Raw genomic sequence first — 55,711 nt, forward strand, 5'->3', positions numbered from 1 at the left:
AGAGAAAAAGATTAAAGTCCCTTTTCAATTTTTCAATGTATTCTAAAAATACATGATAATATAAGTTTAATTATGTTTATAATTCTGTCTATTTAAATAAAATAGAATCTGTGAAAACATAATATTTTTCATTGAAAAACATAATTATATTATTTTCAGAATGAAGTATCACTCACTTTTAGTAATAAATACTATTTTCCTTCATTATGCAGATTTGCAAATTTGGCAAAAAAAATAATTATCACTTTTTGTAGAATTTCTAATGTTGGCAACAATGATGTGATTGTCATTTCCTGTAATTTTTGTAAATAACTAAATGTAAGAAAAAAGATGATTTATATGTGATTCATAAAATAAACAGCAAACCCCTTGATAAAGAGGGCTTGAACCCCATGAAATGTAGGCAATTGATAAACTTTGTGCATGAGATTTTTTTCCATAATACAGTAGCATGTTTTTCTATTTATCATGTAACACATAAAAACTGTCATAATTACAAAATAATCTACTTTTAAAACGCGAATTTCGTAGAAATGGACATTTCTGTTCAAAGAAATAATTCTTAAAAACAAATTCCTCCGCCCCTGAATTTGTATTTAAAATGGCGGCCATTTTTTCTTTCGACTCGAGATTATTTCATGTGATAATGTATATATACAACAGACTGTAACACGATAAAATTCTTACCTTAAACATCGATCGAAAAAAGCTCTAAGAATCACATAAAATTTACAGTTTACTGCACTTTTGTCTTGAATTGTCAATTTCAAAAGTTCACAATAATTTCAATCAAACAAAAGTCAAATCGGCAATCAAACACAAGCTACACAAACATGCGTCTTATTTTTTAAAAGAAACAATGTGTTCATTTATTATTATGCTCCCCCAAAAATTTCGGGGGAGCATATAGTCGGCGCCTTGTCCGTATGTCCGTCTGTCCGTCCCTCCGTCTGTCCGTCCGGTGTCTTGTCCGGAGCATAACTTGAAAACCCTTGGAGATAATTTGTTGAAACTTCATACAGTGGTAGAGGGCATCGAGGGGGAGTGCAGTGTCAAAGAACCATAACTCTATTTTGCCCGGTTTTTTAATTATCTCCCCTTATAGAAAAATCTTGTCCGGGGCATAACTCTAAAACTATAAGAGATATCAACATGAAATTTTGTAGGTGAATAGATCTCAATGGGTTGATGTGCAGTGCATAAAAACAATAACTCTTTTCATCCTAATTTTGGAGTTATTGCCCTTTGTTAATTTTAACACTTTGAACTTGAACTTTGTCCGGAACATAACTTGAAAACCCTTGGAGATAATTTGTTGAAACTTCATACAGTGGTAGAGGACATCGAGGGGGAGTGCAGTGTCAAAGAACCATAACTCTATTTTGCCTGGTTTTTGAATTATCTCCCCTTATAGAAAAATCTTGTCCGGGGCATAACTCTAAAACTATAAGAGATATCAACATGAAACATTGTAGGTAGATAGATCTCATTGAGTAGAGTTGCAGTGCAAAAGAACCATAACTCTGTTAAGCCTTATTTTTGAATAATCTCCCCTTTTAGAAAAATCTTGTCCAGGACATAGCTGTAAAACTATAAGAGATATCAACATGAAACTTTGTAGGTAGATAAATCTCAATGGGTAGATGTGCAGTGCACAAGAATCATAACTCTACCTTGCCTAATTCTGGAGTTATTGCCCTTTGTTTATTTTTACTTTTTGAATTGTCCAGGACATAACTCGGAATTCATAAGAGATATCATCAAGAAACTTTGTAGGTTGATAGATCACATTGATTAGAAGTGCATCGCAAAGAACTCTAACTCTGCCTTGCCTAATTTTGGAATTATTGCACTTCGAACTTTTTCCACGGACATAACTCTGAAACTACAAGAGCTGTACTTTCCTGTGTCCAAAACCTATTCGGGGAGCATCATCCGGCTCAAACCGGGCTCTTGTTGAATAATAATTTGGCGAAATAAAGTAAACATTTACAAGTTTTCAAAGAAAATCGTCTAGCCCGTTTGTTATGATTATACATGTATGTATAGTATGACGTGCACATCGATGATGTCATTTGCAATATAAACTATGACGTCACTTCATCTAGTTGATGCTTAAAGTTCTATTCGCTATCTAATTTATTCGTAATTGAAATAATAAATAAATAAATATCGCATCTTGATTCAAGACTTGTGAGGGTACGAGATTACATTGTAGAATTCACATGCTGATTATATGAGAATATAAGCAATTGAAAAAAGTCTGTTAAAATGGGCGGGGCTTAGTTTTGATATCAGGTTACTGACCTGATATCAAAAATAATTATCAGGCAAGTGTTATCGGGCAGTTACCATAGCAGTTGCATGATAAATGGCATAAAACATCTTCTAGTAGATGTCTACCGACTTTCTTCAAATAAAAGCCCTAGGGTTGAAATTGGCCCTGCCCCAGGGGTCATTTATTTTTATTTTTATATATATAGTAAAATCTAAAAAAAAATCTTCTTGTGAAAATCCAAAAGAGGTAGAGCTTAGATATTTGGCATGAAACATGTTCTAGTGTATGTCTACCATGTTTGTTGAAATAAAACCCCTGGGTCAAAATTGGCTCCACCTTAGGGGATCAAGGTCAACAGTTCAATCCCCAGCCAGGTTTAATGTTCATTTTCCTTTACTGTTTCTGTCATCTTTTAATAGCTCACCTCCCACAGTGATAGGCTGAACTGTTTAATAAAATAGCTGCCAGAGCTAAAATAAGAAAACAACATCTAAACAATATCTCAACACCGGCTCTCTTGTTTGATTTTTTTTACTGTGAAATAAAAAAAATGATTTCACTGTGAAATATCATCAGAATATGTGAACTTATCAGAATATAATTTTTTTTAAATTAACAATTTATAATTTTACTGTGAAATTATCAAAATGTTAAATTTTCTACTGAAAAGCATGTAATAAGATTAAATATTCAGTTTTAAAACCTTTTGTATTTTTTTTAGGTTATATGAGAAGAAAGAAAAAGCATATAACAGAGCAAAAGAACAGCTGACAATAATCGAGGTACAAGCAACAACTAAGGTTGAGAACAAGGAATTTGCCCTGGGAACCTCTAAACTCCACTACCTTGATCAAGGTACAAGCAACAACTAAGGTTGAGAACTAGGAATTTGCCCTCGGAACCTCTAAACTCCACTACCTTGATCGAGGTACAAGCAACAACTAAGGTTGAGAACTAGGAATTTGCCCTCGGAACCTCTAAACTCCACTACCTTGATCGAGGTACAAGCAACAACTAAGGTTGATAACTAGGAATTTGCCCTCGGAACCTCTAAACTCTACTACCTTGATCGAGGTACAAGCAACAACTAAGGTTGAGAACTAGGAATTTGCCCTCGGAACCTCTAAACTCTACTACCTTGATCGAGGTACAAGCAACAACTAAGGTTGAGAACTAGGAATTTGCCCTCGGAACCTCTAAACTCTACTACCTTGATCGAGGTACAAGCAACAACTAAGGTTGAGAACTAGGAATTTGCCCTCGGAACCTCTAAACTCTACTACCTTGATCGAGGTACAAGCAACAACTAAGGTTGAGAACAAGGAATTTGCCCTCGGAACCTCTAAACTCCACTACCTTGATCCTAGAATCTCCGTGGCATGGTATGTTGAAATTTTCCTTTTCTGTTGAAAGAATACTGAAAACTGGTTAAAATAATTTCACCATTTTCATGTTAAGTGTTGATATCAGGTTAAGCCAGTGCAAGACTGCTTGGTTTTTTTTTTATGGTAGATTGCAATAACCACTGCCATTCGTGTACAGGTTTGATAAAACCAGGCCTGCAACAATTTTGATTTTCCTGTTTTGGACATTCTTTAGAGACTATGTTTTTCTCTATTGTATAGAACCACACCTTGTAGAGATTTATTGAAATGGGTTTGTGTAGAATCATTAAAGGTCTTGAAATATATTTAATATTTGATTTTCTGTTTCTGTTATAGGTTGAACTATTTAGTATTACATATGAATTTTAGCTTAATATGTGCACTTAATTAAAAGAAGAAAATTTAATCATAGATTGAGAAATAAAAAAAAATGTATTGTTGTTGTATTATAGTACTATAGTATATTATTTTCATAATCAGGTGTAAAAAGTGGAAGGTACCAGTGGAGAAAGTGTAACAAGACCCAGAGGGACAGGTTCAGGTTGGCAATTGTCATGACTGATGCCAATTTCTGGTTTTGACAGTAGCAAATAAGGCCTGTTTTGTGTGGGGGTAACTGTCACTCTGGCTGTAACCACTTATGCCTCTCTACTGTGAGTTTGAATATAGCCAGAGAGTCTACTTGGTGTGGTGGTAAGAGTGGCTTTGACTTCAACCACATGCTGCTGTTTACTGTGTGTTTGAATTTAGCCAGAGGGTCTACTTGGTGTGGTGGTAACGGTGGCTTTGACTTCAACCACATGCTCCTGTTACTGTGAGTTTGAATCCAGCGAGTAAATTGAAATCTTTCATGTGTGGAAGCTACTACTAGTATGCTAGCTACAGAATGCTGATGGTTCTACTAGGGCACAGGCTTATGGCTGAATAATGTGCTATTAAAGTTGGAAAGTCATGATATGACCCTTACAGTATTTGGTCATAACCTTTATTGTACAACTCAAAGCCAAACATGCCATATAATTCAAATCTGTTGTATTTTGGATATTTTTTATAACCATGCAAAAATAATGAATCATGTATTTTTTGTGAAATTTTGTTTATCATTGGAAAATGAAAAACAGTGTGGGGCTTGATATGTTTAACAGACATGCAGATTCTGCGTATGTTTTATTTAAAAAATTTAATCCTAATTTAATTCTTTTTTTGATCTCTTTACAGTGTTTACACTTTTATATAAATGGTGAAATTGGTTATCCAAGTGCTACACTGGGATAAGTAATAGAAAGAGCATTAAAGCATGAGGCTATCTCATTTGTAGGAGGACGCGTTCCCTCCCCCTCCCATTTACAATAGAAAGATACAATACATAGTTACTTGTTGACCGGGGTTACACAACTTACACAAAATAATACAAGGTTCTAATTGTTAATACTCTTTGTGAGCCCTTGACCTAGCTATGAATAGAAAAGGTTGGGCAAAATTTTTCACTGCAATAAACTAGAATGGTACATTGTAGAAAGTACAAAATGGATGTTACATTTTTTAAGTGCATGAAATTTTCTTATCTAAGAAAGGTGTAACATTTGTGTTTAAAAAATAAATAAAAAAATACAGATTTGAAAGTGTCAGAAGTGTTTAGTATTGTCAGTTAAAATCTGTTTATTAATTGTTTGTTAAATTATTACAAAATTGTTTCATGTTTATGAATAAATAAAAGAATAAATAAATAAATAAACCAAAATTCTTTCATATTTATAAATGAATGAACTATTCTTTTTGAGAGGATAATGCACCCCGCTTCCCCCAAAAACAAACTACAAAGTCAAAAGTTAATAATATGAAAATATTTGAGTAGAGAGATTGTTATTATTTACCATCTTGAGGCTAAGGATTTTATCCATGAATCAGATCCATATGTGCAAAGTCAAGGAAACTGGAGATGATGAAAATTGAAGATTTTTTCTGGTGCTTATCATCTATGTGCATGGAAAAGTTCAGTATTACTCCATATACATGTAAATGTTCACCATCATGAGATGTAGTGTCACATCCTAGGTCAGAGGTCTTAGGTTAATATTACACCTAAAGGCCATAGAAAAAGATTGCCCACATCATATCTGTGCCATGACCTTGTACCTTTTGTGATTTTTGTGATAATGGCACCATTTTAGAAATAATAATTTTGTAGCTTCAAGGTAAAAAGAGGTTTCATTTGTGTGCAGCTGCCCCCTGCTTTTCAGCTCACCTGAGCATGCTCAGGGTGAGCTTTTAGGATCGATGATTGTCCGTCGTCCGTTCACATTTTGTTGTTAACACTCTAGCGGTCGCATTTTTGCCTCAATCATCATCAAACTTGGTCAGAATGCTTATCTAGTTGATAGCTCGGATGAGTTAAAACATGGGTTATCTCGGATGAAAAACTAGGTCACAAGAGCTAAAAATAGAAAAACCTTGTTAACACTCTAGAGGTCACATTTTTGCCTCAATCATCATCAAACTTGGTCAGGATGTTTGTCTAGGTGATAGCTCGGATGAGTTTGAACATGGGTCATCTCGGATGAAAAAGTAGGTCACCGGAGCTAAAAATAGAAAAACCTGGTTAACACTCTAGAGGTCACAATTTTGCCTCAACCATCATCAAACTTGGTCAGGATGTTTGTCTAGGTGATAGCTAGGATGAGTTCGAACATGGGTCATCTCAGATGAAAAAGTAGGTCACCGGAGCTAAAAATAGAAAAACCTTGCTAACACTATAGCGGTCACATTTTGGCATCAATCATCATCAAACTTTGTCAGGAAGCTTGTCTAGGTGATAGCTCGGATGAGTTCGAACATGGGTCATCTGGGATGAAAAAGTAGGTCATTGGAGCTAAAAATAGAAAAACCTGGTTAACACTCTAGCGGTCACATTTTTGCCTCAATCATCATCAAACTTGGTCAGGATGCTTGTCTAGGTGATAGCTCGGATGAGTTTGAACATGGGTCATCTCAGATGAAAAAGTAGGTCACCGAAGCTAAAAATAGAAAAACTTTGTTAACACTCCATGGTCAGAATGTTTGTCTAGTTGATAGCTCGGATGAGTTCAAATTGGTCATCTCGGATGAAAAACTAGGTCACAGGAGCTAAAAAAAGAAAAATCTTGTTTACACACTAGTGGCTACTGTTTTGATCCAAATATCCTGTAAATTGGTCTGAAAGTTTGTTTTGATGATTTCTAAGTCAAGTTTGAACATGGGTCATTTTGGATGAAAAACTAGGTTACACCACCCAAATATGGAAAAACCTTGTTAGCATTCTAGTGGTCACATTTTCGACTCAATTATCATCAAACTTGGTCAGGATGCTTGTCTAGGTAATTGCTGGGATGAGTTCGAAATCGCATGTGAAACTAGGTCACCGGAGCTAAAAATAGAAAAATCTTGTTAACACTCTAGTTGCTACTGTTTTGATCCAAGTATCCTGGAAATTGGTCTGAAAGTTTGTTTTGATGATTTCTAGGTCAAGTTTGAATATGGGTCACCTGGGCAAAAAACTAGGTCACACTGCTCAAATATGGATAATCCTTGTTAACACTGTAGTGGTCACATTTTTGACTCACCTGTCATGAGACTTGGTCAGATTGCTTGTCTAGGTAATTGTTTGGATGAGTTTGATTGGTCAGGTGAGCGATCTAGGGCCATCATGGCCCTCTTGTCTAAAGTGGTAGGAAACATTAGGTTGCAACAAATTTTCCCTTACAAATTTTGGTAGAAAACAAGGTTAGTCGGCGAAAAATTTCCCTTGCCAATATGGATAGAAAATAGGTTTTTGCTCCTTGTAAATTTTGAAAGAAAACCAGGGTTTTTGACAATTTTCATTACCAATCTTAATAGAAAACCTGTATTAATTTTGACAATTCCTCTGCTAGTTTTGAAAGAAAAACTGGGTTCTTTGACAATTTCCCATGTCAGTATCGCTGTACCCCCCAATCTGTGTTTTTGACTATTTCCCTTGCCAACATTGAAAACCCAGGGTTTTTGACAATTTCTCACAACTATAAATGTATGAACTAAATTTAGGTATTTTATATTTGCAGGAACAAGGTTTTGGCGGTGAGCCAGTGAGTTCACACCTAAAAGATTGGCTTATATCCCGGCAGAGATACTGGGGTACACTGATACCTGTTATACACTGTGATATTTGTAAGGTATGATTGTTGTATTTGATTGGAAAATGGAAATAATTATGTTGAGAACTTGATATAGTTTTAATAGTGTTTGAGGCTATTCTTAAATAAGTGTCAGTTTTCAGATTGTTAAATGTACCATTTTTTGTACCTTTTTACTCTAAAACTATATATTTATTTTTTTTAGACTTAGAACATATACCTTTCCTACATTCATGGAAACAACTATTCCTATATGGTTCTGACTTGCTATTGCCATATTTGGTTTTTGTTGTGTTATTTTTCCATTTTTTTTTTATTTGTTAACCTAATAGTGTTTGACTTATTAACAGAAATTTCATGCCTTTTCTGAACCAAACTTTTCTTCCTATGGTGTTCTTGTTTGTCTTGTGTTTTATATCAGTTCTGTTTTTCATTTTTCCAGACTGTGCCAGTACCTATGGAAGACTTACCTGTGGTCCTATCGGACACAACAAAACCTACTACCAGTAAAGGTGGCTCAGTCCTAGCACAAGATGAACAATGGCTTAATGTGAAATGCCCAAAGTAAGTATTCTTTTTGTGAAACGGAAACAAGTGATTCAGAAGTAGTTCTAACATAATAACAGTATGTTTGTTAAATGACAGTGATAGAGAAAAAGGTATGCTTAAACAAGCTGATATTCACAAAGTTTGACTTGATGAAAAAGATTTTTTTTCTCAGTTAACATTCTAAATGTTGGTTCCTGACTAGAAAGAGCAGACTCTTCACTTCATCTAATAAAATATGGAATTCTAGGGTTAAGAGCCTAAAGAATAGTTTCATATCTTTCCTTAAAATACAAGTCACTAATTTTGTTCCATGGGACTTGTGATACTCTGACATGAGGCCGGAAAAGCCAAGATTTAATCTTGTCCACATTGATGGGATTTAACAGTTGGTGAAGTAGTTGAAGTTGATGATCTCGTACCTGTCTCGGGTATCATCCAACAAGACTCTGGATTATTTCATGTGAATAAGGTAGCATCTTGATAGCTTATGAAAGGTTGTTGTTGTATTCATTCATGATTTGCCCAGTCTGATACAATAAAAAAAGGGCACAAGGGGTCTCTAACCAAACCAATTGAAAAATTCCAAAAAACCTAATTCCTTAAAAAAATGGTTATAAAAAAGAAATAGCTATAATAAGGTATATATTTCAGGTGTGGTGGCCCAGCAAAGCGTGAGACAGACACTATGGATACATTTGTGGATTCATCGTGGTACTTCCTGAGATATTTAGATCATGCGAACGGGGAAGTTCCAGTATCACGAGAAATAGCCGAGAAATACATGCCAGTGGATTTATATATAGGAGGGATTGAACATGGTACTGCAGCATGTTATTCGTATATTAAATTTATTATAAATTTACTTTTATTTAGTTTAGAAAAATTGTTTGCCTACTTAGCTCAATAGGGAGAGGGTCAGATTTCAAATTTACTTTGGTAAATCAGATTACTATTAACCAGTTTTACTGTTTAGTAAATAGACTGTTTATAAAATAATTTCAAGCATAGCTTAGTGTTCATTAGTAAGCATTTACCAAATTGAATTGGAAATTCTTAACCAATTTAATTTTGTAAATGCTTGCTAATAAACACTTACCTATACAAAAAAGGCCAATAATTGTCAACTCTAGCACCAAACATTTATATCATATGTAATGTCAATATCCGACAATTACTTGAAGTATTTGTTAAATATAACTAAAAATCAAGGCTTTGTTTTGTTTTGACAGATCGTGCAAACCAACAACCAGCTTTACTTTAATTTTACTTTCAGCATTACTCCATTTATACTATGCACGATTCATCAGTCACTTCCTGTGTGACGAGGGTATATCATGTCACAGGGAGCTGTTTGTCAACCTTCTGACACAGGGAATGGTGAAAGGTTTAAGCTACAAGGTCCAGAAGACAGGGATGTACCTTAAAGCTGGTGATGTGGAAAAAGTGGGTGAGTATGGCTATGAATTTATGGTAGTCTTACTGGAATGCTTTCCCGCAAAAAAATTCTAACATCAGCCAATATTGTAATAAATCGGTCTTTTCTGGAACATTATTTTTCACAATCTTCAGTATTCAATAATTGTAACCGCTTAATATAACCCGAATTTAGTACATAGCGATAAAGGATGAGTGATTGTAAATAATCTAATGCCCAAGATTCAAGATTTTGAAGAAATAACATTCTTGAAATAAACAAATTTACTACGATATTGCCGATGTTAGATTTCTTTTGGCGGGAAAGCATTACAGTAAGACTACCTTAAGCATATATGCATTAAAGTGTATGAAACTATATCTGATGAAATATTTTTATAAAATTTAAAAATAGTAAAATTATGCTGCTTTCATAATGTTATGGTTGATTCTTGGAAGAAATTTTAAAGTAGAATGTTTCTGTTATTTAACACACATGAATATTGCAAGTGAATTGAATAAAATGTTCAGGAACAACATAATATGCTGCAGTTTTTAAGTAATATTTTAACTATTTATAAATGATTTGAGCCGTGTTATGACAAAACCAACATAATGCGTTTGCGACCAGCATGGATCCAGACCAGCCTGCGCATCCACGCATATGTTTCTGTCTTCAGGTAACAACTATGTTCAGAATGACACAGGAGAGAAAGTGGAAGTGATATATGAAAAAATGTCCAAATCAAAACATAATGGAATAGATCCTGAGGTAATTATTCTTTGGGGGTCATATGTTACAGTTGAAAATCTTGTCAAGAAGCATAAAGCTTAGAGCTTTAATATTAAAAAAATTGATAAGTAGCTTGAGAATAGGGATAGTTTACAAATATCTTTAATGTATGGTGCTGGAGGGACTAATGGCCCCACATCTGGTGTAACAGCTTTTACAAGACTTAATATTGCAACACATTTTGAAAAATCAACTTGTTAGAAACTTGACAAAAGTATTACAAAAGCTAGATGCTTATTTGTTGGCTGGTAGCATTGTTTATAGGTTGTCTACCAAGTTTGTTCACATTATGCCCCTAGGGTAAAAAAAATTTATAAACAAAACAAGAATATGTTCTGTATTATGGATAGGAAATAATTAATTATGAGCATATAGATCAATTATGTAAGCTTTTAAGCAACCTTGATTAATTGTATTGGAAAAGAAGTGTATAAATATAGTTAATCTTCTTTTTCCTCATTATAATTGTTTAGGTTAGGTTAGATCTGCAAGGAAAGCAGGTATTCTAATGGAGTGAGACTTAAAAAATGATTGGAGCACTGCACTAAATACGGTATTCCGGTGTGGCGTGAATTATGTCAGACCCGTGAGAAACGTAAGACTTTACGTTCTGCGCATGCGCAGGTAGTTGTCGGACGGGGCCGTGAGAAATGTAAGACTTTCTGGTACAATTGTGTGTTAACCTCGTTTAGAAGCTCATTAGTTAATCTAAGTGCAGTTCTTCCTTTTATTCATGAGCATAGAGATATTTTCTACGATACCAACTTTTATTTTTCTGTGACAACGTATCGTGTGGATTAAATATTGTCCAAATCAGTGGCAGTCTTTCGACATCGTTCGTTCCCGATGTCGAGTTGATGGAAAATCCTGGAAAATCGAAGAGCTTTGATCAAGGTAAGCTTGTTTTGATATTTTATATTAGAATGTGGTTATTTCAAGCATCGATGAAAGTATGTTAGTTTTTATTAATGCTTACAGGTACTGTAGGCCATGTCAGTCTGTTTTATGAAATGGGCGGTATGTAGCTCAACCTTTCGTTTCTTAATTTTGTTTTAGCCGACCAGCCAGCCGACATTTGTAGATCTAGGGGTATGGCACACTTAAGTTTACTGATATATTGTCTAATTATATGTATTTGATTTGAATAAGTGTCGGCTCGGCCCTAACATACTCGGCCTCGAGTCAGCTCGGCCCTATTCCAACTCGGCACAGATCAACTCCATAGTCAACTCGGCCCACTTAAAAATTTATTAATCTGATTATCAGTGTTAATATATTGGTTTGTTTTATCACTCTCTGTTGTTGGAACCATATTTTTGATATATAGAAAATACATGGTTGATGTCGGGATGGAGTAGGTTTATCCGGTGAGCGAGAAAGTGTATCTTGGCGAGCTTTAGCGAACCAAGATTCACTTTTGCAGCGAACCGGTTAAACCTTCTCCATCCCGACATCAACCATGTATTTGATTTATCCTGCTTTAATCATGTTTTTATAATAATTAGATGGTTTCATTCTTCTTTCTCCCCGATAAAATAGCATCTATATGTAGTTTTGTTTTGCTGCTAAACACGTGACGTAATCATATGACGTAATGACTGGAGATAGATAAGTTTATCCGGCAAAGCTTTATCCAGCTGATGATATAGACAGTAGCAGGATAAATGGACTTATTCACAAACGTTGAAAGACGTTTTCTTAAATTATTATTACATTTTTGGTAATAGAGTTTTCAATGATTTGGGATATATGAATTCATTACACTCCATCCTTGTGACATTGCAAAATACATTGCCTGTTGATAAATGCATTACATGTTGTTTTATGTATACAAGATAAATAAAAAACATTTAAAAATATTTTATATAATAAGTAAACAAGTTTATATTTCTTTTTTTATTGAAGATCACTTTACAAACAAAAAGCATCATTTTGAAGGGAACACATTTGTATTATATTAATTTTTATCATGCAACTGCGATGATAACTGCTCGATAACACTTGACTGATAATTATTTTTGATATCAGGTTAGTAACCTGATATCAAAAATAAGCTCCCCCCATTTTAACAGACTTGTTTCAATAGCTTATTAGCCTTTAATCCAACAATTTTATCTAATATCCTGACAAGTCTATTTGTTATTTTATTCATTTTCAATTACGAACAGATTAGATAGCGAAAAGTTAAGTTTTAAGCACCAACTTAATGAAGTGACGTCAAAATTTATAAATAATTTCCAAAATGACATCATCGATATTCACTTCATATTATTTCGATAAACATAACAAACAGGCCAGGCGATTTTCTTGGAGAACTTGTAAATATTTACTATCTGCCAGATTGTTATATTGAATTTATAAGTGATCAGCAAATTGTTTCATGCATGTTTATTTTTGATTGCCGGTTTGACTTTGAAACTGAAATTATGCCTGATACTGAATGTTTGACTTTGACATGTCAAGGAAAAAGTTTGAAACAGCTTGCAGTTATCAGAAAAAGTTATGTTTTTTTTCAAAAGTGGGCCGAGTTGGCCTGTGCCCATTTGACCCGAGCCAAGTTGGTAGAGGGTCGAAATCCCCCCCCCCCTTTATATTTATTAGTAAGTTATTATCAAACACACATTTTGTAAACCACTATCCCTAGTATGGTTCAGGTAGTAAGATAATGCAGCAGTCTAATATTTATTAAATTAAAGCAACAAAGTTTGAATCAGGTTTCGCTTAAATATTTAATTTTTTTCATTAATCAACACTTATTTCTGTAGCACCAAGGCTAAGGGACTTTGATTATATTGAAGTGTATCCCTGAAAAAAGAATTAAATTCAAGTTATGTTTACAGTTAAAACATGTATAGAGTAACTTATACTAGGCTTTAGGGGAGCTAATTCTAGAAATATTGATGCTAGAGTCCAATTGAATTTTTCTTTGAAATAATGCAGTTTTCCTTATGTACACCAGCTGATTTTCTACCCAAAGTGGAAATTTTAGCAATAATTTTTACCTAAATCTAAGGTCCCTTTCTATTAAGTGAGAAAAATAACTGGAGTCCCATATTATGTGAGTGATGATAAGGAACATATATAATATTTGAAGTTAAAAGTTAAAAAAATGAAATATCAAATTATATTGCTGCACTAAAACTGAATAGTACAGATGCCAATGCATGAGTGAGTAGCACTGCTCTACATATACTCAAGCTAAAAATAAATTTTGAATTCACCAGCATGCAGCCCTTGTTATGTCGGTTAAGTCGAGCCAGATAAATATTAGGCCCACTATTTTTTAATAAAAGTATACTTTTGGCTCTTAAAGCGGCATGCCTCCAGATGAGCCAAAATATTCAAGAAAATAAAACTTGATAAAAATGTAGAAAAGAAAAAATGTTTTAAATTCAGGTACATATACAAATGATAATTTTCATGTTATGATTAAGGACTGGATTTTGCAGTAATTTAATAAAGTCAGTGTTTACCACCATATCTCTTACTGTCTTACTAACACATTGCAAGGTCCTAGGGCTATTTTTGCTTATATTGATCTCCTTTTTGGAAAATTTATGTGGATTGCAAGCAAATTTTGTAAAAAAAAAAAATTGTTCACTTCACAACATTTCACATTTAAAATTTTAAATACTTTTTTAGAGCTTTCATTAAAAATAGGATGAATTTGCAAGCTGTTTTAACTTGTTTTGCTTTTGATAAACCTATCCAACACTATTTATTTTCAACTTTCAACCACAAGTATATACAGGACTTAAAAAATACATGTGTTTGCAAGCATTAAAGATAGTTTATCAAGTGGTCATATATAAGAGGTTTTGGTATTTCTTTTTCATACATGTGTAATTTTAATGCAAAACAGGGGCTCTGACTGCAGCCAAGTGGTTTAGCTTGCTGACCCCTCACAGTCATATGAGGGATATTTGAGGAAGCTATACAGCTTACATGGGACCGGTTAACCATGTAGAATGTGTACATTGTACATGAAAGAGCTGATCCTGGTTTTTCATTTGCATATATGAATTATGCAAGGAAACAAAAATGTCATTAATTATTTCTTAATATTGCTTGAATATTGGATTCCTTGATCTTTTTTTTGGATCTTCTGTATGTTCATTCAGCTAATATAAATTGTGCACACAAATAACAATGCTTGATCTGCTTTAAAGATCAGCTTATTAATTTGGTATAAATCCACATATTGAATATTCTCAAGAATAGTACAATATTATATGTTACTTTAGATTTTGTGAAACCTGACCTAACCAGTTAGCAATTATAAGCTTAACAAGCTAAAAAGGATAGAATTTGTTAGCCTTAATTTGAATTTGATTCCCTAAAAGAAAGGTGCATAGCCCTCACAGTATAGTGAACACTGTAAATATTTTCACATGTGAAGTTTGATAGTGCATTAATTATAACAGATAATAATTATGATTTTTAAATATTAGGACATAACAAAGGATCAATCCTTATTAAACAAATGACATGTGATTTTGATACATGGTGAGAACTTTTCGGAAAAAGTGGCCGAATAGCTGAGGTACAATATTTCTAAGGGTCCTGGGTTTGAGTCCCATCATTTTGCATTACCTGTGACATAATTATGGTTCCCTTTCAGGCGACATGATATCATGGTTTATAGCTCAGAGTCAATTTATATCCTGTTCTGTTGAACAAATTTCAATACCGTATAGTTTGGCTGAATGTCACATTCACTCAGTTAGTACAGACAGCTGTGAGATAAATGTGTAAGGGGTTAGATAGCTGAGTCGGTATAGCTGTGGTAGTTGTTAACCTGTGCAAATAATCATGAAGCCAAATTGTTATAGATTTCTTTAGCCAAATTAATAAAGTTTAAGCAAATGGTACGATGTAGGCAAAGAGTAAGGTCTGTGTCTATATGAGGCTCATGTAAGGCATAATAAAGTTCTGTTAGATCTCAATTAATTCCAAGCAAGAATCTACAAGTAAGCAGATGTCTGGATATGAAGGTCTTATTGGCGCAATTGAACACAATAAATAAAAATGTCTCATTATTATTTTATTATTATGTTACATGTATATGATTTTTGCACAATTATTACATTTTGTGATTTTCCTTAGATAATTTAGGTTGTTTCATGCTACATGTATATGGGTACTTTTTGTCTGTTAAGCATATTTGCAGAGTTATACCCCCTTTCTAGCTCACATTAGCACAAAGTGCTCAGAGGTGTCAGATCTTTTGGTTAGCAGTATGTCTATCTTTTGTCATCTGTCGTTTGTTGTTGTCCTCAATTTATTAAAAAAACGCTACTATAGACCACATGATGGATTTTGACCAATTTTTACAGGAATGATTCTTAGATGGTCCTCAAATAAAGTAAAAATTTCAAAAAAAATCTTCTTCTCTAAAATTTCAAGGTATTTTGTATTTTGCATGAAGCATCTCCTTGTGGGTCTCTACAAACGTTCTGTAAGTCTGACATACCATGATACCCCTGGACCACCCTGGGCTCACTAAGTTTCTATAGACTAAAATACTTCAGTAAAACAATCAATTAAGCTTTGTGTAAAATTATAATGCCAAAATCTAAGATATTTGTTATGAAGACTTTTGTATCAGACAGTGAGTCACATCAACAAATATTTGGAATTTATGCAGTCTGGAGAAAGAAACCTTAATATATGACTTCATTATTGTTGTAATAATTATACATAGTTACTCCCCTTTGATAAATGATCCTCATTGACCATGCTAATTGTTTAGTCGTATAACAGTTAGATTAAATAAAACATCAGGTAAAGGGGTTTAATACTTATAGATTTAGTTCCATTTAATTTGACTTTGAATAATTAAAATGATTATTGTCATTTGTTAATGTGTACACAAATATTATAAATTTTCTTATTGACACTCACTGTCAAGGGCGTAGCTGGGTCATTTTAAATATACGCACAAATGTTTACACAGGAGGTCAATAGGGCCCCCTTGCAGGTCCAGGGCAGGGCCCTGGATGGGGTAAAGGGGTGCAGCTCCCAAAAGCTCTATGGATTTAGACATTTAAGGATGATTCGAATATTCAATTTCACGTCCATTTAATATCACATAAATGTGGTTTATATCCTAAAAAAAGGCAATTTTATTAAAGGCATATTTCACCCAGGGATCTACTAAATGCTGCCTGTTCTAGCACTGTGTCAATTGCTCACATTTGAATAAGTGATAATGTTTTATTTTTTATCATTGGCCCTGTGAAATACCTTTTGTGTTGTGCCAAAGGGGGTCATTGATTTTCCCAATATGCATAGAGTAAAAAATTAAAAAATCTTTTTTTAAAGACCCCAAAGAGCTAGAGCTAAGATATTTAGCATGAAACATGTTCTAATGAGTGTCTACCAAGTTTGTTCAAAGAAAAGCCCTGGGGTCAAAATTGGCCCCGCCCCGGGGGTCATTGATTTTCCTTTTATGTATGTAGCAAAAACTGAAAAAATCTCCTTTGAAAAAACCGAAATAGCTAGAGTTTAGATATTAAGCATGAAACACCTTTTAGTAAGTGTCTGCAAAATTTGTTCAAATAAAACCCCTGGGGTCAAAACTTGCCCCGCCACAGGGATGTCATTGTTTTTAACTATATGTGTATAGTAAAAATCTTCTTTTAAAAAACCCAATGACCTTTAGCTTAGATGTTTAGCATGAAACATCTTCTTATGGGTGTCTACCAAGTTTGTTCAAATAAAAGCCCTTGGGTTAAAATTGGCCCTGCAGGTAGGGGGGGGGGGAGAGATTATTGTTTTTCATTATATGTGTGTAGTAAAAACTTAACATGAAACAGCTTCTAATGTGTGTCTTCCAAGTTTGTGAAAACAAAAGCCCTGGGGTTTAAACTGGCCCCGCTCCGGGGGCCTATATACAGGTGAGCAACCTCAGGGCCACCATGGCCCTCTTGTTTATTTGTAAAATTTGTGCACATTACTCATTTTAAACCAGTATGAAACTTTGCAAGATAACAAGATTGGACTTAAGGCAAGTACTTTCACATATTGTACCGGGTTAATGTTTTTTAGCTCCACTATACGAAGTCTTGGTGCAATAAAATTTTGTTCACTATAACTTTTTCGGGAAATGGATATCTCTAGCACCAATATTGCAAGAATTATCTCCCCATAAACTTAGATTTTTTTACTTGAAATATGTTATTTTTTGATATAACTTTTTTAGTTTTAAAGGTATCTACCTCAAACTTCAAATACTTATTCCTTATCATCTATTACATCTTATGTGACAAGGTATATAACTCTTGAAGCAATATTTACAGATTTATCTGTCTTTGAACTTAGGATTTTATTTAAGAAATATTATAACTTCTTTTATTTTAAGGTATCTACTTCAAACTTCAAATATATATTTCTAATCATTACACACAATCATGTTATGTGACAAGGTTCATAACTCTAGCATGACTATTTCCTGAATTATTGCCCTTGAACTTGGAATTTATGTTAACATAAATGTTATTTTTTTACTTTAACTTCATACATAATTAAACATAATTGATTTTTCTTTCATAGTTTTGTCTTCCTTACTGCGTCCAGTAAGAAAATATAAAAATTTAGTTGTTCACAATTATTTCTGAATATAAAAGAAATGCATTTTTATTTTACTTTAAATAGGGGATATTCCAGGTTTTTCTATAAACATGATAAATACGGTATCCGGACAATTCCCCTCCCGGACGATTCCCCTGCTAGTAAATTTGAATGTTTTTTCACAACCCGGACAATTCCCCTCCCGTTATTTTTTTACGGCGGACAATTCCCCTCCCGTTCTTTTATCAACCAGGACAATTCCCCTTCCGTTCTTTTAACAACCCGGACAATTCCCCTTCCGCTGTTGTCAGAGCGTACAATTTCCCTCCCGTGGCTGTTGAATATATATATTATATAATATTGCTTATTTGAAAGGTATATACATTTTTGCAGCGGCAAAACAATAAAAGAACAATTGATAAGAACCAAAAAGCAATTAAGCTGTAGATTCTTGCAAAGAATATATCATGCACATGTTATAGTAAATTGAACTGTCATCATCGTCATTATGATTAGAAAATCATATTCACCATATTGAATCAGTACATGAAGTCCTAACACAAAATATCAGTGATCATTTTGATTTTATATATGATTGAACACATTTGTAGGAATATTCTCCTTCATTTTTAATTGGTTTTGCAATCAAGGACACATTTAATTAAGGGCGGCAATGATTAAAGATTTTTTATTGACAGTTTGTTTATCTTAAGCAGCGGCGGCAATGACTAAAGGCGGTATAATGTCACTTTTGTGAAATAATGATTGTTAAAAGTTCCGATCTTTAACAGTTTATTGTTAAGAGTAAAAACTGTCATCTTTAATAAGTATGGTTATAGATTTTTTTACACGCAATGTGAAAAAATGGGAGGGGAATTGTCCGCTCCGCTAAAAAATGGGAGGGGAATTGTCCGCTCTGCTAAATTAACGGGAGGGGAAAAGTCCGCCCTATTAAAATAACGGGAGGGGACATGTCCGGGTTGTGAAAAGAATATGGAAGGGGAATCGTCCGGGAGGGGGATTGTCCGGGATTCGATAAATACAGTATTAATTTTCATCAAGTGGTATCAAAAGAAAATTCCTGAGTGGTGGTAGTCATGTGTGAAATATGATAATTTTCATACCACAAGATGAAAATAAATTCTTTACTTATAGAAAATTTTTCTCTTTATTATATGCTTTTTCTCTTTTTTGATTTGTGTACTGGCATAATTTAGAAAAAAAGTAAAATCCAGCAAAATACCAGTTAAGGTATGAGCCCCCTAATGGGCACTATAAGGAACTATAAAATTGACAACATAGGTCAGTTATATACCTTAAAAGACACAAGAATGCAAAATTTAAACAAAGTTTACCGTATGGTTTGCGAGTTAGGGAGATTTTTCTAAAGTAAAACTTGGCTATTAGAAGGGCTCTTTGTTTAGAAATGAGAAACTCTAATTATTCTATTATATAATCATTATGAAATAATGTTTTCCTATAGAAAATATTTTAGAAACAAATAATAGCATTCAGCTAACAAATGACCCAGCAAAATTATTGTTTCTACTCAAATTGTTTGAAATATGTATATAAATGTTACCCTACCCCACCCAATTTAAGTAGTTGTTTGATCATTTTTCTACTTGGAGGGCCTTATTCAAAATATCCCTAAAATTTACTCAAATCAGGGGCTGTTTTCAAAGTTTGCATAAATTTTCTTAAAAGTATATTGGATACACTTGTCAAATATAAAATACTTTTACCGTCTAGTTTTTATTTTATTAGACTTTGAAAATATCAGGTACCATATTTTATAATAAATTTGGCACAATTTAGCCAAAAAATACCAATAATTATTTTATAATTTAAATGAAACACTTTTTTCTTATCAAGAGTGATCTGAGAGACACAAAAAAATGTTCAAAGAAAAAAAAAGAAAGAAAAAAAAAGTTGCCTCTTCTGGGGCTTGAACCCGCGCCCCTCAGTTGCAATGCAGTTGACAGTAGTTCTAGCCTATTTGAGTACTCTTCAAAGTGGAGGTAATGCATTAGGTGGTTCATACCTTAAAATACGGAAAAAAATGTTTCACTGCAGTGAAAAATATTCTTTTACAGTGAAAATAGGGAAAATGGATATGCTTTTTATTTCATCAATATTTCTCAATATTTCATTTATAAGTATATCATAAAAATATTTATTAATTTCAGTGAGAACAATCCAGTGTTACAAAAAGGTGTCATTTTCGGATAGCTGAGATTACAATTAACAAATATTTCACTTCTAGATAAATGTAGTGACATCAATACAGGTAATAGACGTGTTATTTATGAACCTCTCTCTAGAGCATAATTGGGGGGAAGCAATACATACCAAACACAGGAAGAATGTAGGACAAAACCCCACCAGTTAAAACCCCACCACTCAAAATTTTATAGAGTGGACAAAACCCCACCACTAAATTTTATAGAGTGGACAAAACCCCACCACTTAATTTTATAGAGTGGACAAAACCCCACCACTTCAGTGGACAAAACTTTCTTGTAAACATGTTAAAAAACAAACAATTGTGCATCAGCAGAAACTCAAAAGAATGTGTGAACAACTCATCAATAAGGAGAAGACTGTCCGTCTTCCACACAGGAAGTGTCATTATGACAGGAAATAATGTCTAATACTAGTGACTTTGAAATATGTTATATCCTGTGTATATTCTATAATATCTTGTGTAACTATCTTCTATAAAAATTGTTTGATCATGAAATTTGCCAAATTAATGAATGGTAGGTCATTCAAATTATGGTTATCCTCAGGATATTTCTTTTAAAAATAAAACTGGTAGCATTATAAAAAAATCTAACCTGTTTTTTGACCCATGAGAAATGTAAGACTTTTCTATTTTTGTACATTTTCTGAAATGTTGAGAATTTTTTCTTGCTAAATACATTAAATTTGATGAAAACAACCAAAATCACAACTGAATAGGATATGTGTCTGCTATTAAGAAATATTTTTGAGATTTTATATGTATTCTTTGATATTCCCCTTGAAATTAATGAAATCTAGCCGTGAGAAATGTAAGACTATCAAAAAATGCCCATCTTAGAAAGTTTTGAATGGGTAGTTTGCCTCTGTATTATACTTACTTCTGTTAAATATGGATTGTTATCATAATTGCCAATTCCTGACTGATGAATATTTACCTTAATGCAGGTGTTTTTTTTCAAAAACAGACAAATTATTGAAGAAATACCAGTTTTTTGGCCCGTGAGAAATGTAAGACTTTTCTGTTTTTGTACATTTTCTGAAATGTTGATGATTTTTTTTTACTGAATACATTAAATTTGATGAAAAACAACCAAAATCACAACTGAATAGGATATGTGTCTGCTATTGAGAAATATTTTTGAGATTTTATATGTATTCTTTGATATTCCCCTTGAAACTAGTGAAATCTAGCCGTGAGAAATGTAAGACTATCAAAAAATGCCCATCTTAGAAAGTTTTAAATAGGCAGTTTGCCTCTTATTATTTTTTTTCTCTTAAATATTGGTTGTAATCTTTATTGCCAATTCCTGACTGATGAATATTTACCTTAATGCAGATTTTTTTTTTCAAATAACAGACAAATTATTGAAGAAATACCAGTTTTTTGACCCGTGAGAAATGTAAGACTTTTATATTTTTGTACATTTTCTGTAATATTGAGAATTTTTTCTTGCTAAATACATTAAATTTGATGAAAACAACCAAAATCACAACTGAATAGGATATGTGTCTGCTATTAAGAAATATTTTTGAGATTTTATATGTATTCTTTGATATTCCCCTTGAAATTAATGAAATCTAGCCGTGAGAAATGTAAGACTATCAAAAAATGCCCATCTTAGAAAGTTTTGAATGGGTAGTTTGCCTCTGTATACTTACTTCTGTTAAATATGGATTGTTATCATAATTGCCAATTCCTGACTGATGAATATTTACCTTAATGCAGGTGTTTTTTTTCAAAAACAGACAAATTATTGAAGAAATACCAGTTTTTTTGCCCGTGAGAAATGTAAGACTTTTCTGTTTTTGTACATTTTCTGAAATGTTGGTGATTTATTTTTACTGAATACATTAAATTTGATGAAAACAACCAAAATCACAACTGAATAGGATATGTGTCTGCTATTGAGAAATATTTTTGAGATTTTATATGTATTCTTTGATATTCCCCTTGAAACTAGTGAAATCTAGCCGTGAGAAATGTAAGACTATCAAAAAATGCCCATCTTAGAAAGTTTTAAATAGGCAGTTTGCCTCTTATTATTTTTTTTCTCTTAAATATGGGTTGTTATCTTTATTGCCAATTCCTGACTGATGAATATTTACCTTAATGCAGATTTTTTTTTCAAATAACAGACATATTATTGAAGAAATACCAGTTTTTTGGCCCGTGAGAAATGTAAGACTTTTCTCTTTTTGTACATTTTCTGAAATGTTGATGATTTTTTTTTACTGAATACATTAAATTTGATGAAAACAACCAAAATCACAACTGAATAGGATATGTGTCTGCTATTAAGAAATATTTTTGAGATTTTATATGTATTCTTTGATATTCCCCTTGAAATTAATGAAATCTAGCCGTGAGAAATGTAAAACTATCAAAAAATGCCCATCTTAGAAAGTTTTGAATGGGTAGTTTGCCTCTGTATACTTACTTCTGTTAAATATGGATTGTTATCATGATTGCCAATTCCTGACTGATGAATTTTTACCTTAATGCAGGTGTTTTTTTTCAAAAACAGACAAATTATTGAAGAAATACCAGTTTTTTTGCCCGTGAGAAATGTTAGACTTTTCTGTTTTTGTACATTTTCTGAAATGTTGATGATTTTTTTTTTACTGAATACATTAAATTTGATGAAAACAACCAAAATCACAACTGAATAGGATATGTGTCTGCTATTGAGAAATATTTTTGAGATTTTATATGTATTCTTTGATATTCCCCTTGAAACTAGTGAAATCTAGCCGTGAGAAATGTAAGACTATCAAAAAAATGCCCATCTTAGAAAGTTTTAAATAGGCAGTTTGCCTCTTATTATTTTTTTTTCTCTTAAATATGGGTTGTTATCTTAATTGCCAATTCCTGACTGATGAATATTTACCTTAATGCAGATTTTTTTTTCAAATAACAGACAAATTATTGAAGAAATACCAGTTTTTTGACCCGTGAGAAATGTAAGACTTTTATATTTTTGTACATTTTCTGAAATGTTGAGAATTTTTTCTTGCTAAATACATTAAATTTGATGAAAACAACCAAAATCACAACTGAATAGGATATGTGTCTGCTATTAAGAAATATTTTTGAGAATATATATGTATTCTTTGATATTCCCCTTGAAATTAATGAAATCTAGCCGTGAGAAATGTAAGACTATCAAAAAATGCCCATCTTAGAAAGTTTTGAATGGGTAGTTTGCCTCTGTATACTTACTTCTGTTAAATATGGATTGTTTTCTTAATTGCCAATTCCTGACTGATGAATATTTACCTTAATGCAGGTTTTTTTTTTCAAAAACAGACATATTCTTGAAGAAATACCAGTTTTTTGCCCGTGAGAAATGTAAGACTTTTCTGTTTTTGTACATTTTCTGAAATGTTGAGAATTTTTTGTTGGTGAATACTTTAAATATAATGAAAACAACCAAAATCACAACTGAATAGGACATGTGTATGGTTGAGAATTTTTTTTGAGATATTACATGTATTCTTTGAATATTGCCTTTGAAACCATCAAAGTGTAGCTGTAAGATTATCATAAAAAAATGTCCATCTTTAAAACTTTAAACACTTAATAACTATCATTATTTTTTGTTTTGTTTTAATATGATTGTGCTTGTCATCTAATGCTGATTCCTGATTGATTAATATTTTAACTTAATGCATATTTTTGATAAAGCACATTTGTTAGAAAAGGGGTATTTGAAAAGCAACATATTTGGAGTTATGGGACTTTGATTTAAAATTGCTTATTAAGTTGAATTATTTCAAAACTGAAAGGTATCAATGTGAAACTTGGAACACAATATAATACAATCTATATGTATTGTCAATCATTACAGATATGTTTAACTTTTTTTCTTCTTAAAATTATCTTTTTAAAAGTATAAAAGATATCATTCATAATTAATCTTGAAATACTTGTTTGTATGATGACAGGCACTTTGTCAACATTGCTTATTATTTGAAGGATGATTTCAAAACAATTAAAGCTATCAACTTGAATTATTGATTATCTTGCCAAGGCTTAGTTATAAGGCAATGGATGCTATTATCCTAAAAGCAATATATATACTTAAAAATGTTATGCTCCTTATAAAGTTGTTTTATAAAAAATTGTTATTAAAAGTGATGCCCTATACAGATGACTGTTGTTAAATTTATTTTCTCTCTAATTTTACAGAAACAGCAGCAGATTATAGGCAAAGGAAAGCTATTTCTGGATCTTTCGCAAAATACATGATGTACAAATATTCTGCAAGAAACATCAACCTGACAAAAAGGAAGTGGTGTAGATCTGTTGGTATATCTGCATATTGTTGGTGATACAAAATGTGTAATATGAAAACATTGAAGAAAGACTTGACAAATGCAAAATATGTGATGCAAGAATTCAGTATAAGTAAAATTACCAGATTTTCATTTCAAATGAAAAAGAATTGTAGCCCACAGGATCAGTCCTCATCTTTAGTCAGTGGTCAGGCTTAAAAAGTATTTTTTTCCAGAAGACACAAGTGCAAGTAAAAAAGGCACATTTCACTTTTTCCACTTGAATTATGTTGGATTAAATTAAGAGTTATCAAAAAGTATGGAAAATATAGTTAATTTGGCAATTAATGTTTAAGAGTGCCAAAATGACAGGAAATGTTTCTTTTCCTTATTTTGTCAATATTGAATTGTATGATACTTTTGATGAAATGACAATAAAACTGTCAGTGAAAGTAAATTCAGAGAATTTTGATAATAAACAGACCAATTAAAGTGAACTAAATGTGGTAAAGAAGACATTATGGAGTTAACAAGGAGATACCAAAAGTGTAAATGAATGTACTAACAATAAATTACATCTATATTATTTCATAGACTCTGTGAAAGGATTATAGTCAGATCTGAATAGGAATCATAAGATTATAACATGTTATAACTGAAAGAAAGCTGAGAAACACCCATCATGGGGAAAAGTGTATTTGACATTTACATTCATATTATCAATTGTTAGAAACGCTCAAGTATTGACATGTAACACCTTAGTAGGTAATCTTCTATTTAACTTGGTTAACCTAGGAATACTAGATCAATTCATACAACCTTCAGTCCTTTATCTTCATGATTTATCATGAGGGGATCCAGGCAGATAATTCAGTGATAGACTATAGCTTCATTATTTTTTTTCCTATTTTGTTAATATCTATTCCATAATATTGAAATACAACAATAAAACAATAATTATAGGACCTTATCTATTGCATTGTCAACTTTTTAGCTCGACTATACAAAATACATGTATATGGAGAGCTGTCCTACTCGCCCCGGCGTCTGCGTCCAGATTTCAGATTAAAGTTTATGTGCAGTAAAATACATTTCACTATAACTTTGTCATTTCTTAAGGTATCAACTTCAAATATATGTTCCTTATCACCAACTTCATCTTATGTGACAAGCTTTATACCTCTAGCACCAATATTTTCAGATTTATTTTCCCTTGATCTTACAATTTTCCTTAAAAAATACTATTTTTTACTGTTACTTATTTATTTCTAAAGGGATCAACCTCATACTTCAAATATATGTACCTTATCATCATCCCCATCTTATGTGACAAGGTTCATATCTCTTGCACCAATATTTTCAGATTTATATCCCCTTGAACTTACAATTTTCCTTAAAAATATTATTTTTACTGATACTTATTTATTTCTAAAGGGATCGACTTCATACTTCAAATATATGTACCTTATCATCATCCACATCTTATGTTACAAGGTTCATAACTCTAGCACCAATATTGCAAGAATTATCTCCTTATAAACTTAGATTTTTTTACTAGAAAAATGTTATTTTTTACTTTTTAAGTTTTAAAGGTATCTACCTCAACATTCAAATTATTTATTCCTTATCATCAATTACATTTTATGTGACATTATGCTCATAACACTTGAAGCAATATTTACAGATTTATCTCTCTTTGAACTTAGAATTTTCGTTAAGAAATATTATAACTTCTTTACTTTTTAAGGTATCTACTTCAAATATATATTTCTTATCATTACACACATATTGTGTGACAAGGTTCATAACTCTAGCGTGACTATTTCTAGAATTATTCCCCTTGATCTTTGAATTTATGTTAACAAATTTTTTTACTATAACTTAATACATGATTGTACATAATTGATTTTTGTGTCGCCATATAGGCGACATATAGGGATCACTTCTCCGTTGTCTGTCTGTCCGTCCGTCACAAAACTTGTCCGGACTACTCCTCATAAACTACTGGTGCAATTTCATCCGAAATTTACAGGAATGATCAGTACCAAGTCTAGTTGTGCATATTAGCAGCATTTTCCTGTTCAATGATTTTTGTCAGAGTAATGGCCCTTTAATAATTTTTAATTTTGAAGTTTGTCCAGACAACTTCTCTTATACCACTAATGCAATTTCAATGAAACTTTACAGGATTGATCTGTCGCTCAAGTCCTTGCGCATATTGCACGGGTTATCTGGTTGAATTATTTTGGCCGAGTTATGGCCCTTTGATAAAAGGTGTTTTTTTCTGTGAGTTGCCAGATACGCCAAAGCTTGTCCAGACTACTCCTCATAAACTATTGGTGCAATTTTATCCAAACTTTACAGGAATGATCAGTACCAAGTCTAGTTGTGCACTGTCCATCTGTCTGTCAGTCTGTCACAAAATTTGTCCCAACATGAAAATGGCCATCATTAGACAACACATGTGATTACTGATCGCTCTTGTTCTTTCATAGTTTTGTCCTCCTTATTTTATTAGTCGAGCTTGGCTGTCTCCTGTGACAGCTCTTGTTATTGTATTAAACAATAATGCTTCATTCAGTTTTACATAAGAAACAATTATAGTTGTATACCAGGTAAAGCATATTTGAAAATATGTAAAGATGACTAATTGAAGCTATTGAAGCTGTCATCAAAATGCCTTAACAGTTGCGATAAACCATAAATTCATCTGATATTGCTGTGTTTTACCCTGAACACTTATGTCTAGGGTTAGGACACACTTTGTCTGACACAATTGAAGTACATATGTATCATTTGTTATTTGAAACATAATCATAAGCACTACGACTAGCATTATTTCTGGTCCAGACTGGAACCCGAGTAGAGCCACTGACATTCCTTAAGCTAGCTATTATAGCTTCATTACATGAAAGAATCTAAAGTCCCTGTCAGGAGTCGTATCCACAGTGGTAACGGGCTAGTGGTTTAAAGTCAACAACCATAACCACTCTGCCAGAGATGTCCCCTGATAAAAACTTCACACATTGATAGAGACCATTTTGAAGAATTACAGTGCCAGAGAATCACTACTTTACCTTGTTTGAATTTTTTAATTAGAATTTTTTTTTACGAAAAAAGAAATAGAGGTATTCACTATTGTTGCAGTCATGGCAGTGTTCCTGTTGTTGTCCGCAAACTTACACCTTGATCATAACATTACTAAGATCCTGCTGTATTGTCCTCATACTTTGCCACAAAATGAGCCTTGTCACAACATAATGGGTTTGCGACCAGCATGGAACCTGACCAGCCTGCGCATCTGCACAGTCTGATCAGGATCCATGCTGTGCCCATTCAGTTTCTCTACTTGTAATAGGGTTTGTAAGTGAACAGCATGGATCCTGATCAGACTGCAGTAATGTGCAGGCTGGTCTGGATCCATGCTGGTCGCAAACCCATTATGTTGGTTTTGTCGTGACACGGCTCAAATATCTTTGGGCAGGGCCTTGAAGTAGACTAGACAAAAGTTGACCTTCATTCATAAATGATCCTGACCTTCATAGTCAAATGTCAAAATTTTGATTTATTTTGCTATTAGTGGCTATAACTTTGATAATTTTGAATGGATTTTCTTCAAACTTGAAAACAACAATCTGTTAGGATAGACCTTCAAACTAATCAGACACAACTTGACCTTCACTCATAATGATCTTGAACTTGAAGGTAAGTTATTGCATTGACCGTCAAGGTCAAATTAATGAAATCCATATAACCAGCTATAACTTTAAATGACATTGACCATCCAGGTCGGATGATTGAATTTCGCTTACATTTTCTTAACTTAGTCATTTATTTATGGAAATGATTCATAACTTAGTCATTTATTTATGGAAATGATTTATACTTAGACAAAACAAGTGTGACTAAACAGATCAGTTAAACTACAAAAATGTGCATATTACTAACCTATAATTTTATTAATATTATTATTTAAATATTCAAAGTGCTTGATAGCTTAAAAAGGATTTTTCTCTAGGTGAAATGTGCAAATTTCTGTTTTAATGATTTTGCATTAAACTTTGGTTGCTACAAACCACTGAATGTATTCAAACTGGAACCAGTCATACTGGTTATAACATAAAATTCTTACACCAGCTGTCAGTACAGATCTGAACATCTAGCTTAAGCATAATTGTTTTCGGCAATATGCTCTGCAGAGTTTTCTGTAAACAGTTACCCGTGAGCTAGAAATTCCCTTTAAAGCCAGGGGTGTAAGCAAGGTTTTTTAGCACCCGCGCAAACAGTAGATTATCCTGTCTGATATGCAAGAAATTGTTGTTGTGACATGTTTACCAATACCTCTAGCATGGATAATTCAGATCTGATAAGGAAAAAAATACTCTTAATTTGAGACTATCTAGCAAGCAGTTAGCATCTAGGACAAATACTGATAAATATAAAGTATATAAAATGTCTAAGTATACTTATATTATAAGTTTTATTCTGGTGCAAGCCAGAAATGATGTCTAAGTGTATGTTCTTTCTTCACTCCAGTTATGGTTGAAACTTGCCATATGACTTCTCCAGTGTCAGTTTTATTATAAACCCACTATATCCCGCGCCCCTAAAGATAGTAAACAGTAAAATAACTTACTTAAAATTAATATATTAATTATTGATAAGATTAATTTTTGTACAACTGTTTTGCTGATTTGTGTTTTGATATATATGAAAGATCTGGGTATTTATTTAATATTTGGTATTCGACTGGTATGTATAAGTACCAGGCAGAAACGAATATAAAAGGACATTTCGAAGAGAAGATGTGCACCTCTTTCCAAGCTTGAAATATGGTATTTCCAGGTTATGTTTCTTTATTACATACTTATAAATAAAATGATGAGAAATATTGATGAAATTAAATGCTTATTTTCACTTTCCTTATTTTCACTGCAAAAAAAAATATTTTCCACTGCATTGAAACATATTTTCACCGGTGTCTTGCCAGACTAATTTCTGCTATATTCAGCCTTTCATATTGTGATGTCAATAAAGAGAAATGCATATAATAAACAAGTAAATTTAAGTATTTTCTATAAATAGTTTGTAGTATGAACATTATCATGTTTCACTTGTGGCAACCACCACTCATGAAATATTTATGTTTATACCACGCAATGAAAATAAATATTGTATTTATAGAAAAAACTTGGCTATCCTCTATTTCTTCAGTTATAATTTATAATGTTTATTACCTGACTGTAATGACTTGAAAAGTGAAAACTTGATTACAAGTCTAAAGATCATGTTTATGATTGTAACATGTTTTTTTGGGGTTATACATTATTTGGAAATATAAAATGTTGAGCACCTATAGTTTGGTGCTTAAAATAAATTTGGTACCCAATCATTCCTGCAATAGTGTATTCTGCAACCAGTGATGCTTGAAAGAATGTGTAGATCTCCTCTGCTAAAACGAAAGATCTAGCATGTAAGTTTATAGGACAGCACAGTGCAGTTAAAAGGCACAGACACTTGGGATGTAGAGCTCGTGTGTGTGTATTATTTTAGAACTTGAAATATGATTTTTTTTATGCCACCGCAGCATCTGCGATGCGGTGGCATATAGCGATTCACCTGTGTGTGTGTGTGTGTGTTTGTGTGTGTGTGTGTGTGTTATATAGATTATATAGTGAACTTAAAAAATCTTCTTGTGAAAAACCACTTGTCCAATTTCAACCAAACTTGGCATGATTGATCCTTGGGTGAAGGGCTTCCAAAGTTGTTCAAAGAATTTCATTCCATGCAGAAATCTGGTTGCCATGGCAACCAAAAGGAATTATAAGAATAAATTTAAAAAATCTTCTTGTAAAGACCCAGAAGGCCTAGAGCTTAGATATTTTGCATAAGGCATTGTCTGGTAGACTTCTACCAAGATTGTTCAAATTATAGCCCTGGGGTCAAAATCGGCCCCACCCTGGGGGTCATTGATTTTCACTATATGTACATATAGTAAAAACTTAAAATACCTTCTTGTAAAGACCCAAAAGGCCCAGAGCTTAGATATTTTGCATAAGGCATTGTCTTGTAGACCCTTACCAAGAGTGTTCAAATTATAGCCCTAGGGTCAAAATCGGCCCCACCCTGGGGGTCATTGAATTTCACTATATGTACATATAGTAAAAACCTAAAATACCTTCTTGTAAAGACCCAAAAGGCCTAGAGCTTAGATATTTTGCATAAGGCATTGTGTAGTGAACCTCTAGCAAGATTGTTCAAATTATAGCTTTGGGGTCAAAATCGGCCCGCCCCTGGGGTCATTGGTTTTCTTTATATGTATATTGTAAAAACTTATAGTAAAAACTTTAAAAAAATTTCTTCTAGCAATTGACAATGCTAGAGGTTAGATATTTTGCATGAAACATTGTGTAGTGAACCTCTAGCAAGATTGTTCAAATTATAGCCCTGGGGTCAAAATTGGCCCCACCCCCAGGGGTCGTTGATTTTCACTATGTACATATAGTAAAAAATTAAAAAATCTTCTTGTCTGAAGGTACAAGGCTTAGAGCTTTGATATTTGGTATATAATATCATCTATGGGTCCTCTACTAAAGTTGTTTTAATTATGCCCCTAGTGAAAAAATTGCCCTGCCCTAGAGGCGATAGTTTTCCTTATATGTATAAAGTAAAAACTTGAAAAACCTTCTTCTCTGAATTGACAAAGGCTAGAGGTTAAATTTATGGCATGAGACTTTGGGAAGTGAACCTCTACTAAGATTGTTCAAATTATAGCCCTGGGGTCAAAATTGGGTCCGCCCCGGGTTCATTGATTTTCATAATGTACATATAGTAAAAATAAAATAAAAGCTATTTTTGTCTGAAGGTACAAGGCATAGAGCTTTGATGTTTGCTATATAATATCATCTGTAGGTCCTCTACCAAAGTTGTTCAAATTTTTCCCCTGGTGTCAAAATCGGCCCTGCCTTAGGGCAGTGATTTTCATTAAGAACACATAATAAAAACAGAAAATAAAACAAATGTTTTCTGAATGGGAGGAAGCTACAGCTTAGATATTTGACTTGAAATGTTGTTTAGTGGACCTGTATCAAGATTGTTTTGAATTAAACCCTTGGGTCAAAATTTTGCCAACAGGGACAGTGACCTACTTTCTTGTCCTTTGATGTACAGCAATGAAATTTTGACCATGTGCACAGTTTTAGTTGTAAAATTGAACTTTTATATCAAGTGACCTAGATTTTGATTATGTGACCTACTTTCTTGTCCTTTGATGTACAGCTATGAAATTTGAACCATGTGCACAGATTAAGATGTAAAGTGAACTTTGATATCAGCTGACCTAGATTTTGACAAAGTGTCTTACTGTGTTGTCCTTTGATGTAGTCATGAAATTTAGGCTGTCGTCTGCTTATCTTTCTGCAAGGGAATGCTAGCAGTTTATAGTAATACGTTGGTTTTGCATTGGTACCGGCTCATCCAGACAATAATATACGAGGTTAATAAAAGACCCGTTCTTCAACAGTATTTGTTCCTACACTTCTATTTAGTGTTGTATTAATGCGGTGGCATAGCATTTTCTCAAATGCAATCTTGTTTCAAAACAGCTTATATTAATTTTTTTACATATATGATCAGTACATGTGCTGGGATTGACAAAGATATATATCTTATTTGGATTTTAAAGGCACCTCAAGTGTCTGTGATAAAAGGTATCTATCACAGGGACACAGCCCAGTGTTGGGATAGTGTAAGAAAGTAATTCTAAAAAAATATATATACTGTATATATAATAAAGTCTATATATTATATATACAGTATATTTTTTTTTTTAGAATTACCTTTTTACACTATCCCAACACTGTGCTGGGTCTGTCACAGTGTGGTATCTATAGGTTTAAAGCACCAGCCTGTTCAAGTATTACCCTATGTAAAATTAATTAATACCCGCTGGTGTTATTATTTATCACAAAACGTCTGTTGATAATTTCTTAACAGATCATAAGGATTATTTGAACGGATGCAGATCGTGGCCGAGATGATCGACTCGGTCGAGTTCATTTAGGGCCGAACAAGATGATTTCAATTTACTACTCGGCATTTGTGTAATTCACTCATAGATGGACAGCAACATTCACTACTGTATGTTTTTATTTTAAAAACATAAGGAGTGGTCCATTAGTTACTTCATATTTACTTCATAGTAGATCTATGCAAAATATAAAAATCCAAATTAATTTGTAGAAAATCATGAACATCCGAGCGGCTATTTTAAAGCCGAAACATTGATTAAAATTGTTATTATTTACACGTAAAAACAGTCAAACTCCTTCGCTTTAACCATTACTTTATTGATGCAATGAAATATTGACAGTATTTAATTTAATTGCAACAGCAAATGTTCTCCACTAAAATAGTCTTACGTTTCTCACGTCTGACATTTTTCACGACCCTCCCGTGAGATTCGTAAGATCTTACATTTTTCACGGGTCTGACGAATCTCACGCTACACCGGTATATACCTGACAAGGTGCTTGAATGATAAAATGCTACAGTCTCGACTTTTCACCTAACGGAATGAACGTTAAAACGTCTAATTCATCTCTTCACACTATTTTATATACGATAATGAATGAAAAATGTAAGAAATGGCGGGAAAAAAAATTTGTTCATATTGTGATCATGATTTTTGCAAGCGTCTAGAGATACTGCTACAAACACTGAATTGCGTTAAATTGATTCTAATTCTGTGTATATTATATCCGCTATTTAGTGTATGCAGGGGTACGTAGCTGGTTAAACCGAGTGTGGTCATTGGTCGGAGCACTTGTTAAAGAACCTGAGATTACAAATACAGAGGAACCTGTCACTGAAGAACATATTTCTGAATGGGACAGGAAAATTAGGGCTGCTAGAAATCACTACTTGATAGAGGTAAGGGATTTAAAAAAAGAAGTACACGTAAATAATTAAAGCATTTTAATGACTGCTTTTGAATTGTATCACTTGGCTGTACAATATATATTTGCCAGCTTTGGAACTACTATCCAGTATAGTCTATATTGGATGGTTTAGACTTGGTGTGCATGATCTTTCCTGCTGTATGCAGGATTAATTTTTGATTTCCATACAAAATACTTATTCAATGTAACTGTTTGATTGATTATTTAATTATGATTTTGTAATATAGAATGACGCTTCATTTAATCATTAGTAGGAAAAATGTAATCAAAACAGAACATAAACTATTTAACAAAACATTGTACATAAACATACATATATTATCAACAATTTCTTAGCAATCTTTAATTTGAAACTATGAAAAATTTAAGACTTGTGTAACTGTTCTATTTCAAAAAGTAGAATATACATAAGTTAGAATATAATTTTCTTTTCAGGTAGTTTAAGTGTTGGACATGCTTTCAAAGGTCAGAGGGACAGAAATACGTGATAATGTAAAAAGAAACATGGGAAAGTAAGATTTTTGTAAATTCTATTGCATACTTATAATCTATACTACACTGGAGTTTTAAAGCGGTCTTTTAAATTTTCAGCATTTATGCTAACTTTTTATTTTTGTTAAAGCTCACTTGTAAAAAGATAGAAAAGTTGTTCATTAAGTCAAGATAACTTTCAAGATATCTAAAGGGCAGATAACCATGAAAAACATTTTTGCTTGTTATTTTTCCATTTTTCATAAATTTCTTCTTTTTTTTCAGTGAAAATGATATAACAAACGCCATTGGACATTTACATATCCTCCAGACAGACGAGGGGTGGTGAGAGAAGGTCATATATCTAAAAGCATCACACCTCCAAATTCGTGCTAATATTCATGGATATTTAAAAGTATAACTTTGTGAAGTAACTAAAAGGAAGTAAATTATACGTTAGTGACAATTATCAAAAGGAGGTCAAAATATGCAAAATAGCACTAAATATTTTAGTAATGCTGTAGAAATATAGTTAAAATACTGAAAATCTGTCATTAATTGTTGAAACATTATTATCCGAATCTAAATTATAACATTTTCATTATTTTGTTTGATAAGGCAAACTTTGATAGAAATATACATACATTGTTTTGTTCATTAATATTTGTATATGTTTTCTTAGTTTCATTCATGTCATTGTTTTTGTAATATTTTTTGTTTTGTTGTTAACTTATTTTATGTTTTATTTTGTTTAATTTATGAAAAGTATTTAGACTTGCAGTCAATTTACTAAAACTGTATGTATCAGCTTTAAATTGCAACTTTTATTTTAAATAAAAAAATCAAAACATACATGTAAAAGGATATTTTTGCTTTTAGTTTTTATGCCCCCGGGCATATAGTAATTGAACCGTCCGTCTGTCCGAGCAAACATTTTGGGTTTAGGGGCTATATAACAGTAAAGAGAACAAAAGGTTCATTCCGTGATCAAAGGGTTTATGGGCTAGTAGCCCTTAAGAAAACAAAGAAAAAAGCCCCTAAACCCAAAATGTTGGAACGTCCGTCTGTCCGTACAAGGTTAACCTAGAACGGCAAGTTGGATTTTTCTTAAGTTCTACCTGTACCTATTGCTTCTTAGTTTACACACTTACTAATCAATACAAAGTACATGATCTGGTCAAGTTACATAACTATGGCTTCTATATTTACCAAGTTATTGCCCTTTTCAGCACTGAAATGAATAATGGTTAACCTAAAAAGGCAAGTTGGAAATATCTTAAGTTCTATCTATACTAATGGCTTCATAATTTCCACACTTACTTATCAATACAAAGTACATGATATTGCCAAGTTATATAACTGTGTCATCCATATTTCCCAGTTATTTCCCTTTTTTCACTTTGAAAATAGGGCCTTGTATGGTTAACCTATTCCGGCAAGTTGGATTTATCGTAAATTTCTCTTAATTGCTTAATTTATTTAATGATATCTTGCATATTTGGTAGGTGGATACCTTTAATGGTCCTCTAATTTTTGTGGAGTAAGTGGTCTCTAGGGTCAAGGTCACTGGTTTAGAAAATAAATTAAACATTTTTGCTCATACAGCCTTTATTTTTTGGTTGATGTCTTTCATGTTTAATACAAACATGCCAAGGGAGGTCCTCCTTCTTTGGGTATAGTAAGGGGTCATTTGGGTCAAGGTCAATTTCACCAATGTCAAGGTCACCAATGTTAAAAATAGATTTTTACAGGTGTATTAACCATATTCTATAGACAGATGTCATTTATAATTGATAGGAACATAAAATTTGACGGAGTTAGTGGTCAGTTGGGTCAAGGTCACCAGTGCTAAAAATAGATTTTTACATTTTTGCTCATACAGCCTTTATTTATTGACAGATATATTTCATATTTGATAGGAAGATAACTTGAATGGTATTCTTCCTTTTGATTGAGTGAGGGATCAGTGTGTCAATGTCACAAGTGTTGAAAATAGATTTTTACACTTTTGCCCATACAGCCTTTATTAGTCCCCTACCGGTTTAACCGGAGGGGACTTTAGGTTTACCCTCCGTCCGTCTGTCTGTCAGTCCGTCCGTCCACAAAACTGGATCCCGCGATAACGTAAAAAGTACTGAAAATATTTTTATGAAACTTGATATATGGATAGATGGCAGTATGGAGATTATGCACGTCTTTTTTTTCTTCCTATGTTGAAAATTCTGGTTGCTATGGCAACAAATAGTCTGAAAATATGGCAAATTTAACACATAAACTGGATCCAGTGATAACTCAAAAAGTACTGAAAATATTTTTATGAAACTTGAAATATGGGTAGATGGCAGTCTGGAGATTATGCACATCTTTTTCTTTTCTTCCTATATTGAAAATTCTGGTTGCTATGGCAACAAATAGCCTGAATTTCAAGATTTCTGATTTAAATTTTTCAGCTTTTTCACTATATGTTCTTTATTTCTTAAGGTGTTTACTTCAAACTTTAAATATAAGTTTCTGGTCATCAACCACATCATATGTGACAAGGTTTATAACTCTAGCACAAAAATTATCAGTATTACCTCCCTTGAACTTAGATTTTTTAGGGGGAAAAAATTTTGTCTTTTTTAAATAACTTCTTTATTTCCTAATGTATCTACTTCAAACTTCATATATATGTTTCTTATTATCACTCGACATTTTTGAGAAGGTTAAATACTCTAGCAAGACTATTTCCAGAATTATGTCCCCCTTGAACTTAGATTTTTTTCGAGAAATTGGTATTTTCACTCCAACTTCTTCTTTCCTTATAGGATTTACTTTAAAATCCCACATCGTAATAATATGACAAGGTTGTATAAACATAATTTCCTTACTAGGCATGGAAACTTAACACATTACTGTGATATAGACAAACTTAGAACTCAAAAGATTTAAGTTTATTCATGTCATTCATTCACTGGTAAAATTGAATGGCAAATGGCCCATCAGAATGTTGCTGGGGTTCTAACAGGTAGGGGACTTATGGATTGCTTGCAATACTATGATAATTGCTTGTTTATTGACAGATATATTTCATATTTGGTAGGAAGATAACTTGCATGTTATTTTTACTTTGGATGGAGTTAGGGGTCAGTTGAGTCAAGGTCACAAGTGCTAAAAATGGATTTTTACACTTTTGCCCATACAGCCTTTATTTATTGACAGGTGTATTTCATATTTGGTAGGAAGATAACTTGCATGATATTCTAGGTGTCAGTGGGTCAAGGTCAAGGGGACCAAGTATAGATTTCTTACATTTATATATATTTGATAAAGTTGAATATTTATCACTTCACAAGTAATAGCAATGACTTTGCAACTTAAATAATTTTTTTATTTCACAATTACAAAATGCCATGACTCGGTCAAGCTATATAACTTTTGTTAACAATTTTTTGGCAATGATTCTGTCCATAACTGGGTGAATGGGTAAACATTTTTTGCAATATTGCTACTGACAAGAATTGGAGCCGTGGGCATTTGTGTTTAACAAACACGTTCTTGTTTGTTATACATTTCATTAGAGGAAAGTTCCTTATTTAAAATAATAGAATGAGTTATATTAAATTTGGATTGGCCAGAAAATATTTATAAACTGGTAAAACAAGAAGGATAAGGGAAATGATCAGATTAAGGTCAGGAAATGGTCAGATTTAGGACAGAAAAGGGTTAAGATTTAGGTCTGAAAATGGTCAGATTGAGGTCGGAAAATAGTCAGAAATTGGTAAGATAATGGATAGATTTGGGTCAGAAAATGGTTAGATTCTGACGTCTACCTGACGTCAGATTATTACGTCAAAAAAAACTTTCAAATCCAATCGTTTTTCCGACGTCAGAACCTGACTGAAATCTGACGTCAGTGTGACGTCTTGTGTTTGCTGGGGTATATGATCAACAAGGAAAAACAACGTTCATTCCAGGCATATTGCCTAGCAACGCATGGTCCCAATAAGACACCGACATAGAACGGAAATGACACAAAAGGCGGATCAGAGAAGAGGCAAATGAAATTATATTTGTGTAAGTAACAAGTTGATTAGAACCATCTCACATGATCACATGTGACCCCTTGATGATGTAAAATGGAGGAGAATTGAAGAGAAAGTGAATCTGTCGTGAGACAGTATTAATGCTCCCGATGCAATATTTTCGCCATTGGGATTTCGGGAATGTTGTAAACCGGAGAGGAATTGAAAAGAAATTTTGATGAATAAAATAATTAAGAGAAGGAATTACTTACAGTACACAACAACACATAATGAGACAAACAAAACATTTAAATCGTCCGCATACTAACAAGACAAAGCAAGGTACACCATGCCTTTGAACGGTTTGTATCAAAAGCATCACCAACACTGGAGTTTAACGATAGCTTGCTAATTTCCAGCTGTAAAGAAAAAAGCAGATATAAATTATTGAAAATTAAAACATAATACATGTATAAAACAACATTATGTACAATATCTGCTTTCCATGCCAATTTCAAGTTGACACGAGCCTACTCTGCCTATGACCTACTTAGTTGGTATCCCGTATTATAAACGGTTGAAGCATAATAATGGCATAACCACGCACGCCATGTGGAAATTCAGCTTTCAAACGTAGAATGTTCAGAACTATGTGAAGAATTCTACGTCATCACTGTATGTTGGATCAAGGCAGATACAATTATGTCTGGGAAAAAATCAAAATGGCACAGCGCATGTAATGTGCAAGTATTAAAATTGCTCGTTAATAATTTACAACGTACGTAGCATGATGCACTTTTCATTGCAGTACACTTTCTTATATATTTGTCTATCAATAGTATCTTATAATATCTTATCACTTGACATATAATATGCACTACCAACAACTACAAATTAAAATTTCTCTTTCACGACTTCCCAAAATTATGTGTGCCAAGTTTTAGATAATCCACACGTTTTTGTATTGTAACCTCATTTTTTTAACTTAATTATCTGACTCTCTATAAACATTTCACTATTGCGTAATCCAATAAACTTTTGAGTGACTGCAAGAGAAGACGGATTTCATTATGAGAAATTTATACTGTATACATGTAAAAATATAGGTTATTAAAGGGTTTTAAATTTGTAAAAGCATGTACCATTATTATCAAATACATTTTGAGTTAAAACAATGATTTACAGTCTTATAAATAATTATTGTTGAAAACATGTTATTAGATGTATATCAAATACATTGTGAGTTAAAACACAATGACTTATATTATATGTGCAGAATCTTAAATATTATGATTTTTTTTAAGTTAAAACACAACGAATTCGAGTATTAAAGATTATGAAAACATGTTATTACTCATAGATCTATATCAAATACATTTTGAGTAAAACACAATTATTTAAAGCCAAAGGCAAACTCCAAGTCATTAACCGGCTTTAAATGGAGTCACTGCCATTGTCTGAAATACACAGATGGGCATCTGATGTCTTCCTCGACCAGTAAAGCTACAAAGTTATCATTGTAATCATTTCAGTGTTGGCATAAGTTAAATACAATTCAATAGAAATCACAATTGAATAAACAACAAACAAAAAAGAACATGTAACAGATATTAGGAGAGCTTTATTGGTTATTTAAAGTTTTAAATAATTTTAGAAAATTTCTTTTGCATATTTTAACTATGTTAATGTTAATGGCACCCTCGCATGTTTATTTCACGAATTATGCGGACAAATATGAATCGGAATACGATAAAGCTGATGTAGAATTTAGAAATTACTTTCATATAAATTAATAAAATTGATTTTAATTTCAAATACACGGAAACCTTTTCACATTTAGCAACTCAAGCTTGTTTCTGTTGTTTTTTTTTATTACATTTTCGCACAACGCTGAACACGTATAGTAATTGAAGTCACAATATAAAAAGTTCATCAAATCTTAATATTGACACATTGTAACACTCATAGCAAAGCAACGTTGATGCTCCTGAAACAATAATAATATCGTCATTGCGTCAGAATTTAAGGAATTTGTGAAAACAAAATGTCATTCGTAGTTCATGTATGCCACTATGAAAAAATATTCCGAAATAATTAAAGCACGCTGCAATTGATCTCACCTTAAAAAATGTCATTTTGTGCAGAAATAATTTGCAATACTTACCTTTAGTGATGACGTAAGATTCTTCACAAAGTTCAAAAGTGTAGTAAATAATACCACAAAGTATTTTCAGACGCGCAATTTCCCACGAAGGTGGTTATGCCACAGTACTACTACATTGTTTTGGGAAATATTTCGCTGATTCCGCGATGCCAACTAGTAATTAAGTATGTAAACCTTTGCCAACTTTCGATCAACATGAATGCAGTAGATTCCATGGGGCGATAATTGAACATTCAATTGATAATAATCGGTTTTTTTAAAAGTAAGTCATTGATGCATAATTTATCTTGATCTTCTCACATTCATAGCTTTGAGATAACTATGATATTGAATGTTGATTGAATGTTCTTCTTACAGTTGATTTTTGTTTTTCATAATTTTTATTGCCATGAGGTTAATTTGAATCAATGCTAGAAAATGATGTGTAAATAATGTGTCAGAAAACGATATTTAAAGTTAACAAGATACATGGTCGTATCATTGTAAGGTCAATCAAATCCATTGGTCAAGAATCCCAGCTTTATTTAAATCTTATACTATAAATGAAGTAGATCTAATTTTATGACTTTTTAAAGTTTTAATGTAATAATCTTTAAAAAATGAAAAAGTAATTCAATATAAAACATTTAAAATCATCTTTACCTTTTTTTATACCTCATGAAGGAAGATGTGTTCACATGCAACCACTCAACATTAAATTGAAAATTAAGTTAAAAATTAAGTTGTTAAAAACTTCTAAACAGATTAAAGATTCAAATAACATGAGGTCACGAAACAACAATTAACGTGCTTATAATCTAAGATTGGCACAAACGAACACTGCTTATCTATTTTTGTTACAGCGTAAATGATCCCCAATCAACATCTATGTCAACGAGACAGCAATTTGAGGTATCGTGCGAAGAATGTACTTTGAAATTGTTATATGATTACATATGAAAAATTACAAGACAATTTACAATTCTTTATCATCAGGCAATAAGCCGAAGATATGTCTGAAAGAGCAACAAATATGAAACAATAACCACCAAACTAAACACATTACAACGTATAATTTCTTTCCTTTAGCTGTTGTTTCATCAATTACCTTTAGTGATGACGAAATTTTTCATACCGAATATTGCTTCCAAACATATTGCAACGCGCAATTTCCCATAGGGGCAGTTATAGGCACCGGGTTGCAAAGCACCATTGCATTGTTCTAAAAGGGAAATATTTCACGGATCCAATGATGCCAACTTGCTAATTGCCAATATAATATTACTATTACCATTTACACCATGTTTATTTTATCAGATGCAAAATTATATCCTCTTTATTCTGATTAAAAAATCATTTTTCGTTAACCGATGAATATAGTGTTGCCCCCACTGCCCACTATGAGGACTTACAGCAATATATCATTTGTTTCCCATTAAACTTGCCGTTTTAAAAAACTTAAATTTTGATTTTCAATTTTCAACATTTCATTATCATTTTTTTAAACAAAACAAAACAAAAACAAAAAAGAACAAAAAAACCCAACAATTGTCATCTTATAATTAAGCATGACATTTAAAATAAAACGACATAAATGATGGAATAATTGAATTTACAGATGTTTCAATGTTTTATATGAATACAGATAAATTTGTAAAATAATTAATACTTTATGGTAATGAGACGATTCATTGCAAAATTAGTCTGAAATTTAAGATTGTAACAAATGAAATATTTTAATTAATGCAAATTACCTGGTATTTAAATTACAGTTTAATTTAGTAATGCTATACATTGATTCTCCACTAAACGTCAATTAGAAAATATTCTGTCCCTCGAGTATATTTTGTAAAACTGCAGTTGCAAAATACTTTTTGGGCTTTTTATTGCATCATTACATCGTCATGTATGTAAAGCATTGAAATAAATGATCTAGTTCGTTGGATTTATACGAAAATATTATCATGCAAAGATGCTGTATAACCCATTATGTTATGTCCCCAGGCTTGTTGCCCATATTACTGTTGGTTTTATATAATTTCACATGAAACATGTGTTGAAGAAAAACTTCTCAAGTACTAAGGTTTAGTTTAAATGTCTAAGTGAGCGATTTTTATTGTATTCTACAGTGAATTTGGAAAAAAGTTACAAGCTGAAATGCATGTCCCTCATATATTGAATAGATACGTTACCGCACTTCAGGTAAACCTGAGTAAGAGTAATATGAACTTGTAACGTATTAATAGTTTACTTTTTAACTCAAGTTTTATCATATTTCATTATTCAAAAACAATTTTGACTACAATATAAATGCTAGAACCACAATGACTTTGCAATGCTGGGGAAATTTGGATTATACTTGAAAGTGAAACAGATACGTTACCATGATATCCCACTGAGAAACATTTACTATTACCAGCACTTAAAAGTAGGATCGCATTTATGCATTATTCAAACATAGGCTTTACAATACTGAATATTTTAATATATTTGGCAAACATATGTGTATATCTGATATATTTTAGTTTGTGACCAACAGATACGTTACCAACAGATACGTTACCAATATTTACTGTTTGAATCTTAATTGATGATTTTGCTCCGTTTTGAAATGGTTTCATGTAAAAAATATCATAACATAACATACGTGTAGCCGATAAACGATGCTTTGATCTCAATTTTATTGGAAAACTGAAAATGTGAATCAGAAATTTGAAATTCAATGAGTAGTTAAGTTTCCTAGTAAATAACATGTTGAAAAACAGGAAAGAAACATATAAAGATTGACTGTTTTATTTCCTGGAATAAATATATATTGATATCTTTTTAGTTTGCAAAATTTGTGTTAAAAATAAAATGTAGAGGTCTGTGTAACTTCCGGTAACGTATCTGTTTATCATAGTAACGTATCTGTTTAGTAAGAGGTTTGAGCAATATTTAATATATATTACTAAATCTTCAGCAAAACCTTGGTTTAAATAAATAATATTTGTTAGGGAATATATAACAGCACTGTAAATTAAATACAAAACATATTAAAGTACTTTTAAATGAATTCCCGTTAGATTCTACATTTTAATCAGGGTTGTATCAAGATTTTCTGTCTATGGCAGGAATGAACTAATTGGATATAGCTAGAAATCTCGGAGGTGCACATATATATGGATTGATTATTACTAAGTTGGGTTTCCTTAAGCGGTGCCATTGTTTCTGGTATAATAATTTTGTTAAATGTGTAGATAAGCATATACATGTAGGCTTACTCATATCATCGAGTAAGACAAAGTCAAGGATCGAGATTCTACCAATATAAAGAGAAAACAGTATACAGAAAAAATAACGACAATTTAACAGCAGATAAACCAAAAAGACAAAAGAAATACAGAATGTCAACTTACACTATGAAACACTCGCATTAATCTAGCTGTTACATATTCTAGTAGATGAGTGTCTTTATTAAAATGTTCTTGTTAAGTTAATTCTGTCTTAAAGTTGTTATTTGACTATTTGGAGCTACACATAGAACAAGAAAACTTTACAAAAACTGTAAATGATATTGTGTGTTCTGTTCAATGTTAAAACTACTGGTTCAGACATATTATTTATTGGTCAATTGTTTAAATATAAATGAATATATATCTACGTGTTCATGGTTTTTCATAACTTTGTTCATAGAGGAACGGTGAAACAGATACGTTACCATGATTTAATATTCGTTTCCACTTAGTGAAATGAATTTATATTGTTAAGTAAATGTGAGCTACATTGTGTCAATAGAATGGAACATCAGTATTTTTATTGATTTAAAATGCTTTTATAAGTAAATAATGTATTTGTAATAAACAAGTCTGATTAATAAGTAACATTTTCATTAGCTTAAGTTCACAAGCCATTCTTAGATGTCGATTTTTTTTAAATGCATATTGATGCATAATATTTTGTAATATATACTGGTGCTATATTGTTTAAAGAATGATAATAACTTTCTAAATTGTGTATATTCATGCAAATTATTTTTATCTAGTCTCTCAATGCAATTGTAAAAATTGTAACGTATCTGTTTTTGCACAAATCTCAAATTCTTGGTAACTTAATTTCAGGAAAAATTACAATTTTTTTGGTGAAATGTTAGAAGAACCAGTATGCGTTCAATGTTATACATGAGTAGTACCAACTAAAAAAGGTGCCTTGGTAACTATTCGCAAAAGTCAATTATACACTATTACTTACATTCTAATTTGAATGTTTAGTGGAGAATCAATGTATAGTAAATTTCATTTGATACGGTAAATGATTTTTATTTTAACTTTACTTTGGTCTAATACATTTTGATTGCAATCATTCGATGTGTATGTCCTTTTGTATTATATTTTGATGTATCAATAATTTATTTATTTTACTGTTTTTTATGCTTTAAAGTTACATTTGTGCATTTTGTTAGACACAATGAAGTAACACACAAATGTACATCATGTTATGAAATATAAATTTGCTCTTAAAAATTCAAACACTTTTGATAAAATACTTTCTACGGAGTAGTGGCGACATATAGGGATCACTTCTCCGTCGTCTGTCTGTCCGTCTGTCCGTCCGTCACAAAACTTGTCCGGACTACTCCTCATCAACTACTAGTGCAATTTCATCCAAACAGGAATGATCAGTACCAAGTCTAGTTGTGCATATTGTCAGTATTTTCCGGTTCAATGATTTTTGTAAGAGTTATGGCCCTTTAATAATTTTTATTTTTAAAGTTTGTCCGGACTACTTCTCTTATACCACTAATGCAATTTCAATGAAACTTTACAGGATTGATCTGTAGCTCAAGTCCTTGCGCATATTGCACGGGTTTTCGGTTGAATGATTTTTGGCCGAGTTATGGCCCTTTGATAAAAAGGTGTTTTTTCTCTGAAAGCTTGTCCGGATTACTCCTCATAAACTACTGGTGCAATTTTATCCAAACGTTACAGGAATGATCAGTACCAAGTCTAGTTGTGCACTGTCTGTCTGTCTGTCTGTCTGTCTGTCTGTTCGTCAAAACTGAGACAAAACTTGTCCCCAATACTCCTCATAAACCACTGGGGCAATTTCATCCTACATTTAACTTTACAAGAATTTATGTCGCCACTACTCCGATCACTTCTCCGTCTGTCACAAAACTTGTCCCAACATGAAATTGGCCATCATGAGGCGACACATGTGATCACTGATCGCTCTTGTTTAGGATTATATGTCATAACAAAAAAGTGCATACAATCTTAAAATTAGCACATGGAAACCACTCTATTTCTGAAACAATTTAATTGTCCCCGATATAATATCAACGTCATTCGGGCAGAATGTCAGGAATTTGTGAAATAAAATGTAATTTGCAGTTGTTAATACAGCACATAGAATGTCCGTTGATTTGGCAAAATATATAGGGAAGTGCAACAATGAACAATTCGTCATTAACATTAAAATAAACTTTGAACATTGTTAATCACATATTTTTTTCACATATTAGCTGGAATTGTGAATCTACAAACAATTTATTGACTTTAAGTAATGACTTAAGATTATTCACATAGTTCAATAAATAATACCGAACAATGCCACATGTATACAAAACCATTCTTAACATTCCGCTTTGTATTTTTCAGATGCGCAATTTCCCATTTCAGATACACATCGTGAATTCACGGAGTTTAATTCGTGAAATTCATAACGTGATTTCATGGAGTTGAAATTGTGAAGCCGAGAATTCTAGAAATTGAAATGTCACCACCGTATTGCCACTTTGGTGATAGTAACTTGCAGTTATTTTTTTGCATTGTTTTAAGTGATGCAATATTTGTCAAACTGTATATAGTATGGCAAATATTTTGTACATCTTAATTCAAAACAATGAAAATTACAGAAGTTTTAGTGATAAAACATTGAATATTATATCTTCAAAATTCAATTTGTTTGTATAGATACAAGATTTGATTAAAATAAGGTAAATACGAGTACGTAAATGTGACAGTGTCAGAAGAAAATGAGAAAAAAAATCAAATTAATAACACAGAATTTAATTAGAAAGAATATTTTGTTTTTAATCAAATATAATTGTTTCTTAAACTTTGTACTCTTGTCGATTTTCATTTTAACAGAAATATTTCTAGATAAATATTTTCATTTAGGATTGTTACAAATGCGTTTCGAATGTTGTTTTTTTTTTAATTAAGAATTATAACCTACGTAAATAAAGCTCGACATAGTGGGGGTAAAATTATGTACAGAAGTAAAGTAAAAAAAAAAGTGGTATAAAATTGTGTATGTGGAAAGGCAACAATAAAAATTAGTAAATAAATAAATAAAAATAATAATTAATAGACTCCTTTTTACAATTTGATGACCTCTCCCGTGATGCTGATAAATTATAGTCCCCTTAATAATTAGTCAGAAAGCATGCCACATTTCGATTTTTTTCCTTAGCCGGAACTGTGCGAATTTTTTAATATAACTGAAAGACATAAGAAACAAAACTGGATCTTAAAACCACATATAATGATAAATTCTTGAAAATAAAGATGCAAGTGCAAGTATGTTACTGACAATTATACAGTTGTTAGATGTGATAGAGACAGACACGGAGGAGAAGTTCTATGTCAGGAATGATTTTGCTTTTACTGCAAAAATTGACTGATAACTGATTTAAATGTTTTAATCATGAATTTGTTTTATTAAAATTCTTTAACTAAAGACCAATTAAACTACTTCTTGTTGGTTCTATATATACACCTCTAAGACAGTCAAATTTTATCTAACATTTTAAAACTGTTTTATTTAATATCTTAGGTCAGATTGTGAATAATTCTACATTCTTGGAGATGTAAACATTTGTTATGACCAAAAAAATTCTAATTCACCTTTTGAATCATACAGCACAAAATTTAAAAAAAGAGATCTGCAGCAGATTATCACTGGAACAACTAGGGTTACAATATCAAGTACGTGTAGTGATATAAATAATCACATACATGTAATTACAAATTCAAAAGATAGGTTGACTAATTATGATGTCATTTCTATTGGTCTAAATGACCACTTTTTGACATTTCTACTAGAAAAAATCTATCATACTTTTTTCAAAACATTAAACGTATAAATAACTGCAGTAACGAGTTTTTTTATTGAAAAAAAAATAGATGAAGCAGACTGGAGTAAATGTTTTACTTAAATCTTATAAATACTCATGGTATTTTTATATCATTGTTAAACAACATTGCTCCTGTCAAAGAAGTCAGATTATAACATAAAGATTTGGTCCTTCGATGCCATTTGAAATTTTATATAATATCAATACAAGATATTCTTATTTGTATATGGTTGCCATAAAGATTTTTCTTGTTATTATTGTAAATCAAGAAATATTGTTGCTTTTAACATATTTATTTAAGCTCGATTACGAAACAAGTTCTTGCGACTTATATTAATCACTTTCGAGCCCGCTTCCTGGAACCAACCAGTACTGGTGTCATATGAAGAAACATGGTGGTGACCTTTCAGGGCTCGAACCCATGATCCCTAGATTGAGAGTCAAACACCTTAACCACTAGGCAAGAGGAGTAAAACATGCTAAGTTTACTTATTTTTACGATCAAATTGTACAAAACAGAAATAATCCAAAATGCTTGGGGCAACATTTAAAACAATATGTTAATCCAAAACTAAAGGAAATGAAAATAATGTGTGCAAATTGTGTTTTAAAAGTGGCCGATCAAAATGATTAAGACGATTATTTTACTACTGTTCTTCTTAACTTCTTGATAAGTTACTTCTGCTTGCTTTTATTTCAAAAGCAATGTGCTTTGAACTGAATAAATGCATTTGTTTATAATGCATTATTAAAATCATATTGTTTTTACTTTAAATGTCTGCTTACTCTTTTGAAATTAAATCGTTTGATTCAAAATCATCTCTATTTTATTTCAAATTAGGGGAAACGTCTCCACATGCACCCACTCAAAGTTTGATAACACAAATTAATGATTTCTTTCCTCCGAATTTTAAAACGTTTTGAACTCGTTCTTCCAAATTCATCATACTTGATCGCTTGTTTACCTGTATTTTTCATTAAACCGTCTCCTCGTAGTCAGCCAATCAATGCATTTCGGATTTCACAACCATGAGATGCTCCTAGAAACATAAACACAGTATATTAAGATAGAATGAGATCACAAAACAAAACAAAAAATGCTGGTAATCTAAAAATTACCTCTGTTACAACTTTGCCAGGAAACACTTACAAATAATTTACTTCTGAAAAAAAAAAAAAAACAAACGAAAATGGTACCGATGCAACATTTACGTCATTGCAACAGCATTTCTGGAAAATTTGTGAAAAAAAAGTTTAAATTTTCAGTTTTTTTTCTTAGCGTGGTTTAAAAATCAGATGAAAAAGAATTAAAGATTAAAACATAGGACAAATATATCTCAAAGTTTCTATCACATGTGTGCCATTTTATAAACACCCTTTGTACATTACCCATAATGTTAATTAAAATTTACATTAAAAACACTCTTCCCAAATTTCTATAAAGGAAGTTTCTACAAATAAAAAATTGTTTTTGTATTAATTATAACTTTCGACAAAACCCCCCTTAAAACAATTTAATCAAACAAAGATCGATCGCTTAAATTTCTCGACCAATTAATAAAACAATCATCAATAGTAAACCAGTTTTTGACGTAAAAATTTCCCCTTTAATTTTTTAAAAAAGCCTAAATTTTTACCCGGGCATTGCCACTATTAAACAAATTTTAAATATTTCGCCAGGAATTCTCCGTCGACGCGCAATTTCCCACGAGGGCGGTTATGCCACAGTGCTGCTATACTTACAACCACTGCATTGTTTTGAGAAATACTTCCCAAGACGCCAGCTTGTTGATGAGTAGACAACTGTCAACGTATGATTTGCATGAAATTCGCATAGAAATGAATGCTTAAAAAAAGTCTAGGTGATTTTTTTTTTCACCACGAATCTAACTGTAATTTTATATTTCCGCTGAAATTCTTTTGAAACTGCAGAATTTGAAAATCGATCAGTTCTAATTATTTATAGCCATATTTGTCATACTGGTTGCAGCTGTAAATAGCCTAATGATGTAATAATAAATGATGGCAGATGTTTTAAGGATGTAAAAATTATACATGTACGAGACAAATTACACTTAAATGAGATAAACGGACGTTTGAATTTATATTAAAACTTGTAACTTAGGATAATGATGAGACATATAGCATTGTTTTTAATTAAATATTTCGTATTTAAAATAGCTCCTTTTTCGCATTTCAACCTGGAATGAAATATTTCCAGTTTATTTTTTAAACAGTAATTACGTTTTGTCATATTTAGTTTCGTGATCCACGTGATAGAAATGTAACGTAAAGTTGAGCCAAGTAAAATATTATACATGTATATAGTATATAATCAGTTCAATAAAAACAAACGCTGTTCTTAAGCTTTCGACGTTGAGTCTTCTTTAGAAAAAATTGATGTTTATAAAATAACAATTATTTATTTTTTACATGTGAATAGTAGCATTCAATATTACATTTTGTATATGCATACGTTGAAAAACAAAGATATTTAGTATATTTCATTTTATGTTGTATATTTTTAATGTTTCTTTTTCTTCACATATGATTATGATAAAAGTCTAGTTTACTTAACATATTCCTAGGTTTATATTTGTTTTCTGCTAGAGATCCGAGCGATTATTCTTACGTGACGTTACAATTTGATCTCACAAACAACTCTTAAAACAAACCTTAATCTTTCGACCAAATTTTTCGATCACCTCTGATGCCAAGAGCAGAACGCACGGATACATCAACTTTAAAGGGACACCACTGAGGTTTTTTGACATGACGGAAGTGGAAACATTCTCCGAGATCTGTGTACCATTTGATGTAAGTCTAAACCAACAAGTACAAATGTTGCTGCAATGCAGCAATTGAGAAGCTCCGCGCAAAAAATGTGCTCATTACAGATACCTTACCAAATTATTCCTACGCACAGGTCATGTTATATTCAGATTAAGTACTATTGTAGATTTTTTCCGAATGTTTTGTAAACCATTTTTTGCATAATTATACTTATCTTATGCACTGTCCATAATTGAAAAGAGGAGAAAGATATTTAATATAAAAAAATGCTTTCACTGATGCCTACCTGGTAAGGAAAGTAATTCCATTGAATACAAACAAGACTTGTTAATGTTATGTGACATGACTGTACTGTGTTCTGTTTGTGTCACTACTGTAGTCAGTAACATAAGATGATAAAAATATCAAAGTCTGTTTTTTATTATTATTATTATAATTGTAACAAATATACAGATAGTAACAAAAGGGACTAATATTATAATATAGTAATATTACATGCATTTTTTCATGTAAAATTAAAAAAAAAGATGGTTTCTTTCAATACTGAAAGTAGAACACACTCTGGAATGAAAAAATGGGATGAATTTAAAAAAGACTAAATTCAGGAATTTTTTGTTTGTTATACACGCGTTACATGGTGATACAGTATTTATCAATATAACAGAATACTGTTACCTGAATTTTAGGCAGGTATGAGGAAATTCACGAACATCATCTTCGTGCGAGTCAAAGATATAAAAGCTATTTGACATTGGTGATATACAAAATCAAAGCACAGAAGGCGCTGAATTTGTTTGGGTCTCAGAATGTCAGAAAGGTGAAGGTTGTGAGATTATAAACCAATTTGTTTTTGTATAGTGCCACCAATGCTTTCCAGCGTTTAAATTGTAGTAAATTGGCTAAAAGACTAATTTCAACACTGATATTCAATCCAATGTTTATTTGACTTAAATAATTTGAAAAAAAAAAGAGTTGCCTTGACCGGGATTTGAACACCAGACCTCTCGCTTCCTGGCCGAGCGCGCGAACCCCTTAGCCACGGTGAATTTAAAAACCTGAAGAAAACTATATTATTCTAAATTAGGGTTTGTAACGACGCTAACTGTTGTATAACACAGATGTAAATAATCATGGAGCTTACTATAAGCATGTATATTCATAAAGAATAAAACATTATTAGAAATCTTCGACCATTCGAGAATTATTTTGCTTGAAAATTAATGCGCCTGTCATTTGACCATCTTTGCGCAGTGATCCCCCCTTTGCACTTTTAAAAAGGGAAAGAAACCCCGTTTCAAAAAAGGGGAACTTTTTTGGGCTTTTGAAATTTAACAGCATTAGTAGGAAGGCGATGGGCCCCAAAACCAGACATTAATGTGCCTTTTTGAAAAACATTTTGAAAATGCGAACAGTATTCAAGAAATTTTTTGTTTGAAATTGGGCCCAGTCCCAAAATATTTTCCCTTTCTTAATCCAATTTTTTAATTTAAGGGCACCGGGTTTAAAAAATAACAATTTTACATGTAATTTTAACAACTCACCTAACAGGAAAACAAAACCCAAAAAATTAAAAAGTTTATTTCCATTGCAATAAAATACATAAGCATTTTTACACACTTTAGATATCTATCTGTACCTGAAAAATACAAAGGAAATGTAAAACTCGAATACAGCTGGAAAGTATTATTCAATAAAACGTGTTTCCAGACGTAGAACTGCAACAGTACGTTTACACAGTAACATGTTTAAAATGAAAAAACTTGATTTACAAAGTTAAACGATTTTAAGTCATGCATGACGCCCCGCCTCTCTCTGAGTATTTACGATCTTCTATTACGGAAATGTACGGACAGGTATAATACCCGTCGCCTCTCTCCTATTTCTCAATAAAGTGAAGGAAAACACGGCGTCCATTCTAACTTTTTTTTTAATTCTATAAAAAGTCAAATACTTTTGGTATCAAATGAAAGATTACTCCATAAGCTTTCTATGAAAGCCTCGGAAATAAGAATGAACTAAATAGATGTATTGAAATTTTTGTTTCAAAATTTATCATTTTTTTTCCTCTGAAAATAACACTCTCGAATTGGTAAGAAAAACACGGCGTTCCCTCCAAATTTTTACAACTTATCGTTGTTTATTTTTTATCTCTTAAACCACACTCATATTCGGGAAAAAATGACGTCGCTTTTTTTAGAATACCAATTTTTATGAAAGTTAAGACCTTTAACTTTAAAAAGCATATTTAAAAAACTGGAAAAAAAAGTGATCCCTCGGAAAACATTTAAACACAACAAAATTTCATAAGAATTGGGAGACTCGGTTATTGAGTCGTACATGAGGATTATTTAAAAAAGTGCTTTCACCCTCCGCCCCCACACCGGGGTTGAACGGACTCAATTTTCAACACTAAAAGCGCGGGACAAAGATCCCGTAGGAAACCGAAAAAATAAACAAAAACTGAATGAAAAACGGGGCAATTTTTTTTTTGCCCACCCCCCCGGGAAATTGACCCCCGCTGTTAAAGAAGTATAAAAACTGGGAAAAAAAAGTAAAAAACCCAACATTTTTCACAAAAAAAATTACAAAGAAGCAGACCGGGTTTTATTGATCTACATAAGGGGTTAAAAGAAAATGCAATTTTTTTATTCATACGAAAAACCTTTTTAAAGATTGTACATAGGCTACGGTAAAATTTTTTTTCCTTTATTTTGGCAAAAAAAATCTCGGTGGGGCCCCCAAAAAAACCTATTTTTTGTAAAACTTGGGGAAGTTTTTTTTGAAAAAAAAATTTTTGTCCCAAAAACCCTTTTTTCCCCCTGATACCCAAAAAAAATTGGGTGGTTTTTTTTTTAAACAATAAAAATTTCTTTCCCCTTTAAGTTTAATTTATTTCCCAAAAAAAAAAACCAAAAACGCCGATGTTTCTCAGGGGAAAATAGATAAAAAAGAAACAACAAAAAAAAGGCGGCGCTCAATGGGAAAGCAACCCCAAAAAACCCCCGCCAAAAAGAACAAGTACAAGGAACCCAGGCGCCCCAAAAAAAAAACAGGAACCCCACTAGGCAAGCACGGCAGGGGTAATCACCAAAAAATAAAAAAATTTTTAAAATGAAAAAGAAAACGATTTTTAAAAAAAAATTAATTCCCTAATTACTTCATATAAAAAGGAAAATCAAAACAAATTCAATGATTTTCAGTGACAAAAATTTTTTACAAAAGAACAAATTAAAGTTATGAAAAAAGGGCCTATGTTTCCCGTTTAGTTTTTTTTAGAAAAAATGGGGAGGCGCTGTTTTTTACCTTTTCCGCAAAAGAAGTTTTTTAAATAAACCCCAGAGGGGGGGCGTTTTGCTGACTTTTTAAAGTTTTAAACCTTTTTGAATCTACTTTTTTCCCTTTTAAAAATGTTTCTGTGTTAACGTACCTTTTATTCTAAAAACTGGGAAAAACGTTTTCCTTTAAATTTTATTTTCTTTTAAGATTTACATTTCAGTAATTTTTCATAAATGTGGGAAAAATACATATGTATTTCATGCAAGGAAGATACGAAAATTGAAATTTGTTGTCGTTTTAAAATTTAAGGGCAGGGGTTACCATATATTTTGGGAAACTTGTTAAAAAAGGCGGGCACCTTTAAATTAAAAAACTGAATTTAAAAAGGGATATTTTTCTAAAACACGGGTTTAAAAAAGAAAATTAAATAGGCCCTACAAGTTTGCTTTTTATAAGTCAAATTTTTAAAAAGGGAAAACTTTTTCATGCTGGAAATTTTTGGGAACGAACGCCTTCCATACATTTGAGCTGAAAAATTTTGCTACCCCTTATTTGTTTGGGCGGGCGAAACCCAAAAAAAATTTAAAAACCCATTTATTGATTTAAAGGGGGAAAAAAATTTCTTTTTTTGGGGGTTTCTTTAAAAAAACCCTTTAAAAAACATTACACTTCATGTTTTTTAAAAATGGGGCCAAAAAAAATTTCGTTTACAAAAAGAGCACTATCTACAGCCAGCCTTAAATGTTTCCAAACCCTCTTAAGGCCCCTATTTTTTGCGTATTTTGATGGGATTAAATTTATCAAAAACGGGCCCCTGGCCAAAAAAAAAATAAACACAAATTAAGGGTCCCTCGCCTGTTTGGGCGCGGATCAATAACCTCTTTGAAAATTTTCAGATCTTTTCCTTGCCAAGATTTTCCAGAATATTAATTTTCATTGCGCAAATGAGCACACAATTAAAAGCGTTTAAACGCTTATCAATCAAACCCGGCTAAGAGCAGTTATTGACGATTTTCAATTCAATTCGGTACAGATTTTAAGAATTAGAACTATTGCTGATCAGATACAAAATATGACCTGTGCTGATCTCATGTGATTTCTTTATGCGAAAGTCATCTTACATTATTTTCTTTTAACATTCATCACAACTGTTTTTGTAAATCCAAATAAATAAATAAATAAATGAATAAATAAATAATTGTGAATTCGCTCGTGAAGCGTAAATATCTTTGTATGTATGTGATGGAGTCCTTATTTATCGGCAGATGTTCAGATACACGTATTTCATTTTTGTTGTTTTTTTAACATTGAAAACTGCTCACCCGCCAATTTTTTTCGATCGGGGCTTTTCCGCATTATTTGACACGGGGGCACCTGAGCAGAAAACCCAAAGACCGTCCGAAGCAGCTGGATTTTGCTTTCTCACACAAACAATTTTTTTTTGGGGTACTTGGTGTTGGGGGGCACAAAGCAAATTTTTTTTTGGATTTTTTACAAGTAGTTTCAAACCCCGAGTTTTGAAAGCGCTCAAGGTTTTAAGGGAGCCAAGTTGAAAGGGGGAATTTAAAGGGCTTTTTGTTTTTCAGAAAAGGGCATTTTAAATTTGGGCAAATAATTTTGTTTTTTCCACCCAAATTTGACTTTAAAGCATGTGAGGGGGAATCTGAAATTTTCTGGGTTTGGGATTTTGGGGCCTTTTTTTTAAAAAGGGGGGAGTCTTTGGGTTTTTTGAGATCTGGAAGAAAAAGGGGCAGTATGGGAGTCACCTCTCGATAGAGCAGTTTAAGTAACCATGGGGATATTTGGTCAGGACGGGTATGACACTAAAACAGTGAAAAGTTGTTTAAGTGAAACATTTATGGACATGAAATAGATCTAGTTATATTTTTCATTTCTTATGTAATGTCATAATACTTTTATAAAATACTTTTCTGGAATTATGGTATATAAAGCGATGAATGAATTAACGCCAGCATATACATGTATTTCTAATCTAATTCCGTTATCTCAAAATAAAACTTACTTACTGAGATCAAGACATAAAAAAGATATTATGCATAAACGGCCTAAAACAAATTATTTGAAACGTACTTTTTATTATTCTAGTATGGAGTATCTCACTGTGGAGTGCCCGGAAATGAGGAGGCTGACAAGCTGGCTAGGTTAGAGGCCCAGTTGGAGCAACCAGATAACCAGGTGACATACAAAGGGAGAAAGCCACCATTCATTTCAAGGCTCTCACCCAAGACAAGACAGATAGCGGATGCCTAACCACATTGCCTAA

General features: G+C 32.2%; 1 protein-coding gene and 1 long non-coding RNA gene across 2 annotated transcripts; both read left to right on the top strand.

Annotated features, from left to right (window-relative positions):
- Nucleotides 1-7,680: 7,680 nt before the first annotated feature.
- On the top strand, nucleotides 7,681-9,869 carry LOC132745402 (probable leucine--tRNA ligase, mitochondrial). Its single transcript, XM_060734315.1, has 4 exons — nucleotides 7,681-7,850; nucleotides 8,254-8,375; nucleotides 9,012-9,178; nucleotides 9,634-9,869. Exons 1-4 carry the CDS (start codon nucleotides 7,704-7,706, stop codon nucleotides 9,867-9,869), a joined length of 672 nt encoding a protein of 223 aa, XP_060590298.1. The 5' UTR covers nucleotides 7,681-7,703.
- A 560-nt stretch (nucleotides 9,870-10,429) lies between these two features.
- LOC132745395 (uncharacterized) lies at nucleotides 10,430-34,648 on the top strand. The gene is made up of 4 exons (XR_009627832.1): nucleotides 10,430-10,545; nucleotides 33,431-33,591; nucleotides 34,056-34,132; nucleotides 34,377-34,648. It is a non-coding gene; the product is annotated as an uncharacterized LOC132745395 (long non-coding RNA).
- Nucleotides 34,649-55,711: the final 21,063 nt, after the last annotated feature.

The sequence above is a fragment of the Ruditapes philippinarum genome, unplaced genomic scaffold, assembly GCF_026571515.1.
Source record: "Ruditapes philippinarum isolate M1 unplaced genomic scaffold, ASM2657151v2 ctg2328_1_1_1_1, whole genome shotgun sequence".
In the NCBI taxonomy this organism is placed as follows: Eukaryota; Metazoa; Mollusca; class Bivalvia; order Venerida; family Veneridae; genus Ruditapes; species Ruditapes philippinarum.

Excerpts from the sequence above, each read along its gene's own strand:
- LOC132745402 (XM_060734315.1), top strand. The coding sequence starts at position 7,704 with ATGTATGAACTAAATTTAGGTATTTTATATTTGCAGGAACAAGGTTTT. Across the intron at positions 7,851-8,253 it reads TACACTGTGATATTTGTAAG|ACTGTGCCAGTACCTATGGA; the intron begins GTATGATTGTTG and ends TCATTTTTCCAG. Across the intron at positions 9,179-9,633 it reads TATAGGAGGGATTGAACATG|CATTACTCCATTTATACTAT; the intron begins GTACTGCAGCAT and ends TTTTACTTTCAG.